The following is a 72,089-nucleotide window of genomic DNA, read 5'->3' as shown; positions in this document are numbered from 1 at the left end:
TTTTGCCCAGAGAGTTACATTTCCAGTGCTCTTCAAAGTCTTCCTACGACTCACTGATGCTCTATGCATTTTTAATTCTCTTTTGTCTCTGCTTTTTTCAGCTTCAGTAGAAGGTTAGGTCTTTTCATGTTTACTAACCTTTTCTTCTACAATGTCTAATCTGCTGTTAATCCCGTTCAGGGTATTCTTCATCTCATACATTGTGCTTTTCATACCCAGAATTTCGATTTGGATCTATTTTAGATCTCCTATGTGTCTAACTAACTTTTAGGATATATGTAGAATACAGGGACGCCTGGGTGGCTCAGTGGTTGGGCACCTGCCTTCAGCTCAGGTCATGACCCCAGGATCCAGGATCGAGTCCCACGTCAGGCCCCCCGCATGGAGCCTGCTTCTCCCTCTGCCTGTGTCTCTGCCTCTCGCTCTCTGTGTGTCTCTCATGAATAAATAAATAATTCTTTTTAAAAAGGATATATAGAATACAATTATAAGAAATGTGCTAGTGTCCTTGCCTATAATTCTAATATATGTCAGTTCTGAGTTGGTTTTAATTTTAATTTTTTCCTCATTATGAATTATATTTTCCTGCTTCTTTGCATGCCTCCTAAGTTTGCACTGGATGCCAGGCATTTAGAATTTACCTTACTGGGTATGTGATTTTTTGTATTTCCATATTCTTGAGCTTGGTTCTAAAATGCAGCTAGGTTACTCCAAATAGTTTGATCTTTTTGAATTTTTCAATTGATATTCATTAGGTAGCACTGAAGTATGCTCAGTCCAGGGATAATTACTCCCTACCACTGAAGTCAGGGCCATCTCTGCATTCTACCAAATGTAGGGTATGGTAGGTCCTAGCAGTGCTCCAGGACAGGCAAGACAGCACTAGTCGCTTGGACAGCCTGTGGAAATTTTGGAAAATTTAAATTTGCGATCCCATTCATTCCCTACCCAGGCAGAAGCTGGGACCTGGGTTTTTCACCTGCCTGCTTGGTGTGGAGCCTGAAGGAGGAACTATGGTAACTGCTTGCATGCTAATTCACACCACCATCTTTGTTCTTGCTGATCCTGAGGTGCCTAGATGATACGCCAGACCCCAACAGTGTGCCAAGACAGGTAGGACAGAAGCCAGTGTCTTGATCAGCCTCCAGAAAAGTTGGAGCATTAGACTCGCAGTCCAGTTCTTTTCCCTCTCCACGGAGGTGCTAGGAGTTGGCGGTTTCTTCTGGTTGCATGATGTGGTTAAGGGGGTGTGTCTCGATTTTTCCCATCCACTTCAAAGTGGCTGGTTTTGCACTCTCCTGGAGTCTTGCAACTAGTTTCTGGATTTCTCACTAAGGAAATTTGTCCATATATTGTTGTTGAATCAATGTGTTCAAGAAAGAAAGGAGGGTCAAGGGCTTCCAATTCCACTATCTGGCTAGTCACTCTAGGGAGCATCTTCTCTTAAATGATAATGTGGATCTTTCTGTGTGATGTCAACAAATGCACAGAAAACACTATGAACTGAGCTAAATGCTATAAAGTAATACAGTACTTTTCACTTAGAGCATTTAACCAAGGAAATTGACTGACAATATGAAAAGGAAGCATTTGCTTGAGAAAATTAATAGATGATGAGTAGAGAAAAAAAGTCTGCAAGAAAAGGAAGTGTTTCCATAAATTACCTATAACAGGAAGAAGTGTGGAGCATCAGAACCTAAAGCATGTGTCAGGCAGGAAGGTAGCCGGGGTCAGATCATGCACAGTTTGAAAACCTTGATAAGTATCTTAGACTTTCTTCTGAGAGCAATCAGAAACCACTAAACGATTTTTATCAGAGAACAACACAACCAAATTAGCGTTTTGAGAAGACTAGACTTTTTGTTCCTTCCAGAAAATCAAAAGGAAAGGAAGAAGTTGCACGGAAAAATCTAGTAATCCTTGACCTAAATAGTATTTTGGAAGGGAGAGGAAAGAATACACCAAGTACCAGCCCACAGAACACATGGGGTAGGAATGTACTACCCTCCTCGCCATGGCAGCACGGCCAATACCAGGCAGTACTGTATGTGATCAAAAGTGCCCCACATTGTAGAGTACAACACATTTAGGTTCAATTCCTCGTCACTTCTCAATTGTGAAATTCTAGACAAGTCAATTATCCCTATTTTACAGATGAAGAAACTAAAGCTCAAAGAGGTTAGTCATACCTACTTCACACAGATGTAGCATGATAGGTACAAATCCTTTCAGTGTACTGCCAGCCCCATAATAAGTGTGCAAAAAATGCTTTAGTTCTTAGGGGTAGTGGTGTTGTGAAACTAAACCAGTTCAAAAAGATTAAGTGATATATGCTCCAGGTCACACAGCTAATAGCTATAAAATTGTTTCTAAAAAAATTGCCTCTTCTGGGGAACCTGGGTGGCTCACTGGTTGAGCATCTGCCTTTGGCTCAGGTCATGATCCCAGAGTCTTGGGATCCAGTCCTGCATCAGGCTGCCTGTAGGGAGCCTGTTCTCCCTCTGCCCATGTCTCTGCCTCTCTCTGTGTGTGTCTCATGAATAAACAAATAAAATATTTTTTAAAAATTACCTTTTCAGCTCACACAGGTTATTTAGCAAAAAAAAAAAAATTAATTATACCAAATTATATCAACACACAAAGAAAATTCACACTCTGGCAAAAACATCTCAAAAATTTCATTTAGAAGAACATTATTTTATTAAACGAGATTTTAAATGATTGTGTTCTATTTCTGGACTTTCCAGCAAAAACAAAAAAAAATTATTTTAAACATAAATGTTAACATCTGTGGTACTATATGGCCATAAAAGTCTGGATCAAAGCTTATAGTGAGAAACAGATTGTAGTCTACAATATTATAAAATGAAAATATCTGCGGTTGTGTTTCACTATCTGTGACCATTTTGCTTTCATTCTTTCACATAAGTCGATAAGAGCTACCTTGTTATTCAGAATCATCTATATTTGCAAACTCAAATAGGGACACCTACATAAACTCCTTTTGAAAAAGCACATGCGTGTTCATTGACCCATTAAGTCAATGCACATTACAATTTATCCTACAAATATGCTGACCCCCATCACATTGGCTTTCAATAGAAGTTTTTAAGGAGTAGCAGCTTCAGGCAGTGATCCTCTTCACTGTTTGTCTAGTTCATCCTCATATAGCGTGTCTATTTCCTTGGAGATACTCTGGAGATTGAATACTATGGAAAAAATGTTTACAATTAAAATTATTGTCTTCTCTGCTCAAAATCCCAGTAGATGTACCCTTTAGGGACAAAATCTTTGAGTGTGCTTGCAATTGGATTTTTTTTTAAGTTTTTTGATCATTTACATTTCCTAAGCTTGAACCAATGTAATAACAAAACCAAATGACATCTAAAGAATTCCCTCTCACTTGAGTGTGTAAGGACCAAATTCTATGAGGATGAACAGATCCAGAGAGAACCCTGTTACCACTTCAGTTTATTTTGCTGCCTCTTTAGACAAATCACATGAAGCTGAAAAATCACCCTGTTTGTAATCAACAGCTCAGCCTCTAATACCATCACAGTTTGCTCTGAAAATGTTGACTGAGCACTTGAAAAATCATCTTAAAATATATTTTTCAAGTGGCGAGCATAATTGGTGTAACATGAATTAGTCCGACTAATATTCAGACTGATGATATTTTGATCTTGTGCAGACACTTACCATGCTCTTACCTGTAATGCAAATATGGGAAAAGCTGATTAGTGATTATGGGAGATCCAACTTTCCATGCTGACACTGACCCTTGAATTTTTCTTTTAGTTCGAAAAACTGATCTTTGAGCCAGAGTTTGGTAAAATGGGATTACTCTTTGGATTAGATGTTATCTAAGGAAGCTTTCAGTTGATGTTTTATGAATTTCTGCTCAGGTCATGTGGAAAGGGACACATCCCTACAGTGGAGGTAATATAGGTATCTGCAAAGATAAATCTCACAGGTGTTTTGTATGGCTAGCAAAGGAGATACCAGTATATTAACGTAGATATATTCTACAAGGTAGAATTTAAAGTGGACAGGTAATTGTTTTTTTTTTCCTTTTGATGTTTATTTCCTCCAGTTTACAATGCTGAATTAAACATGCTGCTCAATTGTTCCATGCAAATGCTTCTCTTGTTTTACTCCGTTTTTATTTTCCATCACCAGTGCCCATTTCCCTTCTCCTCACTACACTTAACTTTGTACATAACTTTGTAAAACATACAATATTATTTTATGGGGTTTTTTTCCAGCTTACATAAATGATACTCAACTTATAATTCAAAATTATGCATCTAAAATCAATCCAATTTGTATTATATGTACCCAGTTCATTGCTTGTGATGTTTACTTATTTTACGAGAAAGAGACACATAGGTTACCTCAAATTTTTCATTACCACAAATATACAAACAAACCGAAATCTAAAGATCAACAATGAAATATCTGGGTGGCTCAGTGGTTGAGCATCTGCCTTTGGCTCAGGGCAAGATTCCCAGGATCAAGTCCCATATTGGGCTTGCAACAGGGAGCCTGCTTCTCCCTCTGCCTATGTCTCTGCCTCTCTCCATGTCTCTCATGAATAAATAAATAAAATCTTAAAATAAAAGAAAAGATCAACAAAGAACCATGTTAGCAGGGAGACTCTCCCTTAAAGAAGGAATGGTACAATAATCTTGAGCACATCCCCTTTATACACTCCTGTGACAGTTTTGGTTTTCTTTTAAGATCTATTTATTTTGAGAGAGAGCATGCAAGGTGGGGGTGGGCAGAGGGAGAGAGAAAAAAGGAGAGAGTCTCAAGCAGACTCCCCACTGAGTGCCAAGCTGCACGTGAGGCTTGCTCTCTCAACCCTAGATCATGACTGAAACAGAAACCAAGAGTCACAACTCAAACGACTGAGCCACCCAGGCACTCCAACTTTTTTTTTTAAAGATTTATTTATCTTAGAGAAAGAGTGAGAGTGGGGTGGGGAGGGGTCGGTGGAGGGCAGAGGGGGGCAGAGGAGGAGGGAGAGAGTGAATCTCAATCAGAATCCCCACTGAGCACAGGGATCCCCACTTGATCCTACAATCCTAATATCATGACCTAAGCCAAAGCCAAGAGTCAGACATCTAACCAACTGAACCACCCGGGCACTCCTCTGTAACACTTGTAATAGGGCAGATAACCAGAAGTGGAGATTGTTAGTCTACAGATATGTCATTCCTAATTTCATTATGGTCAAACTCTCCAAAACGGCTGTATCATTTTTTTTTTAATATCTCTGCCAGTAATACAAGGCTTCCATTTGGCCATATTTTTCATCAAATTTGGCAAATCCTGACTTTCTGTTGTTTTTTTCAATGTCATGGGTGAAATCACACCTCAGTTTTAATTTGCCTTTTCCTCATTATAGTAAGCTTGAATATCTTTTCTCATACTTATTTGGCACTGTAATAGGATAAGGTAGGCCATGTTGAATTCTCAATGACATAATTCAACAAGCTCTTATCTCTTGTGCTGGTCCAGGCTCCAAAACAACCCTCCACCTAGTGGTTGCTATGGGCAGCGCCTGTCTCATGACTGAGCCACTATGAGGCAGGAGAGAGGACGGGAAAGGCGCAACAGTCTTTCCCGTCTTGGCCCAGACATGACATATGTCACTCAGAGCCCATCAGCCAGAACAAGCTACTTAACTCCATGGAAGCCTAAGGAATGGGGAGCCCTGCATGAATATTTTGAGTACTGTCTGTCACGGTGCTTTAACTTTCCAAGAAGTCTATATGCTTTGGCTTGCTGCAATATGTTTTATGTCTTCATAATAAAAAAAAAAAAAGAAAAAGAAAAAGAAAAAAAAACATGTAAGCAATGATCAAGGAATCAATTTTCTGTGTCACTGCCAGATATAATCATGTCATTCCTCTGTTCACAAGCTTTCAATGGCTCCCCACTGCCTAACAGGCTAAACTTCTTGGCCTACTTTTCTCTCTAGTAATAGCAGATCAAATTTAGAATGACTTTTCAATCCCATAAATTTTTGATCAGTTTTTATTCAATCTTTGCGTAAATTGGAGGATGGTGATGGTCCCTTAAGAATTGGTATAGAACTGAACGAAATTTAATAAGGCTCCTGACAGTTATGTGATGGTGATTTGTACAGCTTTCATGTTGTAACCTTAAGCAATATTGACCTCGGGGAAGAATGAATAGAATGAGAGACAAAAAGGATGAATATGTTCTTCGTCTTTGTTCTAGTCTTCCTACTTGATAACAGCCTCAAAGAAAGTCTAAATTAATTTCCGAATTAAACTTACACTAATTTTCTTTTGAGAAAGCTGACTCATTGTCAAGACATTTCTTATACAGTATCAAGAAAAGATGACAGGTAAATGGATTTTACAATGAGCACATTGACAGGTAATATAAAGGTATTGATAGAAACTAACAAACAAAAAATAAGTGTCACGGGTTGAATCTCAAAAGGACAGCCTAGGGAATTTGGGAGGTCCCTTTCACATAGCCAGTTTTACTTTGAACCCCAAGAGATGGCCCTGATTTTCTCAAGCAGAAAGAACACATTTTGAAACTAGGCTCTTCAATTATTTCAGTCGAGCACAAAATACAAATAGCTCTTAGGGTGAGCTGAAGTATCTAGAAGTTTGTAGGCCTGCTTTAAAAAAAAAAAAAAAAGATTACCTCTGTTAGATTTTGTAAAATGTCATTTCAATTATTTTTGCACAATAGCATTGCAGAAACAATATTTCCTCTGATTAGCTTGACACGTGGTAATTTGGATAGAGTTTAACTTTATTTATCTTTGACTAGAACAAATTGTCTCTCTGCCCTTGTTTATACAAAATGCTGTTATTTTTGCTCCTTTCATTTGTATAATCTGTGGCTTGGTTTCGTCTTAAATGCTTATAATTGTACATTGAGGTAGGCTTTTAACTGCATCAAACTCACAGCTAAGAAAGCAAAACGGTGTGCAGAGGAGAGGTGGGGGATGGATTCAGTACAAACATGAGATGTGTTACACAAAACCCAAGGATAATTTTTTTAAAAAAATTCCAGCAGAACAATGAACTAGCAAAGAGTTTCCAACTTTAAAAAAAAAAAAGGAAAATTAAAGAGAAAATATTTCTAATGCAATTTTGCTCCAACTCTACTTTACACTGAAGAATACTTCCTGACTCTCAAACTTATTTCTGTACATTTATATCAGGGAGACTCCAACACTCTGGCCTCGCCCTCATAGGGAAAGTTCACGTGTGAAGTTAGAAGTCCCCCTTAAATAACATTGGTGTATTAAAGGGTGTTCGAAAATGACAATTAGCCTTGAGAATGTATAAACACATACAATATTGTGAATATAAATGTGAATTTTATTCCCTTAATTATGCTACATTTAATTGGACCATACTGGAGTAGATCATAGAATCAGGCAAAACCCAGAGTTTAAAAGCCATTTCAGAGGCCACTTCAACTCACAAAGCTTGCTTATTTTCCTTCTCCAACACACTTTATTTTAATTCTGTTGGCTTATATTAAAATCTATTCACTGTCAATCTGGCCTTTGTATGCGGTAGCTAGATGGATCATTTATGTAAAGTCTCAGGACTGAACAGAGAAAATGAAAGAGGAAAAGGAACTGACTGAGGACCTACAACCAGTCACTCTTTTAAACCATTTATATGTATTAACTCTCAAAATCCTCACAATTATCAAGATCTACACCTATTTAATAGCCTTAATGTTTATTGCTTATTTTTGTCTTTTATGTTTTTGTCTTTTTTATATAAATGTAACGATGTTCCTCATAGAAACCATGGAAAGATATTCAGAAGAAACTACAAATCATCCATAATCTATGATATTGTCACTATTGAGCTGCTATTCATTTTCCACGTGGAAGTATTTGTTTTTAATGTAATTGGAATCACACGGGTTATACAGTTTCTTGCCCTTCAATTTTCACTGAAATTATATCATCAGCATTTTCCTATATTATTATAAGTTCTCCATCCGTGATTTTGAAGGGCCCATTATGTTTCATCATTCAGATGCACCATAATTAGTCTAACCTCTCTGGTATTGGGTGGGGGGCATTTAATTTGCTTAGAATCTTACTTTCTATGAAACCAGAATGCAGCTACAATAATAATACTGTGAATTGCTGTGGCCACAGCCTCCCTTTTGAGGTTGTTGCTGCAGCCCAATTGAAATCTAAAGGTCGGCACAAAAAGTGCACTAGTATAGGATGAAGGGGAGGGGATAGTTCGGAAAGATAATTGAGTGCCAGCAGGATACACAGTGCTCTGCTCTCTTCTGTATTCTATTATTCCAGCCAAAATTTAAAAGGGTTAGGTTCAAAACATTTAGGCATTTATGCACTGGGCTCCAAATCTTCCTGAAACTAGTCAAATTTGTGCACACCTCACTGACTCCTAATCTAAATTCATTTCTTTGATAATTTTTTTGGGGGGTTGGCTTTTTTTACAACTAGCAACTGGAAGAGAACTAATGCATATTTATTAGTGAACAAGCAAGTTTAGTGTCTATAACAAAGGTAATAACAGACTCACACTACCCTGAACATATCGCATTGGAATTAAAGGTAGGTAGATCATTTAAACCAGATATTGAAAAAGTAGGTTACTTCCACCCAAGACAAGAGACAAGGATGTGGAAGTTGCAAAACCAGTTCCTATAAGGAATGGTAAAAGTAAATGGGAAGAGTTACACAGTGAGAGTTATCTACAAATGTTGAAATATTGTCTTGTGTAAGAGGAAATAGATTTGTTCTATGTCATTACAAAGAACTCAGACAATGAAATATAATCTTATTTAATATGAAGAAGAGCATTCCAAAAGAGTGGAATAAAAAAGAGATCAGGGTGCCTCCAGAAGTAGTAAGTTCTCCATCACTAGAATACGTAGCTATATATTTAGTAATCATTTGATGGATATGTGAAGAAGGAAAGTCAAGATATGGTTTTTAAAAAAAGAAAGAAAAAAGGGTGAAAAAGCTCTATTGTGTGACATTCCAATTGAGTTCCAAACTTAATGTTTGCTTTCTTATTATACAATAAGCTATTATAACAAGAAGATACCTTTTTTAAAGTTTGAAGATTTGTCTATTTGGTTAGTTTTTGCTTTTTCACAATGAATGCTGCTGTTTCTTTGTTTTTTTCAGAATGAATAGTTTTTCTTTGAGGGGCCAGGACAAAAGCTTGGTAGGAATGTTACCAACTCCTGTGCCACCAAGATTATTTTTCCAAAAAAAAAAGAATGAGAAAGTGTCATGGAGACTTATCACAAATTATGGCTTAGAGGGAAGGAAGTCAATATCCAGGGACATAGTGTCAAGTCTGAGGGTGAGAGGAGACAAGAAATGTAAGAACAAATAACAATATCTGGAAACTTTGAGAAAGAATCAGAAAGCAATGGAGAAAATGGGACAAGGCAAGTGGGTCAGAAATACCACTAAGCAAGTGTTACCTTCCATGGTGCTTTATGCTAGGCATGGGTCTTAAAGGAAGAGTAAAATGGCCCAAGAAAAAGGAAAAAAAAAAAAGTTAACACGTTTATGGAGAACATACTATATTAGTATTTTCTCTCTCAGGCATTGACATAAAAGTGCAAGAATCAATTTTAAGAATTTTGATACAACCGTGGATATAGGAAGTATGATAGAGGTTCAAAATCCTCAGAAAACAACAACAACAACACTGAAGCTCTTAAAATTTCAGTGCAAGTACAAACTCACAGAAATAAAAACCTAGATGAGGAAAAACAATCACACTGCAGTGTTTACCTCTTGAGCTCTCAACAAGAGAATCTGTTGCTAGAGGGCCTATCACGTGTGCTTCAGTCAACTTGAACCCAGGGACCCAGAGACAAGGGGCATGAGCTTTGCGATGATACAGGCACGAGGCCAAATCCCAGCTTCGCTTTCACCATGTTACCTTGTGCAAGATGGCATAACTTCTGCAGGCGTCAACTTTCTCACTTGTAAATTGAGAGTTGTCCTGGGGGTTAAAGGAGAAAATATGTTTAATGAGTGTAGCGCAGTTCTCAGAACGTTATAAGTTGCGGTGCAAGTGTAGCTACGGTCCTGAGTTCTTTAAAGGTCTGGTGCATGCATCTGCTCATTAATTAAAAGCTTACTGGCTGTCAAAGCTTGGCCTGATCTTTTCAGCCACTACCATTACAGAGGCTAGAGATCTTCACAAAATGCAAGCCAAAGGTGAAGTCAGTGATGGCATCCGCATAAGAAGGAGGATGCCTGGGATGCCTGGGATGCCTGGGTGGCTCAGCAGTTGGGCGTCTGGCTTCAGCTCAGGGTATGACCCCAGGGTCCTGGGATCGAGTCCTACATCGGGCTCCCAGCATGGAGCGTGCTTCTCCCTCGGCCTGTGTCTCTGCCTCTCTCTCTGTGTCTCTCATGAATAAATAAATAAAATATTAAAAAAAAAAGGAATATGGCAGGTTAGGATCTGAACTTCTCTGAGGATCTGAACTGAACTTTCTGAGGAGAAAAACCAGAATGGTCTTTGTTGAAAACAGACCTATATGTCGCAATAATTGGATATGTGAGTACGATATTGTCCAAGGATTCATTAGTCTAAACCAAGAACCCTATAGAATTTGGGCTTCTCTGGACCAGGTGGTTTTCTTCTAAACCTGCTACCCTCAAGAGAGTTAAATAGCAGCCAAAATTATTTAATTCATATCATTTATTTTGATAAAATGTTGTATAACTCAGCTTCCCAGGGTTACTTAATTTACAGCTTTTAGCTTGACAGCATACCAGATATATAGCAGAACTTGGCACCTGACTAAGGAAACTGTGCACATGTTGGGTTAATTTTCAAAAAAGTGTTTTCAAATTGCAATGACTCCAAGGTGCGCTTCATGACATATAAATGATGGCAATAGATTCATAAACAGAAACTTGGGAGCAGAGAAAGAAAAAGGGGAATGGGATTAGAGAGAAAAGTATTGATCAAGGATATACAAGAGGCACTTCAGCGAGAGAAAGAGGTGTACCACTGAAATCCCAGCCCCTCAACAGCATATAACCTCTAAATTACTAGAAAAACAGCAATAAAATTTTTCAACATCTAATTCAATTTCCATGTGACAGATAAAATTAGAAGTACCAAAAAATAAAATGACCCACCACTTTCTCTCTCTCTTTTTTGAAGTTTATTTATTTATTTATTTATTTATTTATTTATTTATTTATTTATGAGAGAGAGGGAATGAGTGAGTGTGGGGCGGAGCAAAGGGAGAGGGACAAGCAGACTCCATGCTGAACACAGAGCCCAACACGGAGCTGGATCGCAGGACCCTGAGATCATGACCTGAGCAGAAATCAAGAGTTGGACGCTTAACCAACTGAGCCACCTAGGAGCCCCTCATCGCTTTCTAAAGTCTACATCAGTCTTCTCACAGAATCAGCGATGGAACTATGGTGAAGCCCACACCTTAGAAATACAACCTTCAGAAAAAAATACAAGATAGACACATAAAGGCAGTAGGAAGTAGAGCCTAGTGGTAAAAGGATTAACAGCAGCAACAAAACAGCCAAGTTCTGATTTCTTTTTTAACATTACTCGTTGTACGGCCTTGAATGATTTGCAAGGATTTGCTTATCTTTCCCGAATGCTGCTGTGGTTTTGTTTTTTCTAGTTTTGTGTATTAACTGGCAGAACGTTAGTGAGATATAAATAAACCAATATGCCCAGTTATTGTTGCAATGGTATTATATTAAAAAAAAACAGATGTGAAGTAGTTAGCATAGTCCCTGGCACATAGAGGGTATTTTGTAAAGGGTCTTATTACAAAAGCCAGAGTTTCGAGTACATCCTTCTAATCAAACTGTTCCATCTGATAGACCCACTTTTTCCTAACATAAACACTGAAAACCTTAACTGGACAAAAAGGTAGAACCTGATTATGTTCACTGACTATAAAGGGCATCAAAAATACAATATATGCATTTTCATACAGAGATGAGGCACTGAAGCTCACTGAATCAAAATGTTTCACGTTAGGTAAAGATTTGGTTTGATTTTTTAAACGTATATAAAAACAAAGATTTGAGAAATCATCTGCGGAAAACGCAGGAAAGTGCTGGGTAGATCATGACCTGTTGGCAGAAATCTTAGTTAATGCTTGCTGATGACCATGCAGAAAACTGAAGGTCATGAATTTTCCAGACTCCTTCTGAGATTCATAGCTAAACTACTTTTTTTTTTCCACGTCAAATAAGACAATAGAAGTTGAAAGTTCAAGTAAAAAGAACCTCTGTCAATCAATACTTGGAGGAAGTGATTAAACAAAACCATTGCAATTTTAGCGAATCTAGACCCTAAATCAGAATCAAGTGCATAGCAAGGAAGCAGAGGTCTCTGTTCTTGTTGGTGATTTTTTTCCTTTGGTCCAAACTTATAAGAACAAAAGGAAGTGGAAGTAAAATGCTTCCATTTTTTGAGTTCTATTTCTGCTGCTCATTTGGAGGAAGATCCTGAAGGAGCTACGTTAACGCACTCTCCAGAGTGGCCCATGGGACTATCATGGGTAGAAATAACTACAAAAGCTTACACGCTGGATAGAGGTTTAGAAAAACTGCTCTCAACCAACATGGAACTTCTCGTTTTATTATTTGGAGGCGATAAGTAAGAGAGGAAAAAGGTGTGTACAACCTTTCGTAGTGCCTTAATATTCCATATTTTCAGGAGTCAAGAACAGAAGCAGGGAGCAATAAATTTTGCCGATGGCTTTGTTTTGAATGACATCACAGAATGGCTTTTGAATTCCCTCAACCTTCTTTTTGTCCTGGCCACCAGGCCAAAGATCCAGGCTCTAACCCTCCCACCTGAATCCCCTCTGGCTTACCTTCTCAGAACATCCATTTTGAAAGACTAGTGATGGAATTTAAAACAAACAAAAATAAAAAGCCTCACCTCTCGCTCTCTAGAAACTTGTTATTTAAAGTAAGATTCTTGGAATTCCTTGATAGCCTGCTAGAAATGCAGATCCTCAAGCCCCACTTCAGCTGCAGTGAATCGGAATCTGCATTTTAACAAGATCCTCAAGGGATCCCACGCAGGTGAAAAGCTGAACAGCCCTTTTCTAGATATTTCCATCATTGAGAAAAATACAACAAAGTCTCCCACCTGTTCCTTTATTATGTCCAAACAGAACACTGGCAGCCCAAATTGTGAAATGATTATTTGTTAATTGTGCATGCATTAGGTAAGCCCAGCAAGCATTTTGATTCAAATGCATCCAGAATGACTCTGCTCATCAGTAGGAGCACAATCTGTGAATTTACACCTGGCTCACCTAAACCACAGCTATTCATCATTTGCGGGTCTCTCCACTTAGGAAAGGGACCTGCAAATGAGAGGCTGTGCGTCCGGGACCGATAATGGTTTGATGGTCTGTTAACGCCCATATTCTGAATTCTAGACCGACCTTACGATAACAAGCCTATTTTTACTGTACTCAAGCTGGTGCCAGCAACCTTCATTCTTATTAACACTAGCATTTCACTTCTTAACACATCTACTTATGTTGCACAGAACATGTCTAGGATTTGCCCGTGAGCTTCAACCATGCACATATAAATAGGTGTCTGTAAGAGAAAGGCACTCTGGAAAAAATTCCCATGCTTACCAAATAGAAAAGTCAATACTCAAACATTCCTAAATCCATTTCTTGAATGGTAAACATTTCTTTCTTTTTTCTTCTTCTTCTTCTCAGCTTTATTTGAATAGTAAATATTTCTTGATTGGTTTTTAATGTGCCAAACTGGTAACAAGATACATGCGGGCTTACAAATTAACCTTGAGGAGATAGGATAAGTTAACAGATCATCATGATGCTCAGTTATATGCACTAACTAGGGTAAGTTTGGTGCGATGTAAGTACAGAAGAGATTCCCTAATAAAATCCTCAGAGATTGGAGCATACTCCCTAGAGAATATGACAGTTAGGTCAATGTGGACAAATAGCAGCTGTCTGATTAACATAAAAGAGGAAAGGAAAGAATTTACCAGACCGGGGATGGGGGGAAGGAGTAAAACACCTCAAAAGACTAGAATTGAGGTGTCAGCAGGGCTGTGTTTCCTTCGGGAAGCTCTAGGGGAGAGTTTGTTTTCAGGTTCACCGCTTGTTGGCTGAATTCAGTTCCATTCAGTTGTGGAACTGAGGTGCCATTTTTTTTGATTGCTGTCAACTGGAGGCCACCCTTAGATCCTACAGGCCTTTCTCTAGTCCTTGCATGTGGTCGCCTACATGTCAGAACCAGCAAAGTTAAGAGAAATCCTTCTCACAGCTGCCCAATTCTCCACCTGCTCTTCTACAGCATCTCTCTGACTGGCTCTCCTGCCTTCCTCTACTATTTACCTTGAAGTGCTTGTGTGCTTACTGATACTTCATGATAATCATTCTATTTCAAGGTCAGCTGATTAGTAATCTTAATTCTACTTATAGAACCCCTCCTCAGAGGATAGGCATCTTGGGGGATAGCTACAGGATCCTGCCTACCATCATGTTTAAAAGGACTCATTCAGGGAAGAAGGTATTAACAAATGACATATCAGGAAAAGGGCTAGTACCAAAATCTATAAAGAACTTTTCCAACTCAACACCCCAAAAAACAAATAATCCAGTCAAGAAATGGGCAGAAGACATGAACAGACATTTCTCCAAAGAAGACATACAAACAGCCAACAGACACATGAAAAAAATGATCAACATCACTCGGCATCAGGGAAATACCAATAGAAACCACAATGAGATTCCAGCTCATGCCAGTCAGAATGGCTAAAATTAATAACTCAGGAAACAACAAATGTTGATGAGGATGTGGAAAAAGGGCAACACTTTTGCACTGTTGGTGGGAATACAAACTGGTGCAACCACTCTGAAACACAATAATAGAAGTTTCTTGAAAAGTTAAAAATAGAACTACCCCATGACCCAGCAATTGAACTACTGGGTATTTATCCAAAGGATATAAACATAGTGATTCAAGGGAGCACCTGCACCCCAATGTTTATAGCAGCAATGTCCACAATACCCAAAATATAGAAAGAGCCTAGACATCCATCAACAGATGAACAAATAAAGAATATATATATATATATATATATATATATTCATCAACAGATGAATAGATAAGGAAGATATATATATGTATATATGTATATATATATAACGGAATATTATTCAGCCATCAAAAGAAAGAAATCTTGCCATTTGCAATGATGTGGGTGGAATTAGAGGGTATTAAGCTAAGCAAAATAAGCCAGTCAGAGAAAGACAAATACCATATGATTTCACTCATGTGGAATTTAAGAAAAAAACAGATGAACACAGGGGAAGGGAAGGAAAAATAAAATAAGATAAAAATCAAGAGGGAAGCAAATCATAAGAGACTCAACTATAGGAAACAAACTGAGGGGTTCGGGGGGGATTTGGGGGGGTAGGATAATTGGGTGATGGACAGAAGAAGGGTACTTTTTGTGATGAGCACCAGGTGTTATATGCAAGTGTAAGTCACTAAATTCTACCCCTGAAACTAATAATACAGTATTTGTTAAGAACAGATTCCTGGCATGATGAAAGCTGTGCTATCTAGTGGTTGGTCAGGCTGGTGAGTCTGAATATCTTTGAAAATCCTGGATTCCAGCAGCATTAATGAGACCACATCACATTCTGCCCCAGAGTTCCCTCCTAAGTACCCCCAGAACCCTATCTCAGTCCTTTTGCCACACTAGAGCTTCAAGGGATCTAACCACCAGCTATAAAAATGCAAAATACTAAGCAAATCACCAAACAAAAAAGGTGGGCAGCTAATTTTCTGAGAACCTAATATGATACAGTTAGCATGCTCTCGTTTCTGGATCAGAAAGGTGACTGATCTGAGGGTGGGGCTCTCGTTTCCTTTCTGATACATCGGGAACTCACCCAAACAGAAGGAGTCTGGGTGCTGAGAAAAGAAGAAAACCCAATGTGTGCACTCAGCTTTGTTATTAACTGGAATGATGCTTTCAAGACAGCGTTGCTTTAAGAACCACCCATTTAATTTCTTAGACTTTGAAAACCTTCTGGTTTTCAGAGTAATTGCCTGACACAGAACACCTAGGAGACGAATTGAAATAAAAAGCCTTTTACTGAGTGGCAAAAAAGAAAGTATTAAATGCTTGATTAGAAGTTCTGTATCACTAATACTGAATGCAAAAACAAACAAACAAAAGCCAGGTGAATCCTATCTCACATCATGTCTTCTCTGTCATTAGAAAACATGCAGATTCTCACTCTACACTGGGCATCCCAAAGTGGCTTTGAAATTCCATTTTCCTTGCTGGAAACAAGGAAAGGTAATGGATTCCTGTGTTCTGTTGAGTATTTTCTCACTGACATCACTTCCTTAAGACACTCCTTTATGATGTTTCAGCTTATTCCTGGGTTCTGTCCTTTCCACCATTAAAACCTTAGGTAACCCTCTGAGCTTCAGATTTCCCAACTATGATATGGAAATGCAAACATTCATTTCTTGGATATTTAAAATAAATAAAACACAGACAGTTATCTGGCAAAGAGTAGATGCTCAAACATTAAATCTCTTATCCCTATTCTCCTGTCTCTTTATGTTCTAGTTAACCTCTGGCTTGTGCTTACAAGAACATCACAAGCAGATTATAAATCCTCTAAAAGCAAGAACTGTACTGATGAGAACCCATGAAAAGATTCTTTGACTGGCCTTTAGGAGCTCTAGGCCCAGGAGTGCAAAGGTGACCTGGATTAACCCAACTGCCCTCTCTGTGTTGCAATTTCTACAGGTTTAAGAGGTTCTTTAAGCATATAGATTGCTCACCTCTAAAATGTTAGGTCAACACCTATTTTTCACCTCTTTAAAGACCCTGTCCAGCAGGAAGTAGGCATTCAATTACTGCTTGCTGACTACTAGCTGAATGAATATCCTCAAAATGGTAGACTTAGATGCTTGGGTAGTGATGAGACTAGATTCAAGGCAAATTATTAATTTTAACCAAATGTTTCTAAGAGAATTTGGAAACAAAATATTTCCACTTGAGAGTTAGAAGACAATAAATGGTGGCCAATGGGCAATCTTCTCTTAAAGTAGATTTGGATATGGCCCCGTAACTCTGGCTTCTTTCTGCTCTCAGTGATGTTATTAATTTATTTTGCACTCTGGAGTTGGATTGCTACTCATCATGGGGAATCACTATGAGGACACAATGGAGAATTCCTAAAGGTTATGAAATCATACAAAGTTCTTATAGATCATGATCTCACATAAACTTCTGAGGTGGTAACTAGCACACCTGGTACATTTTCTTGGTTGTTTTGTTTTTAAATTTCTTGACTTTATATCACTGGCACCCAATGCTGGAATTTCAAGAACCAGTTAAATTGCAAAATTAAATGAGAATGATGTTGATCTGCCTCAGCATTTTGAGATGGATAGATAGATGATTATGAAAATTGGCAGGTAGGTACATAGGTTGGTAGGTAGATAGAGATGATATAATTTCAGAATATGTACCTTTCAAATGAAGCAAAAATCATTTTGAGGAAAAAGTCACTACCTTGCTCTTACTTTTATGGTCTCACCACAAAAGATGGAAACTTTCAAGAAGATTCAGTACTCTATGGAGCCAAACATTATTCCTTTCTGAGACACTTTTTCAGTGATCATATAGACCCAGCTCTACACAGACACTTCATCTCACTTCCAAATTGTTTAATTTCTTTACCAAAGCAAAAGTTTGGCAAATTATTTAATTTAACCTCATTCTTCTTTGTCATTAGAACAAATCTAAATGTCTCAGCTGACAAACACCACGTTAGAAACACCCTGATCCTGATAAATGATTTCTTTAAATGTCTTAAAAGTATTATTAGCATAGATGGTTGTTTAATTCTGAACTCCCACTCTCCTGAGAGCCATGAGGGTGGGAACCACGATCCAGATTGGGAGGGAAATATGCCCTCAGGCAGGGTGTAAGATTAGTATGCAGAACCCATACTTGTGACTGTGACCATGAATTTTTAAAGTCCTTTTCCTATTTTTTCTATTTTTCCATTTTCAGTTTCCCAAAGGAGAGCTCAATTATTCACTGTTACAAAAATGGCCATTGATTATCTTAAAAATCCAGGTGAGAAAAAAAAAAGGCAACAATACTAACTGCTCAACTGGTTAAATAGTCAGCTTTTAATTAATAGATATAATTGTTTTTCACACCTTACTAAATAACATGAAAAACAGAAAAGAAACAGTATTATCGGTGGTTTTTAATCGTTTCTATAAGTCTCAGTCATAAAGTAATTACTCAAACAAATGAAGGAAGACAGCATAATCCATAGCTGCACTAAATATCTATTGAAAGAATTATGTCTCATTTTAAGATAAAGTACATAAATGATATACAATTCAAGTAAAGTACCTTTTTTATGCACTTTACCACTTCATGAAAAACAAATCACAAATAATTCTATTTAATGATTAGGTGGTATATGCAAAATAATGCACCATTACTATTTCTAATATCTCTAGCATTAGGATGGATTACAGTGCTCGCTTCAGCAGCACATATACTAAAAAATTGGAACGATACAGAGAAGATTAGCATGGGCCCTGCCCAAGGATGACACGCAAATTCACGAAGCATTCCGTATTTTTGCTCTATGTTGGCAAATCGAACTCCAATTAAAAAATATATACAAAAGAAGGATGGATTACATTTGTTATATTCATAATATTGTTATTAAATACAAGTATAGCTCATTTTATAAAGCACTTTTTCAGTGCAAAACACTTTTTTGCAGCATGACTGAAGTTAATCCACACCACCTTAGTGTTAGAGTCTCTTCATTTCTTTATTAAGAAACTGAGAACAAAACAGTTTAAAGACCTGTTAATCAGCTAGTAACTAGAAGACCTGCCTAGGAATTAAGTTCCTGTCTGCATGATTCCAAAACCCAGGTTTCTAGTCCCTCCCACACTACCCCCAGCTGAGGTTCAAAGACAACACCCTGAGGGGCACCTAGGTGGCTCAGTCTGTCTTCAGTTCTGGTGATGATCCCAGGTTCCTGGGATTGAGCCCTCCCCCACTGGGCTCCCTGAAGGGGACTGCCTCTCCCTCTCCCCCTCCCCCTTATTTCTCATGCTAGGACTCTAGCTCGCTCTCTCTTTCTTTCTCTCTCTCTCTTTCAGGTAAGTAAATAATTAAACACACACACACACACACACACACTTGATATGATTCAATGCTCAATGAGATGACAGATGTTTCTCAATATGTTCTAGCCTGAAGTGGAATGTGGGGGTAGGATTCCATTCCATAATCCTTAGCCTCGGTCTCTGGTTCTCCTTTTTTAGGCATCAACCCACAAGACCTGAGGCCCATTCTGAAATGTCTCATTGACCAGTGTCCCTGCTTCTATATCCCAATTCCTTTTCCTCTACTTTACTAGTGGAGAAAAGCCTTAATATTGCTTTGTCTGTTACTATTAAAGTACCATTAAAATACCACTCAGCTTCTTATTTTCTCAATAGTCTAGCAAGACAGATTAGCCAGACAGCTCATCTGATTACCCCAGGACAAGGAAGGGCATGCATGAAATGGAGGAAACCCAAGAGTTCTACCTTATGTAAACATTTTTCTTAATATTCCTAAAATGAGTCCCTATTCCTTCACCTCTTCCCTTTCACAATAAGTGGAATTGTTAAATAAGTGTTTCACAATAAGTGACGGTAAGTGTTTTAATTATTTCATCCATAAAGGTCACTCTGATATTATGGAAAAAAGATGGCCTCTGGAATCAGACTTACTTGGGTTTTATTTTAAGATTGATTGATTGATTGATGATTGATTGATTGATTTAGAGAGTGCACATGTGCGAGCAGGGGGAGGGAGAGAGAGTCTCAAGCAGATTTCACGCTGAATGTGTGGCCCTATGTGCAGGGCTTGATCTCACCACCATGAGATCATGACCTGAGCTAAAATCAAGAGTTGGACACTTAACTGGCTCAGCCACCTAGGCACCACTAGACCTGAGCTATAAAGCCGGTTCTATATTTGAACAATTTTGGCCACACCATTAACTCCTTGGAGTCTCAAATTTCATGTGTGCAAACCTCTACAAAGAGACATTTTGAGGATCAAGGGAACAATTATGTATAAGAACCTGGTACATCAAATAATTAACATTTGCTTATTACATTCCCTCTCCCTCTTCTGGGGATGTAATAAAAAAAAAAAGCACATGCTTACCATCTGTAATATCTCAAAATACAATAAAGGAGAGAGAAACCTAGAGACAAATCAGTAAAAAACAAACAAACAAAAAAAAAAAAAAAACAATGCTAAATAGGCCAGCAACTCATCTGCCTCTGTTTCTTTCCTTTGTTCCTTTCCATGAACAAATCCAGTAATCCATACATTCAAAAAACTATAAGACAAGAGTTCCAGAAAGTGGAGGAAATAAGTGCAAGGTCCCAGAGTTGGAAATATCTGATAAATTCAAAGATTAGGAAAGAAATTAATATAGCTGCAATGTAGTGAACCTGAGGAGTGGAATGAAATGGCATGACAACCAGGCAAGCACTAGACTATGGAAAGTCTGATACAGTCCCTTCTCTCACATTGAACTAGTCATTTCCTCAGAACAAGATGGCTTTACATTTTACAGAACTACATGATATGAATTTTCCTTTATTTCTGGATGATTCTGTTGAATTTCATCTTTAGGGGACATTTTGAAGGCTCGGGATGGATCATTCATCCTCGGTTCTCAAGCATAACACATGATTCTATGCCTCCTGGTAAAGTCCCTGGGGGAATAAATTTAAGTAATCCATTTTGGATTTCTGACCTCCAGAATCTAAGATAATAAATTTGTGTTGTTTTAAGCTAACAAGTTTGTAGTAATTTGTCACAACAGCCATAGGAAATTATACTACAGATGATAATAATTCCTTCCATTTGCCAATCATTTGGCACCACTTTCATATACATTTGTGTTTTTGTACCCTTCCTCTGAGTTCAGCAAAACTTTTATGATTTCCATTTTTCAGCCAAGGAAACCTAGCTTTAGAGAATGAACAGATGTGTCCACAGGCCGACAATGAGTTAGGGCTATACAGCATATCTGAGTCCTACCCAAACACCTCTTCACCATAGCACACACACACTGTAATAACAGGTCCCATGTTACCAATCCTTGTATCAAGACTTCCTTTTATTGCCTAGTTAACCTCTCAAGTTATGAAATGGTAGAAATGGACATCCTGGTCCTACTATTCTGGAAGTTAGTCTTTGCAGGCATATCATGATTTATAGGCTTTAAGGATATGCTTTCACAACCTTTGGTATGGACTGAATGCTTATGGCCTCAAAATGTATAGGCTGAAGCCCTAACTCCCAATATGATGGTATTAGAAGGTGGAGCCTTTGGGAGATAATCAGATTTAGATGAAGTCATCACAGTCAGGGCCTCATGATGGGATTAGGGTCCTTAACAGAAGAGGAAGTGACACCAGAGCTCAACTTTCTTTGACTGGAGACAACTGCTCCAAGAGATGGAGGTGTTCTTCACGGCATCACTTCGTCCTCAGTAGACAGAGGGCAACTGATTGATCACCACACAACTGACGCTGGGGCAACACTTTACATGACACTTTCAAGATGGAACAAACACAAGCTTGGGTGTTTTATATAGTTCATTTCATCTACTCTTCACTACCATCCGGTGAGGCACTGCTCCAGGAGTGCTAGAATGATTGATCAAGCAATCAACTGATTGATTTTACTATTCTCATTACTTTAAGACACATAACTTTTTGAAAACATCAAATTCTTAGCTGCCTTTGTATATCCGTGGCTTCCTCATCAGTATTAGCCATTTTTGTGAGTTCGTTATCTTACCTGCTTCGGCCTTTATAGTTAAGAGTCGGGGGAATGGCAGGGATACCTCACAGTTACATTTTTACATGAGAATGGATCTGATTTCTGACATCAGTGAACAAACCCATTTGTCTATTCCTGCATTTCAGTACTAGAAATCCATCATAGTTATCTGCCTGCTGTTGGTTCACCCCACTCATGACTTCTTATTGAAAAATGCGTCCTAACTTCCAGCAAAGTCCTCACTACATTTGTAGTTTGCAGGTATCTAAAAAGCTTGCATTTTTAATGAATTCCTAATGTACTCACTCAAGCAAACAAGAAAATTATAACCATGGAACATTACATTTCAGACATTAATCATAATTACTTAATAATACCAAACAAGGAGATTTTATTACCAACTGAGACTTCTTATTTAACATCAGAATCAGAATAATTGTCACATTTGCACATATTCTAAATGATACCACGTATTTCCAAATGCCTACATTAAACAGTTTAGTCATAAAGAGATATTTTGTCAGCTAATTTAATTTAATTGCATGGCATAATCATTTCACCTATTTCCCTAAAAACAGGTATTTTAATAAGAGAAATGCAAGGAGGTTATAAAAATCTCACTTTCTCAATTGCTGGGAAAGGTCTGTGCTGAAAGTTACCAGACAATCACCAGTTCGGGGTGTTTCCATAGTTCTTCAATACATTTGTTACATACCATTAGTCACCAGGTGAAGCCCTTCACTAACAGCAATACCCTCCAGTAGTGGCCCCAGAGGATTTAACACTGATTGATGGCGGGTCACCTGGAATTGGTTGCCAGAATTTCCAATTTTCTGTTGGGAAATTGCTTATTTCTCCAAGTCTATTCCCATTTTTACAAGTGGACAGAAGCTGAGATTATACATTATTATGTGTCTAAATATAAAATTGTGATGGATGGTGTCACACATTTAAAGAGAGTTAAGCATTTAATTTAAGATTTTAAAAGTTTAAAGAAGTTTAAAATGTATTTTCAATCTTTCTTGGGAATTCATATGCTGATCCATATTGGGAGAAATAGAGAGATTGCCTGAGGATTGCCACTTACATGGAGAATTATTTTCATAAAATTACCCTTTTAGATTCTCAAAGCAGTAGCGCCATAACTTTCTTGTAAATATATCTGAGGGCCCCAGGCTCAACAAAGGACCGAAGGGATGAATAGGTTCTTTTCACGGGGGGGACTATACTAACCGTGACAAAGAAGAGAGGAAAGCAAACAAAACTCAAAAGCCACATTAGAAACAGAAGGCAAAGTTTGTTATTTAAATTAAATTGTTATTGTTTAGACAAATATATTAGGTGTCCATCTTATTTTTATTTTTAAAGTAAACTCTACGCCCAATGTGGGGCTTGAGCTCACAACCCAGAGATCACGAGTCCCGTGATCTACTGGCAGAGCCAGTCAGGTACCCCTTAACCGTCAATTTTAAAAGTGTGTGTTTAGGATGCTAAAATACTCTATAACACTGTAATAGTACTCTGCACATATTTTTGCACACAGGAATTCTATTGAATTCTTGAATTAAGCATTAAATACCTGGCTACCTATATAAAGATATTAGAGGCAACAGGTAACAATCCAATGACAAGTTTGAAATTTAGTCAATATGGGTCACTCTGGAGAAACAACCCGGCAAAACCCTCAAAATCCTTAATGCTCAACATTATTATTTAATCTATCTGGGGGCTAAAAGTGCCTTTATGACTTTAGATTCTTTTATACAACAAATACTTGTAAAACATATAGAGAGGCACAAAAAACAAAATTTTAAAATATTACAAAACATTCAAAGATTAAACTACCCAGAATAAAAAAAAAAAGGTTAAACTGAATTCTCTCCAGTCAGAAATAATTACCATTAACATTTTTGTCCTTTTTTCATACATACACAAAAGTACACAAGTATGTATGTATATGGGGAAAGAAAGAAACACAATAATACTAAACAGTAAAAAGCCTGTTTTGCAAACTACATACTTTTTTTTTACTATTATGAACAACCTACCACATTAAAAAAAACTATATATATTTCTAACAATGCCATTTTATTTTTTTTTAATTTTTATTTATTTATGATAGTCACACAGAGAGAGAGGCAGAGACATAGGCAGAGGGAGAAGCAGGCTCCATGCACCGGGAGCCTGACGTGGGATTCGATCCCGGGTCTCCAGGATCGCGCCTGGGCCAAAGGCAGGCGCTAAACCGCTGTGCCACCCAGGGATCCCTAACAATGCCATTTTAAAGGCTGCAGAGAATTTAATTACATAGTCATCTAATGCATTTGGTCAATACTCTACTGAGGCTTCTTTCATTTTTGTTATTTATTCATTCGACAAATATTTATGGAATATGTGTTCATTGCTCAATATTTACTTCATCCCATATTGGGAATGCAAAGCCTCTGTTCTCATAGAGTTTACATTTTGGGGACTGAGAGACAAAGACAAACAAGAAGTGCAATGCACACAACTAAGTATGCCAGTTGGTGTTTAATTCCTACAATAAAACTGTAGGATCATAATAAAGCAAGAGAAGAAGAAAGAGGGTGGCAAGAAGTAAGGGATGACCTCCCCCGCGGTTATTTCTCCTTCACAGCACCCACTTCATTTCCATCATAATTCTTACAACTAGCTGTGATGCCATTGTTCATTAATTTCTTATTTCCTGGTTCCGGGATTCCCCCCGCCCCTGGAATATAAGCTGCAGGTGCCAGGTTTCTGCTGCTCACTTCAGTGCCCAGTGCAGGGCCTGCTATATAAGGGACACTCAGTAAATATGAGGATAAAAACACAACCAAGGAATGCATGAACGCAGGGGGAGACTGTGATTATAGACATCCCACAAGGAACTGGTTTCCAAACATGACCTGCAGCGTGTAACTCGAATAACATTCCACAGAAAGGAGCGTGCCCTAAAGAGCTGCCCCCCGCCTGCCCTAATTACCAGTATTCGAGCGCACTCTCCATATACTAACCTGAATGATACAAAATATGCGATGACACACTTTTAATCTTTATGCAAAGCATCATATAGGATATATTTAAAAGCACCTTCTTCTTTCAAAACATCACAATTCATCATTCTAATCGGGGCAGCTGTGCATCAAGCCTGGTGGCAACGTGTTTGGTTCCTTTACCCACCTCCTTGCTCCTTGGTGTGCTGCTGCCATCCACTTGCTAACTACACAGTCCTCAATATCATATAGATACCAGGAATCTGACACTAGTAAGAAGTGGATGTTCTCTTATGTCCAAGAACTACTGGTATTGTAATTAGTCACAATTATGATTCGATTTTATTCAACGTACTCACTGTCATTTGAAATTATATTTTTCATTTACTTTGTCTCACTTTCCAATACCACATCAGGTCCATGGGAGCAGAAATCTTGTCACAATTATTCTCCTTATATCCCTCATCCTATCCCATCCTCAGTGCAAATAGTACTGGACTCAAAGCTGGTATTTGATTTTTTTTTTTAATGAAAGAACGAACGATTGAATGAATGAACAAGCGAACTCTGTCTTAGTGTTCCATATGGATTCCATGTGCAAGGTATCTTTCCATTCTTGTGTGTTTCATCAACTTCAGCTGTCCAGGGGTTACCCATATACAGGGCAAAAGGTAAAATCCTAGCTTCCATCAACAGTCTCTAGTCCTATAATAAATCCAAATTACATGATGTTAAAATTGTGTTCCATGTGCCTCATGTGCAAACCCAGTGCAGCAGATGCTGCCATAGCTCTGACACCATCTGCAGCTCCTTATATGCCAAGGACTACTTCCTGTGTCTCTCTGTTTTTAGAATATGGTAACATGACAGTGAGTAGGAATTAATACCCTAGAAGCAACTCTCAGCCAATGAGGGGTAGAAATGGGTGGATAAAATACCCAGATTCCCCATTATTCAGTGGAACAATTGTGAGGCATATTCTATATGGATCTCCAGTAGGTTTTGAGTCCTGGTTCCCACAGCAGACATCACTAACATAATTTTATTTGGTCTTCCTCTCTTCCCTTTTTTTTTAAAAAGATTTATTTATTTATTTAAGAGGAGTGGGACCAAAGGAGAGGGAGAGAGAAGCCCAAGCCGACTCCAAGCTGAGCACAGAGCCGGATGACAGGCTTCACCTCAGGACTCTGAGATTATGACCTGAGCTGAAACCCAGAATTGGGCCCTCAACCAACCGAGCCATCCAGGTGCTCCTCCTCCCTTCTCCATTCCCTCAAAGGAAACAGAAAATTTGGGATCATTTCCCTGGGATTGAACCCAAATTCCTGTCTTTGGGTCTCCCTTTAGAATAATACAGGGTTAGACTTTGGAAAATAATTGAGTATCTATCACATAAAGCTTTTGAAAAGATTCATTGAGTTAATACAAGTAAGGAGCGCCTGGGACGTAGTCTGTAGTCCATAAGTGTTACCTATTAGTTATTATCAATAATTATTTGTTTCTCCTCAAACCCCCTTAATTCCTCCTAATTTTGCTTCTCTATTTTGGTCCACACTTTCTTCTTGATAGTTGTCTCGATCCCTAAATAATTTCTGAGATTTCTAGGCTAAGTTCGACTCCTTTGAACTGTTGGTAGTTAGTTGCCTTTACATTCGTCCTTCTCTGGAATGAACCAAACTGGGCCATCCCCAACAGCTTCGGCGGTAGGAAAGTGAAATTGGACAGATCAAATTAAAAAGATTTACATTTAAAAAAAAGTCTTACTGCTAAAAAATAGCTGAGAAGACTTAGATTTTCCAGCTGGGCCTTTTTTCTCTGGGGAAAAAAAATTAAAAAAAGATTGCTAAAGCAATTCCTAGGTGGGCATTTCAGGACTGTTATAGTAGATCCAATTGACCAAGTGTTCATGCTGCTGGGAAGATCATACTCCTTTTTACTGGTATCAGGCTCTAAATTTCTTGAATTAATTCTCAGCTAGGATTCATTCTAGAACAATTCCAGAAAGTCTGACTTTACAAAACAGCTGGGTCAATTCCCTTAATGTATTATGAGCGTTGACTTCACTATATAAAAACCCTCAGTATGTAGTCAGGTAGTCACCTTCTTGCTATTCATCTTTATCCTCTCTCCTAACCACCAAAGGCTATGAAACATTACGAGTATGCAATAAATACATCTTGATATACATCTTGATAAGTTGGTATTAAAGTTATAAAACAGTAAATTCTGTTTTGCATGTGGATATCTCTGAAACAACCAGATGGGCTCTATTTAGACTAGCTGGCCCCAAATGATTTAGATACTAAATCCCTTTATGATGGGTTGCTCTGACATAATTGTGCTGTGTAAAATGAGGATGACTTCATTTTTTCAATTACTTTAAGTTGTGGCAAAATACACATGACATAAAATTTACCATCTTAACTATTTTTAATTATATATTTCAGTAGTGTTAATTAATCACATTCACACTGTTACACAACCAACACCCAAATTCTTTTCATCTTGTAAAACACTGCACCCATTTTTAAACAACTCATTTCCCCTTCTCCTGAGACCCTGGCACCTACCCTTCTATTTCTATCTCTATGATTTTGACCAACTATTCTAAGTTTCTCATATAAGTGGAATCATACAGCATTTGTCTTTGTCTCTTAACATAATGTCCTCAAGGTTCATTCATGTTGTAGCATGTGTCAGATTTTCTTTCCTTTTTAAGGCTGAATAATACTCCATTGTATGTAAACACATTTTGTTTACCTAGTCGTCTGTCAGTGGACACTTAGGATGCTTCCAACTTTTCATGATTATGAATATTATGAACATTGGTGTCCACATACCTCCTGAGACCTTGTTTTCAATTATTAGGTTTAATAGAAGTGGAGCTGCTGAATCATATAGTAATTATGTTTTTAATCATTTGAGGAATTGCCATACTGTTTCCCATAACACTGGTGCCATTTAATTGCCATACTGTTTCCCATAACACTGGTGCCATTTTACATTTTTGCCAACAGCCCACATGGGTTCCAAGTTCTCCACAAGGTGACTCCTTTTTTAAAACAGTTTCTGAATGTTACCACATCTTGGACTCCACTTCTTTTCTTTCTTATTAACTGTAAGGATCCTACTTTTATACTCTTATTTACCTTTGAACAATTTTAAAATCCTAATATTCACTAAGTGCCTACTTCTGACCCTTCTGATTTTTTAAATGAGTAAAGTACTAGCCCCCAATCTCTAGAATCTTTAGGACTAGTCTGATACATGTAAAGATACTTGAAAATTACAATGTGATATGAAATTGTCATCATAGCTATATGTAAAAAAAATACCTTACGAACTTGTACAAAGTGATTACCTTTGTTAGAAGAATCTCAGTGTTGGAATTTCAAGAGAAGACAGCATCATGTTTGAATATAGACTGCTGAGGAGTTTCAAGTTGAAAAAATAGTGTAGGGGAAAGTGCATTATAAACTAGCAATAACATATACTCAAATATATAATATACTTGAGAGACTATGATTAAGTCAGTCCCCAAGACCATTAAATATCACATAAAATTCTTTTTTTGTTTGCATCAACAATGCATGTATTAAAATTTCATTCATGGAAATATAAAATGGAACAGAGATAGCGTCTACCCATCAGGAACTAGTCGTCTTTTCCAAACCAAGACCAATCCAGACGCAGGCATACAAAGCTTAACACCGTTGTCAAACCACTGAGATTCAGTCAGTCAGCTGGGATTGTGACAGGGGGAGAAAGTAGCCATCCCATAGTGAATCTGAGATGGAGTGTTTCAAGTGTTTAAAAAGTCTAATGAACCATACATCCATTAATTTGGTCATGTCATAGAACCATTGTTACCCTAATTAAGGGCCCGTTGGTATGAGGCACCATGACAGACACTTCTGAAAAAGAGTCCTCATATTTGCATGATTAAAATCAAAGTCATAGAAAACTGATGCAGACAGATTCCAAGGACATCTGAATGCAAAGTTCCATCCAATTATAAGCCCATAAAAAGGTACATTTTATATATTTATATATACATATATTATATGTAAATATATATATTATGTGTAGACATAGATATCTTTTGAAACTATTATATCCTAAGAAAGAATCCGTATTGTAGAATAGAGGAGAAATATGTGTCATTGGCAGGTATGTATATTAATAGAGTGGATCAGTGAACCTTTGGGGGAAAGTCATTACCTCTTGCATTTATCAGGAAAGTTCATTCAAGGATGTTTTGGAAAAGTTCAATTTTTAAAGATAATCATCTCCTTTCTACACTTTTCCCATAAAGAGCTAACCATTAAGGTAGTAAATCATAGATCACAGTTAGTTAGCATAACCTAGATAGCAGAAAAAAGGTATTTTTCAGATGTAAAAAGTAAGAAATTTACTACCAAGGTAATGTTACCAGGTGCCTGATCATTTCTACCTGTGGAAATAAAGTCTGATACACAAACCTATCCGTAAAATTTGGGTGCATATGAGCTAACCTTATTTTCTCTGTCCCCAGAGCCAACATGTGTGTAATTATTTGATATATATATAATTTTTTTTTATCAAAGGCATTGGTGCACATCAGTGAGAACTTTCAACCACCTTGAAAATGACTTTTAGAATATTTCATTAGCAGACTGTCTTTCAGAGCCTGAGTTGACATTCATGTTTCTTCATACTAGTCTTTCATCCATAAAACCCTTTGTTCTACTGAACAGTTTCCAGACAATGTAGGCAAAAAAAAGGAAAGAAAAAAAAAGAAAGCATCAATTTCAGTATTTGATCAGTCTTATTCAAATCTCATTTATTAATAATCCTTTGAGATCTTTCTAAGAATTTTATTTCCTTTCTTTCAGTACTATATTATTTCCTAAAAAACTCCCCAATTTAATGAAATAGAAACTTGATATTTCACAGGAAATAGACACAATTCATGGTTAAATTTTACCCATTTCTATCACTTTCAATAAAGTTTATGGGAAAATAACTGCTGTGCTGAGCTCAAATATTTGTTTTTAATTACAGAAGTTTGAATTTTTAGCAAATTTTTGAGAAAAACACCCAATTACTTAAACAGCATTTTATACACACCAAAATATATGTTCAAAATGAAATGATCTAAATAGTCAAATAGATATTTTTCAGTATTTTAACAAAAAGAAAATGTTAAATGAATATTGTGAGGAACATGAGGATATGTTTATAACATATCGTATCAATTGGGTTTGTTTTAGAACCACAAAGACAGGACTATCTACAACATAGAAACCCACCGTGTCTAGTCTCTGCAAATGCAAAAATCATGTTGGCCTCTTCAACTCTTCCAATATTTATGTGCAGATATGTATCATTTTAGCTGATATACTCTGGAACCTTAAAAATAAAGCTGTTACTAAACAGGTAAAATTGTTATGTATACGGGCATCACATTGTGTGAAATATGTACATTTCAGAAGCAGAAAATCCTGCTTTTGCTGCCTATTAATCCTGCCACAGTAATTTAAATAACCATTGGGAAAGTTTGCTCTTAAAAGTTAAACACAAACCATTAAAATCAGAGAAACCCAAGCTCAATTTGATTTATTATCTCTTAAACATTATGCTTCTGCCTGTTGGATAAAGGGTCCCAGCAGCCAGGCTGAAATTTGTGAGATTCTTTTTCTTAATAAAGATATTGATTTTGCCTTTTGTTCCAGACCCTGGAATATCCTAGTTTCATTATGTTTTAATATTTTGTTGTCCAAGCTAATTTCCTTTTACGGTAGTTCATGACATTATGTTTTGTGAATGAAATAATAAGTAGAAATAGAATTTGGTTTCAAACGACGTAACTTAGACGTGGAATTGTCAAAAAGAGTTGGAAGAAGCAAGATTCTCTTTACACTCTTCTTTCAAAAAATATTACTGAAAACTTCTAAATATGTCCAAATACTTCATTTTCAAACTTTTAATTTCAATTCCAGTTAACATACACTGTTACATTAGTTTCAGATACACAATATAGTAATTTAACAGTTCCATCATCGCCCTGTGCTAACCATGACAAGGGCCCTCCTGAATCCTCATCATCTGTCCAACCCATCCCCTCCACCCACCTCCCCTCCGGTAACCATCAGATTGTTCTCTGTAGGTAAGAGTATACGTGGCTTGTCTCTCTCTATTTTTCCCGTTGATTGTTTGTTTCTTAAATTCCACATATGAGGGCAGCCCGGGTGGCTCAGCGGTTTAGCACCACCCAGGCATGACCCCGGGGTCCCGGGATCGAGTCCCATGTCAGGCTCCCTGGATGGAGCCTGCTTCTCCCTCTGCCTCTGTCTCTGCCTCTCTCTCTCTCTCTCTCTCTTCTCTCTCTGTCTCTCATGAATAAATAAAATCTTTTTTTAAAAATTCCACATATGAAAAAAAAATTCCACATATGAGTGAAATTATATGGTATTTGTCTTTACCTGCCTGACTTATTTCGCTTAACAATATACTCCCTAGCTCCATCCATGTCATTATAAATGGCAAGATTTTATTCTCTTTTTATGGCTGAATAATATTCCATTACTTACATACCACATCTTCCTTAATCACTCATCAGCTGATGGACACTTGGACTACTTCCGCATCTTGGCTACTGTAAGCACTGCTGCTATAAACAAAGGGGTGCATGTATACCTTTGAATTGGTGATTTTGGACTCTTTGGTAAATACTCAGTAGTGTAATTGCTGGATTGTTCTAATTTTAACTTTTTGAGGAACCTCCATACCGTTTTTCACTGTGGCTGCATCAGTCTACATTCCCACCAAGAGTGCAGGAGTGTTCCTTTTTGCATGTTGTCGTTCAGTGTCCCTACACCATTTGTTTAAGAGATACTCTTTTTCCCATTAGATATTCTTTTCTGCTTTGTCAAATATTAATTGACCATATAATTATGGATTAATTTCTGTATTTTCTATTCTGTCCTGTTGATCTATTTTTGTGCCAATACCCATACTGTTTCGATTACTACAGCTTTGAGATATAACTTCAAGTCTGGAGTTGTGATACCTCCAGCTTTACTTTTCTTTTTCAAGATTGCTTTGGCTGTTCAGGGTCCTTTGTGGTTCCATACAAATTTTAGGGTTGTTTGCTCTAGTTCTGTGCAAAATGCTTTTGGTATTTTGATAGTGTTTGCATTAAATGTGTAGGTTGCTTTGGGGAGGATAGACATTTTAACAATATTTGTCCTTCTAACCCACGAGCATGGAATGTCTTTCCATTTCTTTGTGTCATCACTGAAAATTTTACTTCTTCCTTACCCATTTAGATTCCTTTTATTTCTTTTTATTGGCTGATTGCTGTGGCTAGGACTTCCAAAGCTATGTTGAATAAAAGTGGTAAAAGTGGACCTCCTTCTCTTGTTACTGACCTTAGGGGAAAGGCTCTCAGTTTTTCCCCATTAAGGATAATGTTAGCTGTGAGTTTTTCGTAGATGGCCTTTATCACATTGTCCCTCTAAACCTACTTTGCTGAGAGATTTTTATTGTGAATGGATGTTGTACTTTGTCAAATGCCTTTTCTGCATTTGTTGAAATAATCATATGATTCTTATCCTTTCTTTTATTGATGTGATGTTACGTGTTGATTAATTTATGACTATTGAACCACCCTTGCAATCCAGGAATAAATCCCACTCGATCGTGATGAACATTTTTTTTTAATGTATTGTTGGATTCGATCTGCTAGTATTTTATTGAGAATTTTTACATCTGTGCTCATCAGGGATATTGGCCTGTAGTTCTCCTTTTCAGTAGCATCTTTACCCGGTTTGGGTAGCAGGGTAACGCTGGCCCCATAGAATGAATCTTGAAGTTTTCCTTCCTTTTCTACATTTTGGAACAGTTTAAGAAGAGGTATCAACTCTTCTTTAAATGTTTAAATAGAATTTGTCTGTGAAGTCATCTGGCCCTGGACTTTTGTTTATTGGGAGTTTTTTGATTACTGATTCCATTTCTTTGCTGATTATCATTTTGCTTAAATTTTCTATTTCCTGCTTTCAGTTTTGGTAATTTATATACTTCTAGGAATTTAACCATTTCTTCCAGGTTGTCCAATTTGTTGGCATCTGGGTTTTCATAATACTCTCTTATTGTTTGCATTTCTGTAGTTGGTTTCAAACTACTTCTTAAACAAGAGAACCAGATGGTCATAGAGCACTTTTGTAATGCCTTTCTGTGGCCAGTTAGACAGGAAATATTTTTCAGTCAATCTTAGAACTGAGACACTGTAATATCAGATCGAAATGGAACCAGTTAAATAGGAGAAAAATCACCAATAAAGCCTTTCTGAAGAAGCTTCATGAAGAGAAATAGCTCAGCAATGAAATTAAATTCACAGGAAAGATGTTCCAGCCTTCGTGCAAAGTTGAGATGACTTTTCAAACAAAAGTCAAACTCTCTCCTGATAAGATGGGTTAAAACTCACATAAGGAAACTACTCCTTGAAGGTGCAAAAGGGATGGTAAAAGTGAGATGTAGAGTATATACTGAAGAGGGATGAAGGCTATAAATGGCTTTTTTAGCTCTCCTAAATATAACCAATATAACCCATTGTGTCCATATGTCAGATTATGCTTTTTGGAGTGTTTCTATGGGTCTTGAACATTTGAACGTTTCGGTGTTCAAAACATTTCACTGAGCATCTTCTATATTTCAAACACTGAGCTAGGCACTGAGGTTATAATGACATACAGAGTGGAATCCCCACTCTGCAGGGAGGGAGACAGTGTGTGCAGAGCTTATGTGCACATATATCTTCTTACAGACTGGTCCTAATGAATGCCTCTTTGTAATGATCTGGATTTTATCCCGGAAATTTGGAGACAGACCATGGGAAACTGAGGCACTATTTTGAGTCAATAACTTTGTATTTCTCAGCATATAATCATGAATAAAGTTTTGCCACCTTAACTCATATCTGCCATACCTTACCCAAAATTAATTTTTCAGTCACCCACCCCCAACTGTCTCTTGACAGTGGGTCCTCCTTTTTAATTCTGTTCCATCCCAAATTTATTCTTCAGAGTCTACGTCCTGGCCCAGTGTAGCCCTGAAAGTTATTTCACCAGAGTCCCCAGTTATCTCTGGTGATCAATTCCAATAGATATTTCTCTGTCTGTGCTGTGTGCATTTCGTTTGCCCCTTTGGGATCCACTCCCATCTCTCCTCCAATTTGCTCCACACCAGAGGCCGATCTGTATGGGCTACTTCACAGACTTTCTTGCTTCTGATTGGGCTTGGCCAGTGGAGAGCACGTGCAAGAGAGCGAAGGGAAGGATCAAGATGGTGTCAGGGTAATTCCCTCCAATCTCTCCCTGCGAAACCCGTCAAAGTTCAGAGCTCTCTCATGCCAGGTTCTGGTAACTGCTCCCTCTCTTCTTGCCCCTTTAGGCAGAGGAGCAGTTATAGCCCCACTCTTACTAGCCTGGTGAGAGGCCCTGTCACATGGAGTTTCCCCCACACCTTGGTAAACAGCCCCTTTATTAAGTGCTCCTCCAATTAACCCATTTGAGAGCTCAATCTGTTTCCTCCTGGCAACCTAACGAACTGCAGTCCTTATCTTAACTTGCCTGTTCTCCAACATTTGATAACCAATGTCCACTTCCTTCTTATCTCTGACTCTACCTTCTTCGTCTCCTTAATGAGTCTGTCTTAGTGTGGTCAAGGAAGAGTGACTATATTAATCTTCAACAGCTCTTCCCCATAAACATATAGTCTAAGTAAAAACAATGTGTTTTGAAGGAAACATAGCTTCAAAATAAGTTCCCTATGCAGTGTCCTTACTCACACACACACACACACACACACACATCCCAAATTCACTTTATGCCCCTGAGCACCTCCAAAATAAATTCTAGATTCACTCAGTGGCTTCTCTTCCTCTGCTTAGCCCTTAAATACTGTTACTTTCCACATGTACATTTTACATTTTTTATGCTTTTCTTTTCTTTTAATATTTTATTTACTTATTTGAGAGAGAGAGTGTGTATGAGCAGAGGAAGGAGCAGAGGAAGAAGCAGGCTCCCCGCTGAGCAGGGAGCCCAATGTGGGGCTCCATTCCAGGACCCTGAGATCATGACCTGAGTTGAAGGCAGATGCTTAACCAACTGAGTCACCCAGGTTCTCCTATTTTAAACATTCTTTCTATGAAACTTCAAGTCCATGGGTTCAATTTCCATACAAATGTTGAACACCTACCACTTTACGAGTCCTCTCCTCTGACCTCTTGTCCCAACAATCCTTCTGAGTACTGAGCAGTTCCTTTAGGAGGAAAATCTCAAACTCAACAAATTCATACCAGAATTACTAAGAGCCCTCCAAGACTTACCCATTCCCTGTCCCAGTGAATGGCACTGATATCAGCTCAGAATCCCAAGACAGAAATATGTAAGCTGTCCTTGATGCCTCTTACTCCATTGCCCTTCACCCATGAATCATCCAGGCAAGAACATTGGTTCTATCCTCTTACATCTTAAACCTACCCTTCTCTTTAACTCAACCTCACAGACTCCTAACAATACCACCTGAATCAAATTTCACATTTTTATAATCCATCTTCTATACCAATTCTCTCCGATGTTTTTTTTTTATCTTATCCTGTTACTTTCACTTTGTAACCTTCAATGACTATATTAAATTCAGAAAAATATATTTGAACTTTCCAAAAAAAAACATGCAAGACCCCTATCTACAGTTTTTAGGCTCATAGCTTCACAAAACACACAGATGTCATAAAATCTAGTCATTTACAATTAATGTTTTATGATCATATATACCTGTACACGAGTCCTATTTCCAAACTCTCCATTCTATTACAGTGTTCTATTTGTCTATCTTTATGCCAATAACTATCTTTATTGTAGCTTTACAAAAGTCTTGCTGCTACCAACACACATACCCCATAGTTTGGGTGCTTAGTGCTGTATATGTCCTCCAAAGTATTGCTTGGCTGGCATGTCACAAGTTTTGGATGTTGTACTTTGCTTTTCATTCATTTCAAAATACTTTCTAATATTCCTTTTGATTTCTTCTTTGATACGTGAGTAAAAGAGTGTACTTGAGTTTCCAAGTATTTGAGGGCTTTCCAGGTATCTTTTTGTCACTGGTTGGTAATTTAATTGCTACATAGTCAGAGAACATAAGTTGTATGTTCTCAATCTATTGGATTAGTTCTATGGTCCAGAATATGGTCTATCCTGATAAATGTGCCACAACTTAAAAAAAAAATCCTGTTATTAGGAGGAGTATTGTATAAATGTCAATTAGATCAAATTGGTTCCAACGTGGATGGAACTGGAGGGTATTATGCTGAGTGAAGTAAGTCAACTGGAGAAGGACAAACAGTGTATGTTCTCATTCATTTGGGGAATATGAATAATAGTGAAAGGGAATATAAGGGAAGGGAGAGGAAATGTGTGGGAAATATCAGAAAGGGAGACAGAACATAAAGACTCCTAACTCTGGGAAACGAACTAGGGGTGGTGGAGGGGGAGGAGGGCGGGGGTGGGGGTGAATGGGTGATGGGCACTGAGGGGGACACTTGATGGAATGAGCACTGGGTGTTATTCTGTATGTTGGTAAATTGAACACCAATAAAAAATTAATTTATTAAAAAAAAGGCAAGTCCTATGCATAACTTAAAAAAAAAAAGATCAAGGTGGTTCATTAGTACAATGAGTAAGTCTTCCATATCCTTATTGATTTTTAGTGTTCCTTTTTAGGAACTCCCCACTATTGAGGGGAGATTTAAAGTACCCAACTATAATTGTGAATTTGTTTAGTTCCCTTTGCCATTCTACCAGTTTTTATCTCAATATTTTGAGAGATCCCTGGGTGGCGCGGCGGTTTGGCGCCTGCCTTTGGCCCAGGGCGCGATCCTGGAGACCCGGGATCGAATCCCACATCAGGCTCCCGGTGCATGGAGCCTGCTTCTCCCTCTGCCTGTGTCTCTGCCTCTCTCTCTCTCTCTCTCTCTGTGACTATCATAAATAAATAAAAAAAAACATTTGAAACTCTTATTAGATGATTGAACATTTAGATTCTTAAATCCTCCTAATGAATTGACCCCTTTATCATTATGAAATGGCTTTCATTTACTCTGGTAATATACTTTGCTTTGAATCCTACTTTATCTGATATTAATATAGGCAAGTATTTTAGTGTTAGCATCATATATCTTTTTCTATTGTTTTATTTTAAATCTATTTCTGCCCTTGTAAATTTTGTTTCCTATAGGCAGCATATAGTGAGATAATGCTTCGCTATTCAATCTGGTAATCTCTGTCTTTTAGTGGTTTTTTTTTTTATTATTTTAGTAGTTGCTTGGAGTTCATTATATATTTTATTTATACAAATATATGTAAATACGGAAATGTAAATATACATTTGTATATACTGTATTATATATATAGGACACTTTATCACTCCATATGAAGAATTAAAACCTCAAAAATTATACTTCTATTTCTCTCTACTCAGCCCTTTATCATATATTTCATTTTTACATGTATTACAAATTGCACAATGCACTGTTTTGTTTTAAAAATTAATAATCTTGTAAAGCAATTTTTAAATAATGAAATAGGAACACCTGGGTGGCTCAGTGTTTGAGTATCTGCCTTTGGTTCAGGGTGTGATTCCAGGGTCCTGGGATCAAGTCCCACATCAGGCTCCCCACAGGGAGCCTGCTTCTCCCTTTGCCTATGTTTCTGCCTCTCTCTGTGTCTCTCATGAATAAATAAATAAAATCTTAAAAAAAAGAAATAATCTTGCATATTTATCAATGTAGTTACCATTTCCAATGCTTTTATTCCTTTATGTAGATTCATGTTTCCATCTAATACAATTTGCTTTCTCCCTGAAGGACTTCCTTTAGCACTTCTTATAATATAGGTCTGCCAGAAATTAATAATTTCAGCTTCCATATTTCTGAAAGCCTTTACCTTCAATTTTGAAAGATATTTTACTGGGCCTAAATTTTAAGTTGACAGGTAAATTCTTGTGTTTTTTTTAATTATTTAAAGATGATATGCTTCCATTTTCTCAATTATATTCTCCAGTGAAAAATGTACTGTTATCTATGTTCCTCTTTATGTTTTTTTTTTTCCTGGATCCTTAAGATTTTCTCTTTACTAGTCGTTTGAAGCAATTTGATTATGATGTGCCTTGGTGTAATTTTCTTCATTTTCCTTATGCTTGGGGTTTTTTGAGCTTCCTGCATTTGCAGGTTCATAGTTTTCATTAAATCTGGAAAATTTTAATGACTACAACTATACTTTTTGTGCCGCCCTATTGTGGACTCTAGTTACATGTATATTAGGCCATACAAAGTTGTCCCACAGCTGATTCTTTTTCTCACTGTCTTTTGTTTTGGATCTTTCCTGTTGTTATGTCTTCAAGTTTACTAATCATTTCTTCTCAATGTCTAATTACATCAATTTCTTTCAGTGCATTCTTCATTTCGGACATTGTAGTTTTCATCTCTAAAAGTTTTATTTGGGTCTTTTTTGTATCTTTCATGTTTCTACTTAACTCATGAACATATGGAATAAAGTTATTAGAACTTTCTAATGTCATCTTTGTTTAATTCTATTATTTGTTAGTTCTGGGCTGGTTGTATTTGGTTGTTTTTTCTCAATATAGATTGTATTTTTCTGCTTCTTTATCTGCCTCAAAATATTTATTGGATGTCACACATTGCAAATTTTGCCTTCTTGGGTGCTAGATATTTTTGCATTCCCACAAATGTTCTTGAGCTTTGTTTGGTGACACAGTTAAGTTACTTGCAAACAGTTTGATCCTTTCAGCTTCTGCTTTTAACCTTTATTAGACATGATAAGAGACATATTTCAGTCTAATGATAATTATTTCCCAACATTAAGGCGAGAACCTTCTTAGCAATCTAACCCATTGCCCCATAATTTATTAAATTTTCTACACTCCAAGCCACTATTCCTGGCCCTGTGTGAGATCTGAGTACTGCTCTTTTTATCCTTTCAAGTGGATCTTTTCTTGGCCATGGGTAAGATTTCACACATACATGGTGTTGATCAATACTTTGTTAAATACTCTGAATTTCTCTCTGTGAGCAAAGCTCTCACATCTTCAGTATTTTTTTTTTCCTGAAAAGTAGTTGCCTTTGTCTCTCCAGACTCTCCGCTCCATCTTGTCAACTCATATCTACATGGGTTTTCCTTTCCTGCACTGCAGCCAGGAGACTCTCCGGGGCAATCACAGAGTTCATATTATTTGTTTCCCATTTCTCAGGGATCATTGTTTTCCACTACCTCATGCCAGTAGCTTGAAAACCAGTTTCATATACTTTGTTTTTCAAGTGGGATGGTAAATCCATCATCTGTTACTCCATATTGGTCAGAAGTATCGCTAATTAACCTTATTTGAATCATTTGTGAGAGCCCTAATATTAATACTATTTTGCATTCACTATGTGCTAATTTTTTGACATGTTCTTTCCATTTATTCTATTTAAATTTTCAGCAATTCGGTCAGCTAGATGCCATTACTATGAGTATTTTATAAATAAGGAAACAGCTCAAGAGAATTTTGCTTTATCATCCAGCTATTAAATGCTGAAGTCATATTTCAAACCTGGAGAGTTTGATTCAAGTTGATATTCATATCTGTATATATAACACATTATAAGACTAACCACAAACTACATTTTTAAACATTATATAAGAGATTTATAAATCTAACTGTTTTTCAATCTTTGGCTGTGTGATGATTAATTTTGTGTGTCAGCTTAACAGAGCTAGGGATGGGTGCTTGAGAGATGATAAAACATTATTTCTGGATGCACTTATGAAGGTTTTTCTGGAAGAGATTAGCATGAAAATGGGTGAACAGTCAAACAGATGGCCCTCTCCAATATGGGTGGGCATTTTCTTGAGCAAACAGCTAAATGAAACAAAAAGGTGTAGGACAGATGAATTCATCCTCTCTCTGCTTGAGCTGAGACATCTATCTTCTATTCCAGACATCAGCACTCCTGGTTCTAAGGCTTTCACACTCAGATCTGAACTTACAACACTAGCCCACACCCCCACCTCCAATTAAATGGCTTTCAAACTCAGACTGAATTACACCACCAGCTTTCCTGGTTCTCAGCCTTGCAGATGGCAGATCATGGGACTTCTCAGCCTCCAAAACTGCATGAACCAATTTTTATAATATATATTATGCATGTATTAGGTGTGGAGACACATATGGCAGGGGTGGGGGCAATCCTATTGGTTCTCTCTCTCTAGAGAACCCTGACTGATACAGGCTATTACTTAAATAGAAATATAGTTCATATCACCATCCAGCACAACAAACACACACCCCTAACTATGTAACAACACTAAAACCAAAATTTCATGGCAAAATATTTACTGTTATTAAAGCTGCTGATCTCTTTTTTCCCTATTATTAAGGCCTATGTGAATCCTTAATTTTATGATTAATAGGTTTAAGTTAGAAAAACAAAATGAGGGCAACCCAGTGGCTCAGCAGTTGAGCGCTGCCTTCAGCCCAGGGCCTGATCCTGGAGACCTGGGATTGAGTCCCAAATCAGTCTCCTGTATGGAGCCTGCTTCTCCCTCTGCCCGTGTCTCTGCCTCTCTCTCTCTCTCTCTCTCTCTCTCTCTCTCTCTCATGAATAAAGAAATAAAATATTTTTAAAAAAGAAAAAAGAAAAAGAAAATGATGTAATATTAATTGAATCATTTATTCTAAGACCTCCTTCTGAGATTGCAATCTTTTCCCCTGACTTTTGTTTTGATTTTATTTGATTGAAATTTTGCAGCAATCAAGTAGATCCAAGGGCCAATTATTAAGTTTGTCATATTTATTCCAAACCTTGAAGTTTTGAATTATTATTATTACTAATACTATTGCTCTTATTGTCTTTATTTATATTTCAGCTTCATGAATTTTTCCACAAATTGGTACAAATATATCTTGTTTTATTGTGCATTGTTTAACTGTGCTTCACAGATTGTACTTGAACTTTAAGAACAAGAGTTTATCTTAAATATAAGAATATTAACTCATACTTTAACATTTCCCTTTTGGTGTCTCACATGATGTTTCTTACTGTTTTCTGCTCTGATTATCACCTGTGTGCTATTTTCCATATTTAAACTTCTAGATAAATAATATTATTGGCTCAGAGCATCATGAATGTTCCTCTTGGGTCACTATTTGTTCTGCACTGTTTCATAGGTCAACCAGACCTCCAAGTCCAATCAGCTGTGACCAGAGAAACAAGTTATAGGGACAGAGAGAATGGCAAACTCTGTAACAAACTCATCTACAGAAGGGCCTATCTTTTTCTGGTAAAAACTCAAAGCAAAACTGGCTTACCTCTTCCTTTTTATTTTAAATTACATTTCCATTAAGTAGGGCACATGATGTGATGAGCACTGGGTATTATCCTATATGTTGGCATATTGAATTTAAATTTAAAAATTAAAAATTAAATATAATGAAAAATGATTTAAAAGGAGGCAAATAAATAAATAAATAAATAAATAAAATTTCACTGTATGTAAATAGCATTGAATAAATTTTTTGTAACCACTGGTCATTTGATTTCTTATTTCTTAATGTTATATACTGTATTCCAAGAGTAAAATAAATAAAAAAGCAAATGTATTATTATTTAACAGAAAAATATTTGATTAACATGATGTTTTTAGTTCTTTTTTGTTTGAGTCAAGCAACTTTGAAGCTTGGAGAGTATACTGAGAATCCTTAAGTCACTTAAAATAATTTAGACCTGCTATTAATTTTATATCACGAGTAGCTAATGCAGAGTTAGCAAGTTTGTCACTGCTTTTTAATTAAACATAAGTTGATTGTAAAGAGAATTATTGAGCATTTGAGAGATATATCTAATGGCTATATAATTAGATGAAAATTACATAAGAAAGGAATGCCCAATTTAATTTTTGGTATATTAGCTTAGCTGTATAGGAGATATGCAGATACTTCATTCACATTTATCAAAATAGCCTACAGCAAGATAATTACAGATCACTTTTGAAAATGGTGGCATTTAATAGACATATTAATTGATATCAATCTTCCTTCAAATAGCCCATTAAGCGGAAAACTCTTACACAGAAAATAGTTTATCTATAAAAATCAAAATGCATATCTTTTATTTGCAATGTTAATTGACTGTCACTCATATATTTTCATTTATTAAAGTTAAATAATGATTTTCTTTGTTTTGTTGATAATTAAATAGCCATAGCACTCAAAGATCCTCAATTAAATCATCATGGTAGCTAACAATCAATGTATAACAATAATAATGATGCTATATCAGGCAATCCAAAACAATAAAATCTGAATTCATTATACTGAAATAAGAAAACTATAGGACTAAGTTTTCTTTGAGTGTATTTAAGTTTGGATAAACTTGTAAAACAATTTTAGAAATAATCTCTTTTTGAGGAGGTTGCAATAAGTTGGTGGAAAAACATGTCAGAACTTTTACCTTCTGAAAGTAACTGGCTGAGGACTGCTGTTAGGAAAGGTGAACATTTCTGATCAATTCACAATATCTACTACATATAGATATTTCAGGTTTGGTTCCAAACCACCACAATAAAATGAAAAACACAGTAAAGTGAGTGAAAGGCATTTTTTTGTTCCTCAGTGCATGTAAAAGTTGTTTATACTCTACGGTGGTCTATTAAGTGTGCAAGAGCATTATGTCTAAAGCAACAGTTTCTCCAAAATAAGACAACAGTGGAGTGTGCCACACTGATTGACTCTTCCTTTCATAAACAATTTCTCTGTAGCAAGTGACGATATTTCATTACATTTTATCCATGGTAGAATGTGTTTCAAAATTGGAGTCAATCCTCTCAAACCCTGTGACTTCTTTACCAAATAAGTTTATGTAATATTCTAAATCCCCCATTGCCATTCCAACAATCTTCATAGAATCTTCACCAGGGACAGAGTCTATCTCAAGAAATTACATTCTTGGCTTATCCATAAGAAGCAGTTCCTCATCTTTTGAGGTTTTTTCATAAGATTGCAGCAATTCAGTCCCACCCGTAGACTTCACTTCTGAGTCTAGTTCTCTTGCTCTTTCTACTACATCTGCGGTGACTTCCTCCACTGAAGTCTTGAATCCTTCAAAGTCACAGATGAGAGTTGGAATCAGCTTCATCCTAACTCCTGTTCGTGTTGCTATTTTGACCTCTTCCCATAAACCACAAATGTTCCTCATGGCATCTAGAATGATGAATCCTTTCTGGGAAGTTTTCAATTTACTTTGCCCAGATCCATCAATGGAATCACTACCTATGACAGCTACAGTCTTATGAAATGTATTTCTTAAATAATAAGAACTGAAAGTCAAAATGACTCCTTGATCCACAGGCCACAGGATGAATGTCATATTAGCAGCCATGAAAACAATATTAATCTCACTGTACATCTCCATCTGAGCTCTTGAGTGACCAGGTGCATTGTCAATAATCATTAATATCTTTAAAGGAATCTTTTTTTCCAAGCAGGTCTCAGCAATGTGCTTGAAATTGTCAATAAACCATGTTATAAACAGATGTGCTGCCATCTGATCTTTGTTGTTCCATTTATGGACAAAGGCAGGGTCGATTTAGCATAATTCTAAAGGCCCTAGAATTTTTGGAATGGCAAATGAGCACTGGCTTCAACTCCAAGTCATCAGCTGCATTAGCCCCTAAGAGAGTCAGCTTACCCTGAAGCTTTGAAGCCAGGCTTTGACTTCTCCTCTACAGCTGGGAAAGACCTCGGCAACAACTTCCAGGAGAAGGCTATCTCAACGACATTGAAAATCGGTCGCTCTGTGTAGTGGCCTTCATTGATTATCTTGGCCAGATCTTCTGGATCACTTGCTGCTTCACCTTGCACTTTTATGTTTTCCTTAAACCTCATGAACCAACCTCTGCTGGTTTCAAACTTGTTCTTCTGCAGCTTCCTCACCTGTCTCAGCCTTCATAAAATTAAAGAGCCTTAGGGTCTTGCTCTGGATTAGGCTTTGGCTTAAGGGGATATTGTGGCTGGTTTAAGCTTCTCTCCAGATCCCTCAAACTTTCTCCTTACCAGCAGCAAAGCTGTTCCACTTTCTTATCATTTGCCTGTTCGCTGGAGTAGCACTTTTAATTTCCTTCAGGAACTTCTCCTTTGCATTCACACCTTGGCTCTGGTACAAAAGACCTACCTTTTGGCCTATTTAAGCTTTTAACATGCCTTCCTCCCTAAGCTTAATCATTTCTAGCTTTTAATTCAAAGTGATATCCCTACAGCTCTTCCTTCTATTTGAACCTTTAGAGGCCACAGTAGGCTTACCAACTGGCCCAATTTCAACATTGTTGTGTCAGGGAATGTGCAGGCCCCAGGGAAGGGAACTACCGGGAACAGCTGTTTGGTGGAACTGTCAGAATAGATACGACATTTACAGATTAATTTTGCTGTCTTATATGGGCATAGTTGATGACACCCCAAAATAATCAGAATAGTAACATCGGAGATCACCAATCACAGATCACCATAACAAATTTAATAATAATGAAAAAGCTTGAAATATTGTGAGAATCATCAAAATGTGACACTGAGACATGAAGTGAGCAAATGCTCTTGGGGGAAAAAAATTGTGCCAATGGATTTGCTTGACCCAGGGTTGCCATAAACTTTCAATTTGTAAAAAATGCAACACAGTGCAGAAAATGGCAATTTTAACTATCATCACCATGCTGTCCATGGGCTCTCTAGACTTACTCATCTTACAACTGAGTCTGTACACATCTCTCCCCACGTCTTCCACCCACCCCACCCCATGATAACCACCATTCAACCCTCCACTCTGTGAGTTTGACTGTTTTAGATTCTACATATAAGTGAGATTATGTAGTACTTTTCTTTCTGTGTCAAGGTGATTTCACTTAGCATACTGTTCTCTAGGATCATCCACATTTTCACAAACCACAGAATTTCCTCCTTGTTTATGGCTGAATAATATTCCATTGTATTCCCTTTATCCATTCATCTGTTGATGGACACTTCCATTGTTTCCATATCTTGGCTACTGTGAATAATGCTGCAACTAACCTGAGGATGCAGATCTCTCTTTGAAATAGAGACTTTATTTCCTTTGGATATATACCCAGAAGTGGGATGACTGGATCATATGGTAGTTCTATTTGTAATTTTGAGGGGAACATCTATGCTGTTTCCGCAATAGCTGTTATTACTATACATTGCACCGACTGTACACAAGGTTTCCCTTTTCTCCACATCTCACCAATACTCATTATCTTTTCTCTTTTTGGTAATACCTATCCAAGGTGGCATTGCACTGTGGTTTTGATCTGCATTTCCCTGATGATGGTGATGCTGAGCACTTTTTCATATACCTGTTGGTCATTTGTATGTCTCCTTTGGAGAAACATCTATTCAGGTCCTTAGTTCTTTTATTTAGCTGAGTTACTTTTCTGCTCTCCTGTTGTTTGAATTCCACTCTCTTAGTCTTTTCTAGTACACACACAGTACTACTAGCAAAGCCGAGTTTTTAAGTTTTAGGAATAAAATAAAAGGCTAAAATACTTTTTAAAGATTTTATTTATTTACTCATGAGACACACAGAGAGAGGCAGAGACACAGGCAGAGGGAGCAGCAGGCTCCCTGCAGGGAGCCTGGTGTGGGACTTGATCCCAGGACCCTTGGATCACGCCCTGGGCTGAAAGCAGATGCTCAACCGCTGAGCCACCCAGGCTTCCCCACATTTTCTCTATTGTAGAATTCTGAGATTGAACCAGATGAGCCCTTGGATCTTTTTTTAAAGAAAAATTATTATTCTGGTATCTCTATCTGTTCAGTGTCTGCCTTGGCCTCGGGTCATGATCCCAGAGTCTGGGATTGAGCCCCACATTGGGCTCCCTGCTCAATGGGGAGCCTGCTTCTCCTTTTCTCTTTGTTGTTCCCCCCGCTTGTGCTCTCTATCTTTCTCTCTCAAATAAATAAATAAAATCTTTAAAAAAAATTCTCTTACTAAGGGCCGAAGATGAGAATAAGTGATAGCTAAAGTTGTACTTCATCTTAAAGAACTATCCACTACCCAACTGAGTATCAGGCTCCTTGCTGCTTGACTCTTCTATTATCCTATGAGGCCCAGTTCATACAAGCTTCCTCACAACATCCTTATTACACCAAGTAATATAAGTAAATAGCTGTTCCTTCCAACTAAATGGTGTTAACACAATGGGATTCCCCTTTTTGATCAGGACAGTAACAAATATTTGTGTGCTTATGTGTAATGTCCACGTATGATTATATGCAGATTACACAACAATTCATATACTCATTAGGAATGAAAATTGTTCTACTTTCCTGCACAGAAGTTTTACTTGTAGTCAGTTATCGAAAAATTGTAACTAAGATTAGGTATAAAGATTCAGTAAAGAATTTTTTCAGAGGTTCGTATATAAAATTCTAATAATAAAAGATTGGTAAAATAAACTGTAAATGTGATAGATTTCTATGGATTCAGTAAAAGTAGCATTATGAAATAATTTTATGATCTAGAAATATGAAAATTAAATATTAAGTGACAAAAAAATTATAACATGATAAAAGATTATAAAATACGCATGGTTCCTTTAATTAAAAATAAAAAACATATCTTAAGTATCTATATACAAATACATAATCTACATAAGTACTGAGGCCAACATTTTCAAAGTAGTCTTCTCTTGGTGAAATTGTGAGTAATTTCATTTCCTTATTTTTTCCATGTCTACATTTTCTAAATTTCTTCTCTAAACATGTTTAACTTGTATAATCAGAACAAATTAAAGTTTAGAAATATGAAAGCAGGGATTGTCCCTAGGTGTTCAGGATTATGCTTTTCCCTTACTTCTCTATAATAAGCAAGTATTACTTTTATAATTGAAAAATAAATTGTATTTTTTCAAATGTCCTAAGTATAATGTAAAATGAGAGAATAAGTTTGATTCCACAAGAGACTTTATCAGGATTATGATATGCTGTTGATAGATCCTGCATGAGCCATTCCAGTGTTAAACATATCACTGTAGAAACAATTTTCCCCAAAAAAATTAGTACAATTTTTGTACTAAGCTGTACAAAGCTGGTTCAGTAGCAAGGATTTCCAATTACAAATTGATCTTCATTGCCTTTGTAATATACAAAGGTAATTTTCCTATTTGGATATGAAAAATAAATCCTGAGCTACGTTACAGTAAATCCACCAGCACTAGCATTGCTGCCAGGAATTGCCATTTACCATTCTCACTGGATAAATCATTCTTTCCAGAAAACCAGAAGTTTGGTAGTAATTCAAATATTGTATATATATATATATATATATATATATATATATATATATAACTATATTGTTGATAACATCATCAACAGAGGATATGTTTTCTATATGGTAATATGTAATGTGAAAGTCTTAATTTAATAAGCAAGAAAAATACTTGTTTTGGGTGGCTACATGAGTACTCTTGGTGTTATAAGACCAATCAAGGCTTTCTAATAGATACACTTTATAGAACTTCCATTGCCTTACCATGGTTTTAATACAAAATATTACTTATTCACTTATTTATGTGTCTTTATAGAGGAGGCCAAAAAAATCTAGCATTGTGTCTATACTAATAACATCTAATTTTTCTCCATAGATTCTCACAAATTTATCCTCCTACGTGTTTATTATTTTTCAGAAATCTGAGTTTCCCAATTCATCCCCAGTCATTTTGATGTCTGTGTTATATTAATTCTCAATTAAGGGATATTTCTCAGTAGGCTGATGTCATGGGTTTGATTCTCCAAAGTCCATTTGCACTGCTTAATTTGAGGCTAGTAGACTGGTCCCATAATCATGGCCATCCATTTCACAAATGGTGATAGTGACAAAAGGACTAAGAAAAAAAGAGTATTGACAAATCAAAACTAGCTTTTCTCAACTTACTGCAAATAAATAGTAGCATAGCACCTTGAACATGGTGGTCATTCATTCATTCAACAAACAGAGATCTAGCATATGCTAAGCACTCTTAGAAGTTGTAAAAATACACAGATGAATGAAACAATGTCACTGCCTTCATGGAGCTCTTATTTTACAATTGGCTTTAAATGTCGTAGATCCTATTGTCAGAATCCTTAACTCCCACCCCAAGGCAAGAATTCTCTAACCACTCAGTTGATTCCCAGTGGATCATTTAAATACCTCAGGGCCATTGAAAAGAGAGGAGATGGGGGTTCCCATACCTTCTCCTATCCATTCTCTAGTATTCAAACATTTCCCCCTCAAGCAGGGGAACTTCATTTTAAGTTCAACATATCAGAGTTCTGCATAAGATTTTACTTGTCAATTAGATTGCATTTGAGGGGGGGAAAAAAACAAAGGGCATCGATAGGGAACAAAGCAAAGACCCCAATGACTAAGATTTCATAATGGTCCTCCAAAGAATCAGATGTCACTCGGGCCCCAGTCTCACTGCTCTCTGAATGGCAGAGCTTCCTGGAGGATATATAGCCCTGTGCCTGCACAGACTCTATGAACTTCTAGAAACTAGGGACTCGCAGACTCCAACACACCTCAGCGTAGTGCCCAGGCACTTACTGCATTCATAAAGTTGACCCACTTTGACCTACACAAAAGGGCTCCCTGAACTCCAATTCTACTCACTTCTATAATGTAGAGAAGCTTATCACTGTTAGCATCATTCATTTTGCTTCCATACTAAACATCTCTTTGCTTTTTTATCATGTTTTTTTTCATCATGATATGTGTACTCCTTAATCCCCATCCCCTCCTTGCTCTTATGCACTACTTCAATTCATGTAACCTTCATCTCTTTTTACAACCACTAACACTATGAATGGATTCATGAAGCTGCAGCCTGATAGCATACTTCTCCTCCTTCTCCAGATATCTCGGATGCTGTACTTACACTTATGCAAGAACAACCCACGGTGAATCTTCCTACCCTTTGCTACTTCAGACAGGGATTTTGAGATACTCATCAAGATTTTCAAAAGGCCCCCAAAACCCAGTGGTCCTGTATCCTTGGCAAAGCTGGTTACACATCCTTGTACTGACAGTCCATCTATCCCTGTTCTGCTACCTTGATCCGTCGCACCTGCTCTCTGGGATCACATTCTTTAATTAACAATGTGCAAATAAGGGGGATCCCTGGGTGGCTCAATGGTTTAATGCCTGCCTTCGGCCCAGGGCATGATCCTGGGGTCCCGGGATCAGGTCCCGCATCAGGCTCCCTACAGGGAGCCTGCTTCTCCCTCTGCCTGTGTCTCTGCCTCTCATGAATAAATAAATAAAATCTTAAAAATAATGTGCAAATAAGCCTTTGACTTTGGCTTTGATTTGGGGGAAGGGCAGCTTCTCAGAAGGCAGCTTGAAAATGACATCAGCAAGATGGCACTCTAGGAGGTCTCAATGCTTACACACACAGACACACACAATGATTAAACAACTACGCCAATGAAAATAGTTATGGGAGAACTCTGGAGTACAATGAAGAATCTGTAACACCTGGAGGATGGTCACACAAAAAAAGCATAGGAAGCATTTGACCTGTGTCACCCAATCTCCTAGTCCAACATTTATCTTCCCCTCTCCATGGGGGACAAAGAAAGTGATACTTCCAGAAGGATTCATCACCAAGGACCCAAGCAGCCCTCAGGATGTCCCTGACACCCACAGTGTTGGCCGCCTAGAAACCCATAGTCTTTGTCAACACTGACATTGGTGACAGAGCTACCTGGATCCTACCTTGCTGCACCACTCTCCCAACGCCCAAGATAAGGCACTACACCCAGCTGGTGCCCTTGCACCCACCTGTAGGAGGTCTGTCCCTACTGAAGTCCTTCCTGTAAGTCAGGAAGAGGTGACTACTCCTTAAATGCACACAGTATAGAAGCCCTTCAAAAAATCAAAAATAGAATGATGATATGATCCAGCATCCCACTTCTGGGTATTTATCCAAGGTACCAAAATCAGAATATTGAAAGGATACCTGTACCCTCCATTATTCACAATAAATGACTTATGGAAACAACCTAAATGTCCCATCACTGGATGAACAGATAAAGAAAATGTGGTGTATACATACAATGGAATATCATTCAGCTTTTAAAATGAAGGAAATCTGCCACTTGTTAACAACATGGATAAACCTCGAGGTATTATGCTAAGTGAAATAAGCCAGACTCAGAATGACAAGGCTGCATAATCTCACTTATATGTAGAACCTAAACAAGTTAAATTTATAGAAGTCGAGAGCAGACTGATGGTTACCAGAGGCTGGTGAGAAGGAGAAATGGAAAGATGTCGGTCAAAAGGTGCAAACTTTTGGTTCTAAGATGAAGAGGTTCTTGGAATCTAATACACAGCATGGTGTCTATGATTAACAATTCTGTATGGTCTACATGAAGCTTGCTGAAAGGGTAGCTCTCCAATGTTCTCAACACACACACATCAAAGAAGATGGTAACTGAGGTGATGAATATGTTAATTAGCTTGATTGTGATGATTATTTCACAATGTATACATATATAAATTACCAAGTTGTTCCCCATAAAAATAAACATTTTTAATTGACAATTATACCTCAATAAAGCTGGAAAGAAAAAAAAAAGCAGGTTGATGTAGAGAATGAAAGCAGCACCACGCGGACCCATTTTCAGCCTTAGTTTACAACTGGTTAGCTGCAGGACTTTGCATAAGATTCACAATCTAGGCACCTTTTAAGAAATATGAAGAATAGAGGCACCTGGTTGCTCTGTTGGTTAAGTGTCTGATTCTTGATTTCAGCTCGTCATGATCTCAGGGTCATAAGATTGAGCCCCAAGTTGGGCTCCTCACTCAGCAGGGAGCCTGCTTGAGATTCTCTCCCTCATCCCCTCCCTACCGCTCATACTCTTCAAAAAAAATATGACAAATATGAAAAATAAATAAGGTAATATAGTTGTTAGCGTCCAGACACCCAGACTCCCCTCCCAAACCACAAACAGCCATTGTCAGCACCTTATAAATTCTCAAAAGATAAGAAAGTAGTAATTCAATAATGAAGAAATTGAAACATACAAAATATTCTCCTATAAATTATGTCTCCTCTTTTTTCCTAGAAGTTTACTTGTTTACTTTGGAGGCTTTTTTTCCCCTTTGGAATTAGATATTCTAACATCTAATGCCTTTCAGATAATGTTAGTTCCAAGTAGTTACTATTTTAAGAGCACTTCAGATTCTGCAATGCAGGTCCTTTTACTTTTTCAATGAAATTGCCCGGGTTTGGCAGTAGCTTTTTCAAAAAGATAGGTAAAGCAAGAAATGAAAAGAAACAGAGGCTTGAGGATAGCGGGAATGGAAGAATGTGACCAAGGGTCAGTAGGAAAACAGAAGGATTGCTGAGAGTCACTGAGGTCCCAGCTGCTATTAGCTCACAGGTGAATTCTAGTGAATTCAATCAGCAAAGTTCTAAGAATGTGACTTCTCTGATTTGACCAAAGCATCCTTGGTAGTCTTCTTATTCCTAACCTGGTCATATTTAGCACAGGAAAATTTCATTGTTTATCTCCTTGTCTATATCATTAATCAGGAAACTCTATAAAACATAGGGAACTTCTACCCGGGGGGGGGGAAGGTGTTCAGATATCCAACATTTTTCATATATTTTCAGGAAGTTCATTTATCTAGCTTAAGGAGTTCTGTATCTGACTCTAAGCGTCCTGACAGACATCCTCAAATCACGTTAAACTCTGTCTCCAATGCCTAGTTCCTAATGGATAGATCTATTCAAGAGTATTGCTGGAAAAATTAATGAAGAAATGCTTCTCAACATGGGAAAAGAACTGAATAAATCATACAAGGGCTAAGGTTTGGCAGAGTAGGAATCATGAATAAACAAAGGGATGGGGCGGTGTCAAGATGAAATGGTTTAGGGACGCCTTGATGGCTCAGCAGTGGAGCATCTGTCTTCAGCTCAGGTCATGATCCCAGGTCCTGGGATCAAGTCCCACATCGGGCTCCCTGCATGGAGCCTGCTTCTCCCTCTGCCTGGGTCTCTGCCTCTCTCTGTCTCTCATGAATAATTAAATAAATATGAAATGGTTTAATATGATTTCACTCATATGTGGAATTTACTAAACAAAACAAATGAACGTAATGAGAGGAGGAGGGGAAAAAAAGAAAAAAAAGAGATGAAAACAAACCATGACATACTCTTTTTTAGATATTTTAGTTATTTATTTATCTATTTATTTATTTATTTATTTATTCATTCATTCATTCATTCATTCATTCATTCATGAGAGACAGAGAGAAAGGTACAGACACAGGCAGAGGGAGAAGCAGGCTCCCCATGGGGACCCCGATGCAGGATTCGATCTTGGGACCTCGGGATCACGACCTGAGCTGAAGGCAGATGCTTAACCACTGAGCCCCCCAGGTGCCCCAAACCATAACATACTCTTAATGATAGAAAACAAACTGAGGATTGATGGAGGTGGGTGGGGGAAGGGCTATGGGTGGCGGGCAGGAAGGAGGGCTCTTGTGATGAGCACTGGGTGTTGTATGTAAGTGATGAATCACTGGATTCTGCTTCTGAAACCAATATCGCACTGTATGATAAGTAACTAGAAGATAAATAAAACTTTGAGAAAAAAAGGCAAAATGGTTTAGGTTGTATGATGTGGCAGAAAAATGACATAAAGGCAAAGAAGATTGATGGTCTGAGATTATAAGCATGCTCGGCATACAAGGAAGAGAGGGGGAAACTGGGGCACCTTGTCGTCAAAGAAAGCAATCTAACAGTGAAGATATTTTGAATTATTGTCACATGACCCTCAGCAAGAGCAATAAATTCTTTGCATAGTGACAAAACAAGTCTCTGTATACAAACAGAAATGTAGACTGGAAAAAAACTATTAAAGACTCAATATATAATGATTAGATAAGCAGATCTCATTTAACCTATAAGGGAGAGATATGAGATGGAAAAAAAAAAAAAAACAGGAAGCAGTAAGACTTTCCCAACCTATGATGATGATTTATCAAGTTGCCCCTACTGAGGTTCAATCTTAATTATTTTCTGCAGCCTAGAAAGCTGGAAAATAATTGTGTGGTAGATTTTGTTCTTGCAAAATAGTTATTTAGCTAAAAATATAGAAAAATATAGAAAGCCAAGAAAATACTGGATATAACCATCCATCCATCAAGCTACCCATCCATCTATCCATCCTATTATTCATTGAATAAGTGTTGATTACCAACAGATCCCAGACACTAGTACATAGCACGTGCTTGATGAATCAAACACTTTTGAATGGAGCATCGTGCTGATGGTAGGTTTATCCCGATGAACAAGGCACCATCCACCCATTGAAGAGCTCACAATTTAGGAGAGTTGGAAATGTAAACGAACAGCGATAACGCATTCTGAAGATAGGGGTGTGTGACTCTACCGCTTTAAAAACTACTTTATTCAGGTTACATAAATGCAGATTAATTGGGGGCAGATATGGAGAGATATTAGCAAGAATTCTGGGCATCTATGAACAACATATTAACCAAGTTAGATCAAGTTTTAAAAGGAATTTTTACACTTAAGTGCAGTTGAAAGACGCTTTATCCTAAAACTGATGGTTTTAACCATCACATCTCAACTCTGGCTTTTTCCATTGGGGCTGAACAGGTTACGCAGACTTCAATTCTGGTCACAAGGCGCTGTGATGCGTCTTGAGTCAGGGCTGCAAATGCTGGTCAAGGTTTCCTATCAACAGTCCTCCTCGCCCAGCATCTGTGGGTGACTGAGAACAAGCCTTTTAACAACTTGTAAGGAATAATTTTTAAAAAATAAAAATATAAAAATAAAATAAATTTATGACCCTGGCTTTCCGACTTCTATCTGTGCCTTCTTGTTCAAATCATGTCCCCTGGGTCTCTCTTTGGGCAAAGGGGAAGGTTTCTCTCCTCCGAATGACTAGGTTGCCTGCATTTCTCTCTACTCCCGGCCCCAGTAGGATGTGGACTTGTGATCAACAGAGAGAATAGATCATGGAGAAATGGGCTATTTTTCCACATGGCAGGTTTCCCATGACTGCCTTTTTCCTGGTCTGGAAGAAAAGTTTCCATGACAACCAAGTAGCTAACATTCACTCCCCACCAGCTGACTCGCTTGCCTCCCAAATGATCAGCTGGATATTGTGTTAAAATGATTTTACAGAGACTGGCTAATCTGCAGGGATTATTTGTCTGTTTATTTTTGAGAAACTGGATACTTGCTGAAACTTTTTAAGTGGACCTAACTTCCTTTTCTGGTGCTTTAAGAGCCTAATCTCGACTAAGCAGAACAAGCTTAAGTCAACATTAGAAGTCACCTCCTGGGACATAAAATACGAATGTGAACCATCCTTCCCCATGAAGGGCACATAAGTGTTTTGAGCAATAACTAAGCCTTCTTTTTCTTCCCCTCCTCAAGTGCCTACACATGGTCTAGCAGGTGGTATACATCAAATAGATGTTGAACATCCCATCACCCGAGCTTCTCCAAAACACTATTTGCAGTTACGCTGATGGGCTGAGGCAGAACCAACCTCTCAGTAATGTAATAATCTTACTTTTTTATATGCCTGTCTATAAAAAGGGTGAGAAACGTATACTAGAGTATTAGTACAGACCGGTTGTTAAGCCCACGTACATAAGAAATACTGGAAGGAAACATACTAAAATATTTACAGTTATTATCTTCTGTAAGATAGAAATATGACAGTGTATCTTCTGATTTTTCTCAATTTAATTATTTTCTTTTTTGTTAACTAAACAGTTTTTCCTGTTGAGTATTGTCTTGATTCTCTCAGGCTGCTGTGACAAGATCCAAGGACTAGGTGGCTCTTTTTTTTTTTTTTTTTTTTTTTTTTTTTTTTTGATCGGGTGGTTTATAAGCAAGAAACATGTATTTCTCATAGTTCTGGAAGCTGGAAAGTCCAAGATCAGGGCACCAGCATGGTCACAGGTAAGGGCCCTCTTCTTGCTCATGCCCTGTGCCTTCTTGCTGAGTCCTCACATGGCAGGAGGTGTGAGGGATCTCTGTGAGGTCTCTTCTACAGAGCACTAATCCCATCATATTGTGATGCCTTCATATTAGGCATTGGGATGTCACCATATGAATTTTGGAAAGATGCAAACATTCAGATCATAGCAAGAATCTACAATGTTCAAGGCACTGTACCAACCCCAGGATGAGAAAGACTAATAAATCTTATTATTAATAAATAAATAATAAAATAATTTATTAATAAATTAATAAATGAATAAATAATAAAATACTGAATCTCGTATTCAGAGCCATGAAAAGAAGGGGTAAACTAAGTAGAAAACAACTTGCTGGGATCCCTGGGTGGCGCAGCGGTTTGGCGCCTGTCTTTGGCCCAGAGCGTGATCCTGGAGACCCAGGATCGAATCCCACGTCGGGCTCCCGGTGCATGGAGCCTGCTTCTCCCTCTGCCTATGTCTCTGCCTCTCTCTCTCTCTCTCTCTCTCTCTCTCTCTCTCTCTCTCTCTATCATAAATAAAATTAAAAAAAAAAACAACTTGCTAGGACTATCTGCCCTGACATGCATATCAACTGGTGTTATAACTACACCTCTGGTGTGATAAAGACCACATAGGGTTGAGAGGGAGAAGAGTGAACAAGCCCTTTCTCCTTTTCTAAAGACATCTCCAATCTTCAGTGAACCTGTTCACTCTTTCTCCTGAAATCCTGATAAAGGTGGAATCTCATCTGTATTACTGGGAAGAATTTTTTAGGGTAAAAATGGCCCCTTATAGATAAATTTCATCTGAACTTGGAAAAACTGAAAAAAGCATAAATACCTGGTGGGAAACCATACTTTTATGATCCCTTGAATACTGAGACTCATAACTGGGCATTCCCTTTGTGGGGGCTTGAATACTATGCCTAAGCCTGTTGAAAGAGATACTGTTCCCTCTGGGGCGTGAGGCCTCTAGGTCAGGCAGCTATTTCATCGGTCTAATAGGAGTCTTGTTCCCTCACACCCAAACACTACTGCAGGATGGAGACAAGAAAAGGTACAGGTGGCAGGAAGAGTCTAAGAGTGGATTGTTATAAGGATTATTCCCTCTGAAAAGAAAGGCCTGACACAGCCCAACTGGGAAGCTGTCTGTGCTTGTGGACCAATATCCATCTGATTAAACTGGTGCCAGGTATTGCCTGGTTAGGTCTTGTGAGTCTGAATATCTAGTAAAGAACATTCCTCACTAGGAGTTGCAGAGAGTATGGGGAAAGCCAGTTTTAGAAGAGTTGGGATCATCTCCTTAATGACTTCACCAGAAAACACATAATAAGTATGACTCCACATGCACTCCCCGAGGGGATACCACTGTACTGTCCACGGCATTCTTTACTCAGTCCTGGAGCTAGTGGGTCCAAGTGTGTGCTTACTGAATACTACACCCACGGTGGACAATAGATGGGCCACTCAAATCCCCCTTCAGAAAAGAAGGAGTAATTCTCCAGCTGCTGCAGGCAACCCTCAACTATCAGCCCCTTTGAAGACTGACTGCCTTGGTGGTCCTGCACCTGATTACTGAACAACACAGAAGTATAAAAATCCCAGCCTCTCACCCCAACTAGAGACCATCCTGAAGGATTATCCCAGCTTCAGAGCTCCCTATAGCACAGCTGAAGCTTCCATGAGGCTCAGCCAAGGTCCAACCTCTCCTTCTACCCAATCCCCATCCCAGTAGGGCTCCCTGAGAAATCTCCTGCACACCAATTTCCACCTGTAACAACCCTTGATCAGAAATGCCTGTGAGGCATCTGTCATGTTCAGGCACCCGAATCAGCACCAGGAAATAATCTATGGTCTTTGTGCACAAGAAGCTTACAATTTAGGGGGCAGAAGTACATTCATTACCATGTAGTATAGGGGCACCCGGATGGCACAGTTGGTTAGGGGTCTGACACTTGGTTTCAGCTCAGGTCATGATTTCAGGGTCATGAAACCAATCCCCACATCAGGCTCTGCACTCAGCACAGAATCTGCTAAAGTTTCTCTCTCCCTCTCCCTCTTCCTCTCCCCGCCCCCCAACAAATAAATATATATTTTTTAAATGCAGTATAAGTGCTATGATGGGTAAACATTATGATGGCCATATGAAGCATCCCCAACTGAATCTCTGGACAGTTAAGAAGGGATTTGTGGGGGATCCCTGGGTGGCGCAGCGGTTTAGCGCCCGCCTTTGGCCCAGGGCGCAATCCTGGAGACCCGGGATCGAATCCCACATCGGGCTCCCGGTGCATGGAGCCTGCTTCTCCCTCTGCCTGTGTCTCTGCCTCTCTCTCTCTATCTGTGTGACTGTCATAAATAAATAAAAATTTAAAAAAAGTTTAAAGAAGGGATTTGTGGAGGAAGAGGTATCTATACTGACTTCTAGGAGACACACAGAACTAGGTAGTCTAGAAAAGACCAAAAAAAAAAAAAAAAAAGAGAGAGTGAGAGAGTGAGAGAGTGAGAGAAAGGAAACCAGAACAATATTCCATGTAGAACCATGTAGAAGGAATAGCATGTTTAGAAAGTGGGATGAGGCACACCTGGGGGGCTCAGGGGTTGAGTGTCTGCCTTCAGCTCAGGGGATGATCCTGGAGACCCGGAATCAAGTCCCACACTAGGCTCAATGGAGCCTCTCTCTCTCTCTCTGTGTGTCTCATGAATAAATAAATAATCTTTTTAAAAAATAGTGGGATGATTACGAAACATGATTGACACTGTAGAGGAAGCAACTTATTTTCATTTACTTATGAAGTAAAAAGTAGGGGAAAGGTGATATCCCATGCAAAAATATCTATTAAAAATACTCCTTATGTAAAGACATTGAACTTCTTGCTAAAGGAAAGGAGAGGCTTGGAAGGTTTGTACACATTGGTATTTTACCATTATCTCTGAGCCTACGGTGCAGAAAGTGGATTCGGGGAGAGGAGACAAAGACAGGAAGAGCTGTGAGGAGTAAACTGGAGTACTTTTGGCGGGAGGGGATATTAGCCTGAACCAAACTGGGATAAAATGAGTGAAAAGAAAAGAAAAATAGAGAACGTTTTGGAGATAGAATTGATAAGACTTGGAGATTCAGTGCAGGGAGGAGGTTAACAGAAAGGAAAGGATCAAGGGAAACCTCAAGTTTCTGATTTAAAGAAATAGGCGGAGAGGGCGAAATGATGACAATCGGGACCTGAGGCTTTAGTGGTGTGTAGAGAGGGTGAATCTGACCTGCTTGTAGGACACCCAGGCTGATAGATAAAGTTAGCAGCACAGTGCAGGGTAGGGCCGAGTGTGTATCTGAGCGTACACAGGGGTAACGGCTTTGCGCACCGGCCTGCCGTGGCCGGAATTTGCTGCAGCCTCTGGATCTCAGTGGTGCCAGATTGTTCAGCAGTCACGAGGCGGTGTGGAGTATTTAGAGAGAACAGAGCTCCGAAGTCCAGGCCACCTGGGCCCTTATGTGGGCTGCACTGCTTCCTTGCTGCAGAGACCTGGGCAGGCTCATAGCTGGGCCTCCGTCCCCCAGGACAGGCCGAGCGACAGGCCCCGAGGGGAGACACGAGGTTGCACCCGTGGAAGCACGTGGCCCAAAGCAGGCCTTCCGCGCGTCTCTAGGTCCCAAGCCAGAGAGTTTCTAGTGATCTTCGGGGTGTCCCTCCTCCTCCTCCCAGTTACCTCCAGACTCCAGTTTCCACTTCAAGCTCCTACTGTTAACATAGAGCATTGTTTCAATTACCTGATAAAGATAAGCTCCTGCCCCCTAGTCCTTTCCTTGTGAGGTCTGGCCCCGCAGGGGTGTGGAAGGCTCTCCCCACCCTCCGCAACTAATTTACTTCCTTTCGGTGGGCTGTTATCACGAGTCATGAATTATTCTCACTTCACGTTTACTGCAAACAGATAACCATTATCTCCACCGGGCCTGGGTTGGTTTTATCTTAGTGGCTTCGCATTCTGCAACTTTTTAATTATTTCATTTCATTTCTCTGCATTAAGTTGTTTCTCTTCTGCATTGACATTTGGATTGAGAGAGGAAAACAAATGTGTGACTTAATATTGCCTTTTCAAACATATTAGTGGCTGGAAACGAGCTGAGGCCCGTAAGTGTGTGTTGACTGTGAAGTTCCGTGACCATATCCAGATTGGCTGGCTGGTAAAGGCAAGTCTTTTCGGAGTCTCCTCTAGGGGAGCTGAGCTAATGTCAGCAAGGGATCGCAGTCAAGGGACCCAAGGCTGGCTGGCCAGGGGCCCCCTCCCTTGAGGGCTTACCTAGGGGAGCAGGAGTAGGTGGGGTCACAGGGCACCCACCAGGCCACGTCGAGGACGCAGAACGATGGCCAAACTAGAGAAGAGAAGGCAGTGGCATAGGATGAGGAAAAAGAGGGGAAAGAAAAAAAAGGAACCCATCCTCTGGAATTTGGCGGAACATATGGGGAGGGTTCAAGTCTGAGACTGTGAACCCGGCGCAGGCATTCTACGCCTTAAGGGATGATGGTTAAATATCCACAAATAATACAACTCCAAGTACAATGGGCAGATTCTTCTGTCCCCTCCTGCTGGTGGCACTTGGATTCCCATCTCATGTCACCCCTCCACCTATGGTCCACCTATGGTCCACCTCCAGCCCCCACAGCACACGCCCAAGCAGTTCAATTTCTCTTCTCTCTGCTCTTGCCCCCCCCAGCTGACTACACGTTCCATCCGTCCTCCCCTGGCTTGGAGGACCCCGATTCGAGGTCCAGAAGAAGGTACGCAGACAAAAGCAACAAACTCCTCACCTTCCTCGTCAGCCACCTAAATCGGCCCTGATGCGTGGGACTGGGGAGAAAGAGAATGGGTGTCTTGGTGGCACCAGCTGAGGGCCCAGCGCTTAAATATTTTGCATGCCTTCTCCCACCAGAGCCTTGTGAGGTTCCAGTTTTACATGTAGGGGAATGAAAACCCTCGTATGACAAAGCTGGTGGATGCAAGACCTGGAATTTAGACACTGGCCATTTTGAGTCCAAACTCCACTTTTGACAAATGCTAAATGATAAATTGCATTTTGATGGCGCAATATTAATCATTTCTCCACAGCGAGCTGCATTATCCACTATTTCTCCCCCCGTGTCAGTGTCTTTCTGGTCCAGCATAAGCACGGAGTGAACACATTAGAGCTAATAGCTCCCAAGCCCTTTAGTCACAACTCTGAGTCTCTAGCGTGCTTTGCTCTTCTCATACTGCATTGGAATGTAATGTGTGTTGTGATGCTAGTGCTGGAGTGCCAGTTAGAGGCCCCAAACCTGACACTCAGCTTTAAAATCCTATCATGAGATAAATATCCCTCTTCTATGCCAAAAGGGAAAAAAAAATCAAAATGAAAAAGCAATACATTTAATAATCATCCAAACGAACAGGAGTGAGAGGAGCCGCGCCAGCTGGTCTGATGCCAGGGCACCTCTGCCCTGTCTCGGGCTGATGCACCACTTCTGTCCTCAGCGGCTCACTCACCCAAAGGCCTCGCATCCTGCTTGATATGCATCCCAGGAGCCGCCCGTGCCAGGCATCCCGAAGTGCATTACCGAATGGACTCTGGGCAAACTTCTTGCTCTCATTTTGAATTTCGAGGAGTATAAAGAATTTCCCACAGACCCCAGTGTAGCCCTTCCAGGTGTGCTGGGGAAGGTCAATCTCCTCTTCCAGAGGACGTGTCTCCAGGAGTCCAAGAACATAGAGCCGTAGCAAGACCTCCCGTGCTTACGACTCCTTTCCCAACATGCTTCAGAGTAAAGATCACCCGCTTTGGAGTCAGAGAGATTGAGTTCAACTCTGAGCTTCACTGCTATCTGCAACTAACGCAATGGGGACTAACCTCACTGACCTCAGGATCTTCCCATATAAGGTAGACGAGCAATTAAAGTGGGAAGGGTGTTGCAGGAATTCCCTGTGATAAAGTCTTTATTTTTTTTAATATTTTATTTATTTATTCATGAGAGAGACAGAGAGAGAGGCAGAGACACAGGCAGAGGGAGAAGCAGGCTCCATGCAGGGAGCCCAACGTGGGACTCGATCCCGGGACCCCGGGGTCATGCCCTGAGCTGAAGGGAGACACTCAACTACTGAGCCCCCCAGGCGTCCCAACCACTGATCTTTTTCACTGTCTCCATTGTTGTGCCTATTCCACAATGTCCTATAATTGGAATCATATCATATCATAACCTTTTCAGATTGGCCTCTTACACTTAAGTTTCCTCCATGTCTTTTCATGGCTTAAAGGCTTGTTTCTTTTTAGCCTAGAATTTATTGTACTCATGTATCAGTGTGGTGGACATTTTTTAAACAGAAAGCCCAGTTGAGATTTACTGCATCAAGTTTTTGAAAAAAAAAAAAAAAAAAAGGTTTTTGCATGCATTTTAACCAGGTCCTTGAGGTGATTCTGATGCTCATCTGAGCTAGGCGATTGGAAAGATTTCTCCTGGACTGAAAAAGTATATGCATTAGTGCTCCCTGGATTTTACGTTATTTTCCTTTGAGGGAAAATATTTATTTCCTGTAGAGATGGGCATGTCTGTGCTCCATCCCACGTCCTCCACTCAGCCAGTGAGTCGCAGTCCAGGGAGAATTTAGGAGAATGTGGGCAGAGTGGCTCCTCCCACCTGCTCGAGTTCAGTTTTGCTGTCGGTTCTCAGTCAATTGGACAGAAGGAAGGAGAGTAAAGTGTCAAGACAGAGTGGTAAAAAACAGAAAAAGTACTAAGATATCTGATATCCTAATTTTTGCCACATGACAGGCACTCTAGAGAAATTGTCTCTTTAGCTTTATTTCTACAGGACGAAATATGTACCCAGTTATAAGGAAACCAAGACCAGAGACTTTAGGTCACATCTGCAGTTGAGAGACCAAGATTCAATCTACTGTCTGCCTGTATTCCTGTATTCTTATTTTATCCACTTCAATCTAGACTGTAAGATTTTTGGGGACAAGGACCACATGTGTCCATTTTAACCTAAGCACTTGACAGACCAAAAGTACATAAGATTTATGAAATATGTCCTAAATGAATAACAGTTCACAAGGAGTATACGGCTTCCTCTTGAATAAATAACTGTAATAGAAACTAGAGTAAAATTCATTAATATTCCTGGTATTTTTACGTGACTCAATTTTTGACATCTTTTTGATAAGCACAGGCCTCAGACAGAGACATCTCTTAAAGCTGTAGATGATTCAGTAAAGCCTGTTAAACCCCAAATTCATAATCATGCAAGGCAATGGTGGCTCATTTCCTTAGCCCACCCTGACACACCTTTTGATCAAGGAGAGCCGGGCTAACGGTGCCTGCGGTTTATCACGCTTCCAGAAGAGCCAGGTTCCATTCTATTATGTCTCAAATACAGTCATAGCTTCTTTGAGCATGAATCCCTTCAACCTTCAAAAAACAGCCAACAATGAATAAGGAAGAGGGTTTGCTTCTAACTACATGGAGTGTGTTTCTTTATAAATCCTCTCTGAGGGCTCCTAATGACATATGACTCGTATTCTAGTCATGGAATGAGCCACATCGGCCCCTGGGCCTTCTCAGTCTGGTAACACATTAGACATTTGGGATGCGCTTTAATTCTCTCCTACCCTTCACTGCCTTATATTTCCAAAGAGGTAGCAGCTCAGTGCGAATGAGGTCAAGGTCCCATGCTTGATTTCTCAAAGGCACAAATGACTATCCATCTCTTGTTTAGACATATAAATATCACTGAACCTTGCCAGCTCTGACTATTTTTTCTTCATGGACAAATTCTTATAGAGAAAAGAGGGTCATTTCATCCTCTGGGTCTCAATGTTCTACTCTATAAAGTGAGAATAATAATAATAAATCCTTATTACCTATCTTGTAATGTCCAAACACAGTATCTAAGAAAATAATTTATACGAATGTACTTATTAAACATTATAAAAAGAAAAGGAGGAGGAAGAAGAGAGGGATCTAGGGAGAAAAGGGGAAAGAGGGGGAACAGTAAAGAAAAGCTTTGGTAAGATGGTATTAATAGAGTATCATAGTGGACTTTCATCATTTTTCCCTGCCCAATGTCCATCTTCTATTTGTAATATAATAGCAACCTGATATCTATCTCAAGAACTCACATCCTCCCACTTGATGTGGTTTCATAGAGCTCCTGGATCTAGGAGTGGACCTGTCACAGGTCACACCAACCAATTCAGTTCCACTTCTTAGCATCAGTGACTATTTCAGAATTGGCACACACCCTCGTCAATCCAAAGTCGGTCTCAGAGCTTTTCTAAGACAGTTGGACAAGGGGCCTCCCCCACAGACTCGGAAAATGGAAAAGTGAGTCAGCAATGTCCTAGAACCATCCTGAGCTGAGAGCCTGCCTGAAAATGAAACCCAAACAGAACTTCAGGATCGAGGATATAGAGAACTTGCCCGTGATGATACTGTTTGAGCTCCCAGATCTAGCTGTGTCTGAAGCTAATATTTTAAATCGTCAACCTATAAATTCCCTTCTTATCTGAAGTTGGTTTACACTTGGGTTTCAATCGCCAAGACTGGAAGGATCTAGCTTGACACAAGGAGAGAAACTTTCTGGGAAGAGGTTTGAGCACCTCAGACTGCCACCCTACATCCTCCAGCCTGTGCATGGAAAGAGAAAGGGCAGATGTGGCACAGAGAACTCATTTAAATCTTGACTCCACTGACTCCCAGTGTTGTAACTGGTGTCGGGCATATTCCTCAATTTCTCTGAGCTTTATCTTCACAGCAAAATGGAGACTCAGTGAATACCCATGGGATTACCCAGAGGATTAAATAAAATGAAATATGCTAAGGATGTGGCACATCGTCTGCGCTCCACACACGGTTCCCTACATTCCTGATTACCTCTTGGAAACCCAGAGAGGAGAGGAAATTGGACAATTCTCAGTGACTGTGCCCTCGAGGCTGTCAGCCCGCATGCCGAGTCCCAGGTCTAGTTTTCCATTCGCTTGAGTTCCAGCGCCGTGTGACTAACCAGATTACTATCTCCAACCAGCTGGAGTTATTGTTTCATTCCCCATAAAACCCAGAATCCTTCCATCAGCATAATTAAAAAAAAAAAAAAAAACAGAGTTGGGAGTGGGGGAAGTTGTGCCGCAGAGAGAATCTCGGGCAGTTGATAGCACAGCAAGGAGAGAAAAAAGAAATCCTGCGTCCGGAGAGCTTTATAAAGGCAGCGTCTGTGAATAGAAGGCACGGATTTGGTCTTCTTTAAAAACTTAGTCGGAAAACAAACAAGGAAACCCTGAGCCTTTCTGGAGGCATATTTAACAAAAGGAAAGCAGCACGGAGGAACTGCATATGTTAAAATAGACACCAAACTCAGAGATGAGAGCCCCTAATTTCCATACTGCTCGTGCGTTGCCAAGCTCTCACTGTGTTTGATCTGCAACCCTAGGCACCCTTGGAGGTGGATGTTCCACTCCATCCTTTTACAGATGAGGTTGGAATGGGTCAGAGAAGGCTCAGGAAGGTTACACGAGCCCACTGCCTTCCCTCCCTATCAGCACCTCTGACCCCAGAGCTGGCGTCTAGGTAGCCACTTGACAATCTATGTCCCAAAGAGCATCTAGAATGGTCTTACTGAAAACACATAATAATAAGTCAGATCATACCTGCTTAAAATGACCCAATAGCTCCAGAAAATATGTTGGCAGCTTCTTTAAAACTACACACGGAACCACCACGGGACCCAGCAATTGTTCTCTTCAAGCTTTATCCAGAAGAAATGGAAACTTATGCTGACACGTATACCTGTCTACAGGTATTTGTAGCAGCTTTATTCAGAAGAACCAAAAACAGAAATAACTCAGTGGGTGACAATTGCAGAAACTGTGGTCCATCCACACCAGGTGATATTACTCAGCAATGGGAAGAAGCAAGCCATTAACACATGCACGTTGATACATGTTGATGCCAGAAAAAAGCCAATCCCAGAAGGTCATACACTGCTAATTTTATACATTCGACATTTTTTTAAATGACAGATTTATAGAAATGGAGAACAGATTAGTAGTTGCCAGGGGTTAAGGCTGGATATGGAGGCGGCAAAGACATGGATATGACCATGAAAGCAACGTTACCAGTTAGCCAGTAGGGAAGAGAATGGGGGGATCTGAGAGGAAGCTCCCAAAGGCCAGGCCCAACTACAAGGTCCCACCACAGGCAACAACTCTCACCTTCCTACCCGAGGAGAAGACCCCAAGGGTGCCACCAGTGTTCCAGCTCTCCCCTGTGGAAAGGCAAGATGGAGGGGGGCTGCTACCAGAGTGCAGGAGAGCACAGCAGACCAGTGAGGCAGGATATATAGGGGGTCAGAGACCACCATTCCACAGGGCTCCCCCCCCCTTGCCAAAGACAACCATGGAAGACAATGAAGGAGGTAAAGACAATCAGGGAGACGAGACCCAAGGTCAGCAGCCACCTTGGCATGGATGGGTACAGCTGCAGCCCAACAACCAACACAGATGCCAGAAAATGCTCAACCACAGGACGGCAGAAACAGGAGCAGCTGATCTACCAGCTGACAACCCGTACACCTGCCCCCCATCAACCAGCCTGCTCACCATCTCTACCATCATCCCCTTTAGTCATCTAACAAGAAGAAATGACCAAGATATCTTAGCAACAAGAAGTGAAGGAAAGATTGGAACCAAAGACCTTAAGTGCTTGCTTTTGACCCATTGATCAATTAGAACTACCTGCATTATCTATACAGCATGGGGGTTTTTACTACTTTTACCTAAAGACTCTTCATTTGGGACAATGACAAACCTGGTTGCATTTTACTTTTAAGCCTGCTTTTTTCTCACTATAAGGTTTTTTAATTGTTTGTATCTGGCCAAATTGAGATTTTTAAGATCATCACTTTTTTTTCATCATTTTATTTGTAATAAAAGTTTGCAACTTCATTTCTTAAAAAAAAACAAGCACTTGTTAATGAAGGTCTTAAATAATTAGATGGCTGATAGATGATAGATAGATAGATGATAGATAGATGATAGATAGATAGATGATAGATAGATAGATGATAGATAGATGATAGATAGATAGACAGATAGATAGATATAGATAGATAATAGATAGATAGATCATAGATAAATGAGTAGAGAGCGATACCCTCACATTACTGGCCCTGGCTTACAGAGCCCCACCCAGGCTGGGCCCAATCTCATCTGTTGCCATGTCCTCACCCTGCTCCAGAACGCATCCCTAGAGCCTTGGCAAGAGTTGTTTCTCTTGTTGATATGTTCTTCCTCTAACCTCTGCAGGACCAGATCTTTCTTGTCCCTCAATGTCCAGCCTGTTTTCCTTCTTGGAAGGAAAGGGAAAAGGAAAGGAAAGGAAAACACTCAGAGGCATCCAGCCATCCTGCTACATCACCCTGCATTAATTATTGCTGTGGCATCTAGTATTTTTTATTTACTTTTCCATGTTGTTTATACTTGTTTCCCTCCACTGGAAAGCAAGCTCCTTAGGAGCAGGAATTCTGTTATTTTCTGCTGTATTTCTGTCATCTGGAACAGTGGAACACATAGGAGGTGCTCAGTAAATGGTTATTGAGTGGCTGTAGATATGCATGCATGATGATCTGTGGAGAGAGGCCTTGTTTAATACCTACCTATGTCCCTCTTGGCATTAAAGGCCCCCTTCTATCCCCAATGAGTTCAAAGTCCCCATTTAAATATTACACCTTAGTCTTTTGATGAAAATCGCAATATCAGTAGGACAGCTCAGACCTGAAGGAGACAAGAATTCAGAGAATAGACATACTCCAGAGAAAGAAAGAATGGAGAAGAACCCAGGAGTACAGGTGGTAGTAGAAAGGTGGACAGAATAGAAAATCCAGGTAAATTTAGCCCACACTGACCTCCCCAGGTTCCAGACACCATGCTATACACTATAGAGATAAGAAAGTCCTGGTCTCAAGCATACAGGTGGTCCCTGAGATTCTACCTGAGGACCCAGCAGGAAGGGGCATCATTTCAGTAACCTAATAGGTAGGCTTGATAACCTGAGCAGAATGACGAGAGCTAAGAGAACTTTAAAATGATCTTATACTCGGGCACCTGGGTGGCACAGGCAGTTGGGTGACAGACTCTTGATTTTGGCTCTGGTCATGATCTCAGGATCATGGAATCATGGGATCCAGCCCTGCCTTGGACTCCTTGCTCAGTCAGCTTGGGACTCTCTCTCCCTTTGCCCTTCCACCCCACCCCTGCTGCATGTACTCTCTCTAAAATAAATACATCATTTTTAAAAAATATCACCTTATGGATGGCAATCGATGAGCAAAAACATGGGAACAGACCCAGTGACACCTACTCTTCTTCAACGGGAGCAGGTTCAGTTTTACTTATATCACTTACTGGGTTTCTCCGATCAACACACGATCCTACAGTCAAAAACTGTTTGGAGCCACTCTGTAAGGCAGACCTAAATCTTGGACTAGCTTAACAGTAAAAGATTTTGAAAACATTCCATAATTTTAAGACAATATTTGCTTTAAACCTTTTCCACTTCTGTCCTTTATGAAATACACAAATAGAAGCAATGTACTGACATTCTCATTTTCGAGTCCCCAGTGGGTTTCATTGTCAGAGTCACCTGGGGTTATCAAGTTGCTTCCTTCCCAATTGCTGTCCAGGCCAGACCCGGAACAGGCTATCATATGCTTTGCGCATCCCACCCCAATCGGAACAAAGCTGTCTCATTTCTCAGAACAGAACAAAGGCTGGTATTGATTTCTGCATGAACAACAGTGTTTAACTCTTGTGCTTTCAGCCAGAGGGGCCCTGGAAGCATCAAATATTTTTCCTGGAAGAGAATAAGGCATCCCTCTTTCTCTTGATCTGGGGATGTCTGTCCCCAAGGCTTTTCAGAGCTGCAGCAGGAAGCACCATCCATGAGCTGAAAGGCCGTATTGCAAAAAAAAAAAAAAAAATAGCTGTGTGTCACGTGTTTATCAAGCTCCCACATTCTCACCTGCCACCGTACCTTAGTCTTTACCAGGAATGGCCATTCTGATTCACCAACTGACCAGATTGGATTTAGGAAAAAATGGCTGTCTCTAAGTAAGTACAGGGTCCCAAAGATTAACATTGGATATTCTAGTCTTCTTTTCTCTGATACAGCCCTGCCAGCAGCCCTAGGTAAGAATGAAGGTAGGGATTTTCATATCTATTTTACAGATGAGAACATCGATTCAACAAAGCATTTAGGAAGTTCAGGAAAGTTCCTAATTATTTTTTTTAAAGATTTATTTATTTATTTTAAAGAGAGAACGAAACTGGGCAGGGGGAAGGGCAGAGGGAGAGAGAGAATCCTGAAGCAGTCTCCCCACTGAACGCCAAGCCAGACGTGGAGCACGCAGGCACCTCCATATAGGACTATTTTTGAACAAATTGGTTTTGTAACCTCTGCATTAGGAGAAACTGATAGATGTTTTCCAATACTGAAAGAATCATGGAAGGACTAATTTTTCTGGCTGGTCCAAGGGGAAAGTGCAGATTGTGAGAAGTAGAGATGTATGTCAAGACCAGAGCCTTTCTTCACCTAAATTTTACTAGACATGAGTTAAAGTTGGCTCTGATTAAAGGAAACAATCATTTTGATCAGTTTGGCTCAGATGATTTCATTTCAGGGGAGAAAAATATCCAAATGGCTTATTATGAGAAGTACAATAGTGTGGATAGCACTAATGAGTTAAGTGAGTTAAGTGCTTGCAGGGCGCCTTTGGTGGCTCAGTTGGTTATGTAGCCGAGTCTTGATTTCAGTTCAGGTCATGACCTCAGGGTCCTGGGATTGAGTCCTGTGTCAGACTCCCTGCTCAACACAGAGTCTCTTTATCCCTCTTTGTCTCTCTCTGCTCCTCTCTGCCCCCTCAAATAAACAAATAAATAATAAATAAATAAATTCTCTTAAAAATAGTCTCATACACTAAAAAGAATTGTCATTATTAATAATTTACTTAATGTTTATTGCCCTGAATTTCCACATACCACAAGTTATTCAACCCTTACAACACAGTGGAGTAAATCCTGTAGTAAATACTTCTATATTTTATAGAAGAATAGATGAAGAAACTGAAGAGCACATAATCAGTGGAGCCCTATGAGACGGCACACCTCGTAGAGGATGGACCTGAATGTAGCAGCTCTACTGGCCCCTAAAAATCTGTTTTCTCAGCCTCGTACCATGTTTCTCCAGCACAGAACTTGAGAAGAAAGTACCTATCTGTGTTCACAAGAGGTACACTGACCCACTTTTACCACCGTCGCTTTCCAAGCGGGTACTGATAATGGTATTTTATGGGGGGCGTACTGATTATTTGAGGTTATTTTTATTTTTTATTTGGGCTGACGTCCAGGTTGATACTATAATAGAATGGAATACTATAGGCTTCCTATTTTTCCATCAAAAAAAAGATAAGGTATTGAAATGATTTTTATTTTGGTTTTTGTCGAACTAAAGGAATGATGTTTGAGAAAATTTTTTTTTTTTTTTATTACCAAGATGTGAGATTATTATACACAATTCTTGGTTTTGGTTATAAGATTAACAGGTGGGCATATGGTGTTCTCTTGGGTGCACGCATGGGTTTTTGAATTCGGTAGTTTTTTCGAAACTGAATAAAAACTCATAGGATGACTTTATGTTGACAAAGACCACAAGATGGAGGTTTATTGGGACATTTCAATGAACGTACATGAGGGTAGCTTTAAGTGAATTCGATATGTCATTTTGATAGAAAGATGTGGGTAGTTAGTTGGAGAAGGCCATAATGAAAATATGTACTTCATTAGCATGGTGTGAGTTATTCTACATTATGAATGGTAAACAAATTACTTGTGACCCACCTACCCAGTGAGATATCCCAGATATCGAGATACTATATTCTGACCCAAGTTATTATTCCCAGAATCCTATGAGATTCTTGCTCTGGAGAGAGGAACAACGTAGTAAATCATCATAAACCGTACAGATTTTATTGTGCGTCTGTATATCATACATGTCAGTGCCCGTCTGGAAATGCACAGCATTCAGGATAATTTTTTAAATTTCCTTAGCTTAGCACACGACAGCAATGTGAGACGTCAGAAATGGCCTTTCAAATAGGAGGCATGTAAAACCCTCTTCCAACCTTGCAGATAGTCCTTCAACCAGCCTTATTATACGATTCAGACCAGAAAGGAGCATGATAACGCAAAGATTCTCCAAGCCTCCATCTTTTTTATTGTATGGGATCAAACATCCTGGGTGTTTTTGTTGAAAAGTGGTGCTTTTATTGGCTGTACAAGGTGTTTAGTCTTAGAACCCACCTGAATAAATTGGGGTGCCTACAGGAACAGAATTCATCCCAGATCGTTCAGATGAAGGCAGTGTAATTGAAGGACTGCTTACAGGAGAGGCATCGTTTGGGAAACAGACCAAAGATGCTGGGGCAAGAAGAAATAATACTATGAAGACATTAATATCCCTAAAACCAAAGCTAGTACCCTCCAGGAACCCAGCGAGGACCTGAGCCATGGAGAAGACTCCAGAGGAAATGGCAGGGTGCAGTTCTTGCCTGACAGGGCATCAGGGCCGGGAGGAAGCTAAGAGACACTCCCTCTCCCCCTCCATACCCAATGCGCTGCCATTGCAGCCCACCGCTTAAATCCAACAGCGAGCCAGCCAGCGGGAAGTCTGGGTGAGGCAGTGTGCAAAGGTCAACTTTGCAGCACACAAGAAAGAGCAGAAAAGGGAAAAGAATAAAAGTAGGGACACAAATTATTAAAAACGACAGGGCAGGGGTAGAATGTACTCGCCCTCAGCTCCATCTCAGGCCAAACTCTTCCTCCCTCCGTATCCCTCCCCGACCTACTGGCCTTCCCAGCGGCTGCTCTATTCTCCTCGGAGGTTTTGCACAAGCTACTCCTTCCTTCTCTGATTTCTCCTCCTTTTTCCCTTTCAGGTGTGTAACTTCTCTTCCTCCTCGGAGGCCCCACTTACACACCATCCCTCAGGGGGACTTTGGGAGACTTCAACATTTCAGAGTCCTATTCTATAAAGGGTTCGCTCAGAATGAAAATGGCATGAAGACAAATTGAATCACCAGACCCCTGTCAAGTGCATAACATGGGACTGAGTAGAATCCAAGGGAACTGATGGGCTGAAGCCAGGTAGTTGCTAAACTTCCTTGAAAGAGGGTGGTTTGGTCAACTGCAGGGCTTCTATGCAGCTGAGAACCAAGGGGTGTGCAGTTCAGAACCAGTATGGGATCACCAGGATGGGAAGAGAGGGTCTCAGCACTGCCACTACCTCTGGCTCCAGCCCCTGCTCCGAGCAGCTGTCCAACAGGTGATCTCACAAGGGTCCACCTGGGGGTTCTACATGACCGAGCCGCTCACACTTCCAAGCCCAGCTAGAGATCAGATACTCTTGTTACGTGGTCTAATAACCATCGCTAAGATGTGTCCACACATGCAATGATACAACTATCATCTACCTTCCCTACCTATTACGCTAAGAGTCTGCCTCGTTCATTCTCTTTCATCCTGTATAGTGTTTGGCTCACTGCTGGGAACCTCCTAGGTAGATCTCCAAAAATTGTATCAAATAAATAAAAGAATGAACCTGGGATATCTACACATACATAGATATAGGTAGATACAGACCTACGTATAGATACACACACACACACACACAGGATCAAAAAAGATAGATTGCGTTTTATCCTGTGTCAGTGAGATCCCATTTGCAATTCTGATTTTGATTCCAGGTATCTTCATTTTACGAAGAACTTGACTAATCACCATATACCTAAGAAATGTAGGAGCATTCTGGAAGTCCTAGAAGTCATCTGATAGCCTTTGGGGTAGACCAAGCCTACTCTAAATCTACTTCTTAAATACTGCTTCTTTTTAAAATACTGTCAAATATATTTGCACAGAAGCATTTTTCTTTTAATGGTGGCAGGTAGTTTACTCATTT

General features: G+C 39.1%; 1 non-coding gene and 1 pseudogene across 1 annotated transcript; one reads left to right on the top strand and one right to left on the bottom strand.

The window, feature by feature from the left end:
* Positions 1 to 18,609: 18,609 nt before the first annotated feature.
* Positions 18,610 to 18,718, top strand: LOC129498020 (U6 spliceosomal RNA). The gene has a single exon (XR_008662054.1). It is a non-coding gene; the product is annotated as a U6 spliceosomal RNA (small nuclear RNA).
* A 23,971-nt stretch (positions 18,719 to 42,689) lies between these two features.
* Positions 42,690 to 60,645, bottom strand: LOC129497826 (tigger transposable element-derived protein 1-like; annotated as a pseudogene).
* Between the last annotated feature and the right edge of the window lie 11,444 nt (positions 60,646 to 72,089).

The sequence above is a fragment of the Nyctereutes procyonoides genome, unplaced genomic scaffold, assembly GCF_905146905.1.
Source record: "Nyctereutes procyonoides isolate TBG_1078 unplaced genomic scaffold, NYPRO_anot_genome, whole genome shotgun sequence".
In the NCBI taxonomy this organism is placed as follows: domain Eukaryota; kingdom Metazoa; phylum Chordata; class Mammalia; order Carnivora; family Canidae; genus Nyctereutes; species Nyctereutes procyonoides.
This window is presented reverse-complemented; position numbering and strand designations above follow the sequence as displayed.